General features: G+C 39.8%; 2 protein-coding genes across 5 annotated transcripts in view; one reads left to right on the top strand and one right to left on the bottom strand.

Moving 5' to 3' along the window:
* Positions 1 to 3,103: 3,103 nt before the first annotated feature.
* Positions 3,104 to 48,920, bottom strand: NCKAP1 (NCK associated protein 1). 4 transcript variants are annotated; one of them, XM_081908611.1, is made up of 32 exons: positions 48,757 to 48,920; positions 41,310 to 41,327; positions 39,750 to 39,860; positions 31,381 to 31,473; positions 31,071 to 31,127; positions 30,278 to 30,420; positions 30,092 to 30,182; positions 28,792 to 28,929; positions 27,470 to 27,518; positions 25,228 to 25,384; positions 24,668 to 24,724; positions 23,313 to 23,409; positions 23,075 to 23,181; positions 21,108 to 21,240; positions 19,724 to 19,805; positions 18,994 to 19,052; positions 17,329 to 17,474; positions 16,431 to 16,563; positions 15,704 to 15,823; positions 15,104 to 15,243; positions 14,102 to 14,233; positions 12,317 to 12,535; positions 11,703 to 11,833; positions 11,261 to 11,358; positions 9,723 to 9,816; positions 9,043 to 9,125; positions 8,280 to 8,360; positions 7,452 to 7,545; positions 6,173 to 6,289; positions 4,872 to 4,981; positions 4,334 to 4,423; positions 3,104 to 4,046 (listed from the first exon to the last, which is right to left on the bottom strand). In XM_081908611.1, the coding sequence occupies exons 1-32, from the start codon at positions 48,862 to 48,864 to the stop codon at positions 3,930 to 3,932; spliced, it is 3,405 nt and encodes a 1,134-aa protein (XP_081764737.1). In that variant the 5' UTR covers positions 48,865 to 48,920; the 3' UTR covers positions 3,104 to 3,929. The 4 variants fall into 4 exon arrangements, with proteins under 4 accessions (XP_081764737.1, XP_081764738.1, XP_081764739.1 ...); XM_081908612.1 differs by having other exon boundaries at positions 31,381 to 31,467; XM_081908613.1 differs by lacking the exon at positions 41,310 to 41,327.
* A 9,096-nt stretch (positions 48,921 to 58,016) lies between these two features.
* The window catches only part of DUSP19 (dual specificity phosphatase 19), a 4,745-nt gene continuing 1,813 nt past the window's right edge, over positions 58,017 to 60,948 (top strand). Inside the window, exons 1-3 of the mRNA XM_081899194.1 lie at positions 58,017 to 58,493; positions 58,764 to 58,810; positions 59,804 to 59,956. Of these exons, the coding sequence (XP_081755320.1) occupies positions 58,268 to 58,493; positions 58,764 to 58,810; positions 59,804 to 59,956 (426 nt within the window). The 5' untranslated portion in view covers positions 58,017 to 58,267. The remainder of the gene's footprint in view (positions 58,494 to 58,763; positions 58,811 to 59,803; positions 59,957 to 60,948) is intronic.

The raw sequence follows: 60,948 nt of genomic DNA, 5'->3' as shown, positions 1-60,948 counted from the left end.
GCGTACAGGTAAAACAGGGATTTGTTTGTGCTCTGAAAAAGTCCCTTTATGGTCTCAAACAAAGTGCACGGTGTTGGCACACAAAACTCACTGAAGTATTGTTTTCTCTAGGTTTTAAGCAAGGGAAATCTGATCCATGTGTATTTGTCAAAGAGGAGGGGCAAAAGAAACTGTATTGTTTGTTTTATGTTGATGATCTTTTATTCTTTTGGAAAGATGTCACAATATACAATAACGCCCTAGCTCAACTGAAAGAGCACTTTGACATGAAAGATCTTGGTGAGGTAAACAACTACCTATCTCTGGAAATAGAGAGAGATCAAGATGGTAACATTCTAGTACACCAGTCACGGAAAATTGCTGATGTGTTAAGCAAACTAAACCTGATGGATGCTAACCCTGTAGACACACCGATGACAACAGGTTATCAGGTAGATGACACTGAAGAAGCATTTTCTGACACTACACTGTACAGAAGTGTGCTAGGCAAGCTAAACTTCATTGCCAGATGTTCAAGACCTGACATTGCTGTTAGCTGTAATTTGCTAAGCAGACAAGTCAACAATCCTACTGTTAAGGATTGGAAAGCTCTGAAACGCATAGCGCGGTATTTGAAAGGCACTATGCATTACAGACTGAGATTTAACAATCAGAAGTCTGGTGGTCTTGAGATATTTGCAGATGCAAGTTTTGGAAGTGACACTACAGACAGGAAAAGTACATCTGGAGTTTGCTATAAGTACAATCAGGGCCTATTTGATTGGTCATGCAAGAAGCAAACAACAGTTAGCTTAAGTACTTGTGAAGCTGAACTGAATGCACTGTCTTATTCACTTAAGGATTGTGAATGGTTGTTACAATTGTGCAAAGACATGAAAATTCCTGTCAAATGTCCAATCCAGGTTTACCAGGACAACAAAGCATGTTTGGCTTTGCTGAATTCTGAAGGTTGTAAGCAAAGCACGAAGCACTTGCAATTGAAGTTGCAACATGCTAGGGAACGTATTCAGAAGGGACTCGTAACGGTGTCCTATATGCCAGGTAATGAAATTCCTGCTGATGTATTGTCAAAGATTGTATCAAGGGATCAACACTGTACCTATGTGCAGAAGTTGGGTTTGTACTGATATTGTACGAACACGCTGCCCAGAGATGTTCACAGAAAGGGGGAGGATGTTGGTTTCTGCTTTCTTCTCTGTGCAGCGAAGTGCTTGTCACGAGACAGGTTGTTTACATTCCACAGAGTCTGTACTGTTGGAGGTTTTCCCACGGGAACGGGAGACTGGATATGACGTACACTGGTTTCCTGTTTTTCACTGTTCTTTGCAGTTTCAGTTTGTGATTCTCTCCGTGCTTTAGAGGAGAGATGACGCTTTCTCTGCTCCGGCAGAGGGAAAATGTTTTTCTGTAACTTACCAGCTTTGAACTGTAAATAAAGTAGTATAGAGCATGTTGGCACGTGCTTCTCATCATTCCGCTGTGCACTGGACACTGCTTATCCCCAACAAAACCATCATCAGTGTCATGGTTAGTGTGTGTTAAATTGCAACCCAGAGCAGATTATATCACACTATATAGATTTTAGCTTTTAAATGAGTAGACCTGCAACATTTGTGAATGGATAGGGTTTTTACTTTAAAAAAAAAAATTGCATGATAATTTGTTTTAATTGTTGGAACCTGCCTGGGGACTTGAGGGCGAAGGGCAGGTAATTAATAACAGGCAATACGCCAGGTCAGTGATGGTAAATGTACAATACTTCAGTGATGCTGTGTAAACCACTGAGTCTGTTTGCAGTCCCTCATTTTCAGGAAACCATCTGGAGCACATTTCTGAGGTTTCAGGACAGGCTTTCTCCATAGCCGTTAAGATTTAGAAATTCCTTTTAGAAGGATTCTCCAGGATTTATCAAGAATTGCTTGGGCACTTAAAATTCCTATGTGGAATGACAGTGTCCGTTCTTATTTGGGTCAGTTCTTGTTCAATCTTGCCCTAAATTTGTCCCCTAGAAAAAGAGTCAATGCTGCACTCAAGTTGGTGTTAATGTTTAAAGCACCTCAACAATGGCTGGAATGAAGTGTGTGCGAGGAGAGCATAAATTTTAAGAACCTCGCTACCCTCTGGACCTGAATCTCACATCTTCTGAATAGATAATCCCTACTGAGGGAGAATATCCATTGCATTTTTGAAAGAGAGAAACTCCTTGTCTCTACACCCATGATGATTTACAAAATACATTGAAGCCACCACCGTAATAAAACTGGAATCTTAACAAACATACCACTGATTCAACGACGTTGGCAACATCCATTCTCAATGAAATACAAAACAGCTCATATATTTACTGAATCACCACAAGGAAAAGGCTGAGATGGGCTTCACTTGGGAGCACAATTCTTAATTTATGACCATAATCAGAGCCAGTTCTTCAGCAGCAGTGCCAAATCCCTTTTCATATCCTGCCATTTCACTATTAATGTCAGTTTATAAATTTATCCACTGACACTGCATCTACTGAGTGGGTCATCCTGACCAGGCAATGTTCTAGAAGAACTATAGAGTGAGTTGGATACAGAATATTATTTTTTTTGGAAACAGGATGTTATTTTCTATTGTCTTTGAACTCTTCCCCAGGAAAATCTTAAACTGTTACATCTTTCAATACAAATTCTAGTTTTCACTTCCCATTCCACATGGTCTAACATCTCCAACTGCTTTGATAAAATTTCTGCTTGGGTAAACCATTAGTCTCTCAAATATAATCTAAACCTGAATTTCTATCTACCCGTCAAACTTTTTTCTTTTCTTTTTTGCCCCCACAAGAACTGGGGTGGTGGCCAATTGAAAAAATATGGAAAGACATAGATAACAAGCCAGCAGTGAGATGTTTATAAGCCTACTGATGTTTAGGTCGGTTAGGTGACGGCCATTAAGGTAAAGCAAATTTTAATGTGGTTAGACAGTACTGATGAAGATCCAAAAATGGGTCGAACACGCACATTTAACAATCTGTAAACTAAGTCAACACACGTTGCTTGATGCTTAGAACACTGAATTTTCAACAGTCGACTTAGCAAAAAACCCAAGGAAAGTCACCAGCACGTAATACAGTGTAGTGTTTATTGTATGTAATGGAAGGTACACTTGAATTTCAAAAATTTAAAACATATAAAAAGTGGTTAAAGGGCTAACATTTTATCAACATTTGATAAATGCATTAAGAATGTTTATTATACAGCAGGGTACAATGTAGTGTTAATGCCAACGGGGCACCATGGAAATTAGTCTTTAAAAAATTCCACTATGTAAGCTTTATACAAACAAAACCACTTGCTGCTGTTTAAGATTGTATGGAGGAGACTGCTGTCTAAGCAGTCTTACAACAATTTTTAATATTAGATAGCATCAATCATTAATTTGGGTGAGTGTTTCAAAAAGAAAAAAAAAGTAGAAATGTTGTCATTCACAGAAATGCACATCCAAGTCTTGTTTCTGATAATAACAATAGGTACAGATTGTAACTCTCCCTATATGAAATAATTTACACACAGATGAAAGCTAGGAACACTAAAATAATCACTAAATAGAGTTCTTCCTGGAAATAAACAAGCCATTATGATTCCTGCACGATTGGATATGAAAAAAAAAATAGTTGAAATAGTATTTCTCTTTTTAAACATAATTATGATTATTCTAAAATAAAAAGGAAAACAAATCAGCAAAATGTGCAACCTAAAATCAGCCAAGCTTATATTGTAGTACAACCATATTAAGAAACCACTGGTCAGAAATACAACTGCATTGGGAAAAAGTTTATAATCCACAAAACTCTTTGCCAGGCCATAAAGTAAAACAGCTCCACAGTTTACACAAGTAAAACTGAGGCAACATAGATGCGTGCTTAGGTTGTCTCCAGTTAAAGCAGATATTCAGGCAGATGATGTGACACTTTGTTTGTACACAGCATGGTATGCATTTCGGAGCAAGACATATGGAAAGCAAGACTCCAGAAGATCCATGGTCAGGAATGGAGACTCCTGGACGATCTAAAGTGAGATGAGAGATCACATCAGAAACCTGGTAAGGAGTGGAAATCCCAATGCTGCTAAAATGACGAGCTACCAGCAAGGAGCGGGGGAGGAGAAGGAAATGCAGAGAGGCTCAAAAGAGTAGGGTTCAAAAGCGTTTCATGATTTTTGTTTTTTAAAGTAATTTTTCTGCTATGCTGCCCAACAGTATTTTGACCATTTGTTGAATTCCACACAGAGTGCTTGTCAAAGTCTTTTTTACCTAGGATAAAACTTTTGGAACAATCACTGGAATGAGAGCTTACCATGTCTAGCAGTAGGTAAACAGATTCTCTGTTCCTTGTAGTGGTTTTGTCTGTCTCCTGACCGATTTTCAGTAGACTAGAGGATGCAAGCTAAAAAAATCACAAATAGCAAGTAAGTTTTCTACTCATCTAAAGCCACTTTAAAAATCATTTTAATTTCACGACACATGCAATTTCAGATATAAGATTTAACATGACATGATCTGTAATGTTAGATAATGCAATGGAGTTATGGATGTGGAGCATTCCACAACAGTGAAATGAACAGGACAGACCAATTGTATAGCTCAATTTGTGTACTGGAATCCCTGATCAGACCAGTTATTCTGCAAGACAAAGTTCACACATGCTTGCAATATTGACTCAAATCCTTTACAGTCATTGTTGCAATCACTACCATATAGGAAAAGCCACCATAATGTTGTTGGCTTGAAATCAAAAGTTAAGGTTGTAAATGTTAATCGCAGTACAGCTGAAAGCCTTGGTGGAAATGAATGATTTCTGGAGCAGGTCAGCCCAAAATAAAAACTGTACATACAGCCAAGAATTCTTTGAGACGGTCTTCAATGCTTCCCTTGTGAATGGTAAATAAAGCTGCAGCAATCTGGTTGATTGCTTTGGCCAGGCAATGGATATTGTTGCAGTGACCTAAACAAAAACACATTTGTGATATTACTTTAGCTTCACTCACACTCTGAACATTTTAGCTGAATGGAACGTGTTGTTTGAATAGGAACAGAGTTAAGTTTAGTAAGGGATTAACTTTCAAATATAATATGGATAATCTTCATTTAACAAGGAGGAAGTAAAGATCTTTAAGAACCTTTTGAATAGAGTAAAAGACATTACACACAGGTACTGCTATCTGCACGCTCAATATCCAAAAAATCACTTATCAAAACTTGAAAGAATTATGCCCAAACCTCACAGATTCACTTATTCAAACAGCCAACTTTCTTACTTCCTTTTTGTGTTTTTTTGTTGGTGGCAGCCATCTTTAGGCAAAAACCACGGAAAGATGGAGGGAGTGAGATCAGATGACTCAGAAAGCAGGAAAAATGAAACAAATCAGGGACAGGAGAGATTGGGCAAATCATTCCCCCCCCCCATGCCTCTCTTTTGCTGCTTGGCTATAGCCATTTCAAGAAGAAACCATGGAGAGGGGGAGGAAACAGAGGGGACAAATCTTGTATTAGAAATGTTTCCATAGGAAACAATGGGAATCGTTGAATCATTATACCAACGATTGCATAACAAACAATTTCCAGAGAACTCATAAAGCGGGGCTACATTTATTCCAAAATCTGTTTCAAAGACTGAATTCTGGTTTTCTTAATTTATCAGTTCCAAAGTTCTGTTCTGAAGACCTGAATCCTGCTAGGTGCAAATAGAACGGTGTGTGTATTCGAGTAAAGACGGGGCAACGTGGTAACTAGCACAGGAATATGAGAATTATGAATGCTTCTAATGCAAATATCTAGTATGTAAAACTAGTTTCAATATGACTTCCAAATAGTACTCAGCATTGTTCCTGTGCCCCCAAAAGCCTCCAGTCAAGTTTTAACATTTCCTAATCAATAGGACATTTATGTGCAACGGGTAGAACACATTCTTGGTAAGGATCCCTAGAACCAAAGTATGACTTGAGGTGAGAGATTTTTTATTTCCTCTTTCAAAGCAACCATTGTAAGATATAAAATTGATGTACTATTCAACACCAAAAAGGACCAAACACCAATATTATAAAATGAAAGCAAATAAATATTCCAGATGAACATTTAATATAATTTTCCCCCTCCCCCCAGAACAAATTTTCACACCAGTTTGTCTGAATATTACCTTCAATGGCAGGACTGTATTGAGACATCACATTACTGGCCAAAGTTGGTAAGGAGACAGCCACAAAGACCATCAGAAGGCAGGCAATTTTATATTCTTCCTCTGGACTAATGTTTTCTGAAAATAAATACAAATTTAGGAGATCCATTATAACTGGGTGGGTTCAAAACTCCTAAACTAATACTTCATCCATTCACAGCATTGGTAATGTTTCTGAGCCAAATTCTGTGTTATTTGGTTTGAGCTAACAAAGACCAGTACTTTAGAGTAGCTTGGGAAACCCAGCCTGATGGGCAGGGTAGAAATATATTATTATTATTATTATTATTATTATTATTATTATTATTATTATTAATCCAATTCCACCAAGTGTGGCATAACCAATACTCTTCCGTGACAGCTATCACTTTGTATAAACCAAAAGTATCTTGGTAGCATACCCCAACACATTTTCAGGGAAGGAAAACGTAACTTAAGAAAAATAGGATGCATTTTTTTTAATTCCTAGAAGAAAATTTATCTAACAGCTATTCAAAGATTTTATAGCTCAATCAAAAGTAACCTAATGACAAATTGCAATTGCAAGAGGTTTCTTTCCTCTTAACTCCAGTGGTCAGCAAGGTTATTTCAGGCTTCCTTTTGGAAGATGCTCAGAATATATGCACATAGGAACTAGCTCAGCATGGCCACCAACTGAGAGCTATTCATAAATGAGTGCTACTCCTCTAAAGTAGTTTCTATACCAGTATTTAATAATAATAATAAAAAATTTTATTTCACATTCCTGGGCCCACTTGAATAAAATATTGGGGGGGGGGTTAAGCCCCACCCCACATAACTGATCACATGACATGGCACATGCATACCACTGGTATTTTTGGGGGGGGGCAAAGGGACCTCGGCCCCTAGGAGCCATAAAAAGTCACTCATCAATAACAAAAGCATTTGCAGCCATTTCAATGTAGTATTATCACTATTATATATACTAAGAAAATGTAACTAGAGATCAGAGCTGCAACATTCAGTCAAATACTGAATGTTCAGTCAAATACAAATGTAACTGTCATATATTTAAGCTGACAAACCCTCAGTTTTGGCATCTTGGTTAAATTATGTGAAGTGATCCAAGTGTTCTGCAGAATACATGCATATTTGGTACTCAATGTGCGCAAGTATAGTTTCTTTGACATCCTTCAGGTTTCTCCATTTAAAACGATATCATGGCTTAGCATTACATGCAAACACAGTCAATATCCAAAAACGTTATGCAGCAGCATACCTGATTTTTGGGAAGAAAGTGCTACAACCAGAGCAGGATCTATCTCACAAGGCAGTCCCGCAGCTGATGAGAGCTCATATACATTCATTGCAACCTGAGAGAGAGAAAGGTACTGCAGAGTGAAAAAGGCCAGAATAATTTTGTGGAATTTGTCAGAGCAGACATTGTAAAATCTTTTCAGTGTCTACATTAAGTTACACATGAGAATGGAACCATGGAATAACAGAAGCACCTTTGGTGGCAGGAATACACCTAGCTTATAGTGAAATGCTCCATTAGTGTCACTTCTGCTAGCTGGCTGTCATCTCTCTCACATGCCCCTCTGCCAAAAATTTGTATACTCTCCGAAACCATATTCAACAGCAACCTTTTAAGATTCCAACAAGTTCTCAAACTGGACAAACAGAAAACTTTGTTAAGCCAAAGTATATAATGCATTAAATTAATGCTGCCATACCGTGTCTACTAAGACTAGGTTCTGAGGCCTAAAGTGCAAAAGGGTTTCATAATCCATTAGGAGAATGGATGCTGATCAACCCAAAAACTAAACTGTTAGAAACACTTTTTGAATTACCCCCTCTGAAATGCTGTGTTCTTTTTATTTTATGACTTGCTCCTTTAGTATAAACCAGTGACTCCCAGCAAAAGAGAAATACTGGAATCATAACTAACCACAGAAGTATGAAGCTGTATTAATTTCATTTTAATGAGGTTTACAGAAATATATACAAGTGCTACATCTGTCTATACATTCCTGCTTTTGGCATAATATACAATTTTAGAAAGAACTAAAAACAAACAAACCCCATTATTCTCACAAGCAATTACCTTCATATCTGTCTCTCTTGGAATGTGATCCTTAAAGTCTTCAATTGAACTTACAAGGAAAGGAATGTGATATGATAAGACCTAAGACAAAGAGGCATGCAACAAAATTGTTACTTTTGGCTACTGTATCTCCTAAGACAGCATGTTATGACTTTGTTGCATTTATTCTACCCTCTCCCCTCAGTTTATGCATTAAGAAGCCTGGAAGCATCATGCCAGAATCTTGCAGCAGGAGTGGAAAAACACCGGCTAACAAGAGTTTTGAATACTGTATTGCTTTGGGTCTAAAACAGCTGTACGTCAATTTCCTTTAAAATCCAATAAAACCTAATTAAGAAAGATCCAGAAGTAAGCAACTATTTATAATAAATTAAATTAATGAATCCCCTGCACAATCTACAGCGTTGTCTTTTATGTGGCTAGCATGAATACTTTTAGCGGCTTTTGCAAATCAAGCTGTTTTATATGGGACAAGTGGGTTGCAGTCAGGTAACAGCCAACGTATTTTCACTTTGGGGTTCTGTATCTGTAGCGGTGCCAACATCTGTTCCAAAAATTCTGGGGTCTTGATAGATCTGAGAATGGAGTATGTAATGGGGAAGAGCTTCTACTTCACCTACCCCACAGATACAGAATCTTAAATGCCTTGGAATGTGCTAGTATTTAGCGATTTAATCAGTTTTTACTTTTACTTATCTATTCTTAGGCTTACATGTGCTTAAATGTGTAACACAAAAGTTATAATGCCAAATGCAGTACTTACATCTCTAAGAGCTTCTTGTGCCAATGACCGGAAAGATAAGATAACACCGATAATGGTCATCCTCTTCAAAACACTATCAACAGCTGGGGGGGGGGAGGAGAAAATGTCAGGAACAAGAATGCTTTCTCCCTGCCCCTCCCTGTTTGATGTCTGTGGGAGATTGAGGCCATGCATAGTTGCCTCTCCACCAGCTTGTCTGTGTGTGTGTGTGTGTCTCTGCGTGAGTCAAGGCATCACCCAGTCATGGCATCTGCCACAGACAGACGAACATTAACAGCAAATTAAAGTGACCACTGACCACTGCTGATGAAGCAACTTTTTTGGCACATTACTCATCATAAGGGGGGGGGGGGAGAGCATCGTTAAGTACCAAAGGCACACCAGACTCACAATAATGTTTCTCATATGGCACCATATATGTATGTATGTATGTATGTATGCATACACAAGTGGGGATGTATATGTATGTGGGTAGCTTTATATATATGCATCTTTATATATATGCATCTGTAGGTTTGTGTCATGTATGTACGTTACAGCCTTAAAATGGAGACATTTATACAAAAGACAGCATGCACTTTTGGGGGCTGTAGCAGATGCTCCCCCACCAATTCCAGTGCTTCAAGCAGATTCCCAGTTAGGAGCATAAACTAAAACAGCACTACTTGCAAGTTACTTACACGACAATCTTTTGAAGAGTGCTGCCATCTGATCTGGTTTATCAAAACTGGTCCTCATTTGCGTTAGCACTTCAACGTTCTCTACCACAAGTTTCTAAGACGAAGCAAGATCTCAGGTCAGGCATAGATCTGAGTATAGTAACAAGCGGGTGCTTTAGGACATTTCAGCGTGGCAAGCAGGAAGCAGAGCTCATGAAATCCAGATGTTCCCATTATCTGACTAGTTATACTAAGTAAGGCCCAGCTATGCACCAAACAAAAAGCATACAGTGTGATAATAAAGGCTCTCTTCTGTTCCACAAAGCACTTATAGCTCCAGTCAACTCATTAAACTTGAGCAGGGCTGCTGTAGAATAATGGAATTATTACAGTTTGAATGTCTTTTGCACAATGTGCAATGAAAACAACATGGAGGTGAGACACAATTTGAATACGATTTGCCATTCTTAGTTCCTCTTTAGGATTTCACTTCCATGTTTTCATGTGGATAATTATCTCTCACAAGGTAAAGAAGGGGCACAGACTTTCTGCGACTGGTCTAGACCAATCTCCTAATCATTGTCTCAACTCTATGATTAAAACCTTCTCTCCCTCCATCCCGAGCGAGTTTACATTTATTCACTGTAAACTAAGGGCAGACAACTGAAAGCCCCTGAGTTCAATGCAGCACTTAGGGGGTTTTCAATCTGGCCCATCCCAAAGGGATTTCTCTTCCCTTTCAAGAGCTGCAAGCTGGTGATAGGTGGGTCACCCCTTCTTTCTCCCCCCCATTCTACTACCCTCTTCTCTGTATCTCTCCCTCCTTGTCCAACAGGCCCGTGGAGGAAGGACAGCTTGCTCTGGCTGAACACCTGAATTAATCACTTGCCAAGTGCATTCCTCTCCCTACTCACTCCATTTGTTTTGGCTTCTTCCCCTATCCTTCCCCCAACTCCCTATCCTTTTCGCTGGACTCCCCTAACCACATAAAATTAGGCCAGGGAGCACATGTTTATTATCCCTGCTGACCAAAGCTAGAGACACTTCCCCATTTCCTGATGCTTTCTGTTAGTAGAAGCTAAACTATAAGCTAATTCAGAGACCCCCAAACCAAGGTCATCTCTTCTGGAGAAGCAGCATACAGGAACACAAGTAATGACTGAAGTTTTGCACCAGGACAGCAAGGAACAAACTATGTGCTGCTATGAGGCTCATGCACATTTAAAAAAAGTCAAAGAAATAGAATGCATATGAGCAGATCGAAAGATCTTCCCCAGTATTTCTGTGCAGTGTTTAGACATATATATTGTTTAAAAAGTCACTCCAACCAATGGCACATCATAACAAAAGACTTTTTTGTGTGAGGAGAATTGAAACGCCTGTTTGCAGTATGTCGTGAGTGTTCCTCATTCAAAGGGAAAGGGTCAAAACTCTGATGAGCAAGTATGCTTGGACTAGTCTAAAGTAGTTCTTTGGATTCAGGCCATGTATTCTTGCTATAAAGCGACTTCTGCTTTTAATTATAAAAGCAATGACCAAAGAGAAGCAATGGAAGTTACCTTGAGTTCAGCAACCTGTGAGGAAATGTGCCACATAAGACTTTCACTTAAGAACTTCATGCCATATGGACCAAGGAGTTCTGACAGGGCTCTCATTTCTGAGGAAGAAAAAGCATTTATTCTGCTGCAAACCAATTATATTGTCTTAATTTAATGAACACATTATATTTTATTAATTCATTCTATAAGGGCTATAGCATTTCACACATTTAAAATTTCCAGCATCCTATTTCAAATGCTCAGGATGCAAACCCTCCATCTTAACTAGCTTAGCCTGTACTACCAGAGGTCAAGAGGCCTGATAAGAGCCTTAGTTCTCCCTAGATATTAGTGAGGGTCAGAAGCAGCAAGGGGGACTTGTAGTGCTGCTTACTGTCTCCAAAGTTTGGTATAAAAATGAGACTTGGCTTTTCCACCCACCCTGAGCCTTGAGAAAACTCACCTGATATGTCTGAATATTCCTCTGCATTAAATGTCAGTTCGTTTTCAGTAGGCAAGTTCACAAATGCTTTCATCGCTGGGAAATAGGCTATATGGCCATTACTGACTTGCCTCAGCAAGGTTTCCAGATACCTTCACGAAAGAAACAATTATCTATTTTCACATTCCTTACTGTTAATTTCATTTACCACCTTAACTTTGATGAAATCTGCATTGACACGGAATTTGACACTGAGAGTTGATCTTGAAAGTCCACGTAAAGCCACATCAACACACATGTATTAAGAATTTCATAGTCCTCAATGATGTTTCCCTTGAATAGTCAGCGACTTCATTTTACATAAAAGTGTAGTTTGCTTTTAGTATGCAATAGAAAGCTAAACGCTGTTACTTATTGGCATCCATTGTTCAAGTGGCATGCGATTCAGGTTTTTTTTTTTTACATTATCTCAATTTCAAGTTGCATGGGGAAGCGGGGCACAGCTCAGATTAAAAGCTGCAATTTGCCTCACTTTCACCTTGGCACTCTTCTCCTCCCAGATTTTTTTCTTTTCTGCATGAAAACTTTTATCTCACAAAGCAAAAGGGGTACAGGATGAAATCTCAGATTCTTACCAATTTGTGTACAGACTGGTAATGGTTGGCTCCCCATGACTATCTAAGTGCTGGGTTTGTTGAAGGAGGACGTTATTAAACACTCTTGTGATGTCAATCTGTACATAATTTTCTATTGATTGGAGTACTGTCATGTAGGCTCTTACACTTGTTAACAACTCAGAAGGTTTTGCGATCTCTTGTGTTGCTTGATTATACATAGTCATGCCAACAATTGACCTTCGAAAAGAAAGGAAGTTATTAGCAGGCTACTGAAGTGAACCATGAGCGCTATGTCCTGCCTAATATCAAGGTGAGCCATCACTCCACTGGCATGTACTGTTAACTGACCATTTGGGATAAATTTGGGATAAATTTGCACCAAGAGGCACCTGTACTTTTCTGACATTATCTGTTGTCTACTCTGACTTTGCTGAATATTGCCAACATAGAGTGAAAGCACACTGTAGCTGGGTGTTAGAAAGCTGCAAACTGGAGCTGAAGAAAGCTACTCCCCACAGCCATAGTACAGAAAGATGTATGGAGGGAAATTCAGAAACCTTATATAGAACTACAGTATTGCTATCTATTTGACCCCTGTACAAAAGTCAGATTTGCTGTTTGAAATTTGTACCAATTTAGTCCTAACAGTTACAGCTGTGAGAAATTTTAAAATTCTTATTTCCTATCTGTTCCTCTTCTTGAGATGCAAGTCTACTATTTGCTTACTAAATCAGATAATGGCAAGGGCAATATATGAAAAGCTCCCACATACTAGCAGGATATGAATCTTTCATTTTCCATCTCCCACTCACCAACTTTGCATGTACATAATTTGAATTCTGCATGCACAATTTTTCTTTTTGTAAAATAGGATTGATTTCTTCAATTTTGGGGATTTTGAAACTAGCAGGTTGAAACTGTTATGTATGGGCAACCACTAGGCTGGATGGAAGTTGGAGCAAAAGAAAAAGAAGGGCAATGTCAGCTCAAGATTAATTATTTGGTTATGTTGGACGAGAATAATTTTTTTTAAATGAATGCTTTTATTAAGTTCTGGCAAATAAGTCTCAATGCTGAAAGAACATTGCTAGTTATTTTTACAAGCTTGCCCCTGACACAAGCATGCTTTCAGAGATTTCTATCAGAAACTGTCACATAACAAAAATAAAAATGGCACAGCAGCAACCAACCCACCCACACTGAGAAATAGTCACGATATAAATAGCAAAGACATGTTTATATGGGCTACTAAACTAACCATATTTTTAATGGCAGAATGGTCTGTTTTTTGGAAATCCAGCACTGCTGACTCTATAGTGCACAATTGCTTTTTAAATACTTGAATCGCACAGAGCTCCCTTTGCAGTGTGGCATCTGCTCCCACACCATTTGAGCAACATCACAAGCACTAGGCCATAACATGGTAGTCCCTCATATGATCTTGAGACTGTGGAAGGAGGAACACTAAAAAAGCATCTGCCATGGTACAAAGGAAGTGCCAGAATAAACCTTTTGTTGTGTGGTTGATAACTATCAGACGACACACAGAGACTGTGGAGTTTGATATTAGTACAATATATAACTTTGCTCAGACCAGACATTCATTTTAAGTTTGCAGCTGCAATGAGGAGCTCTGGGTGACTTCATGAAGTTTTTAACTGATTTTAGGGCTACATTGTTCCACCTCCTCTATCACTGGGGAAATTTTGTGTTAATAGGATTATATGATGAAAAGCAGGTTAAAGTATTCTTAAAAGTACTCAAGACAACTAAGTATCAAATGTGCAAGTTGGTGCCACTTACTTGGTAAAACGGATTTCCAGGTGTGATGTTAAGTATTCCCTTGGGGTAAAGGTGTGTTCCCACACAATCATGTTTGGAACGTAATTGATTGAGAAGCAGAGCTCAGAAAGTGCCGTGTGCAGTTTGTCTAGACTGCAAAAGACAAAACAAAAAAATATGCACACATGTAAGCCACATAAGCAAAGGCAGAACTATTACAGCCCCCTTCCACCTTAACCCAAAAAAAATTAAAGATCGGTAAGGATATATAAGCTATTTTAAAGCACAGCCATATAGTACCCTTGCCTGTATTAAAAACAATGGCATAGGTCATATACGTACAGTGGTACCTCAGGTTACATATGCTTCAGGTTACATACACTTCAGGTTACACACTCCGCTAACCCAGAAATAGTGCTTCAGGTTAAGAACTTTGCTTCAGGATAAGAACAGAAATCGGGCTCTGGCAGCGCAGCAGCAGCAGGAGGCCCCATTAGCTAAAGTGCCGCTTCAGGTTAAGAACAGTTTCAGGTTAAGAACCGACCTCTGGAACAAATTAAGTACTTAACCTGAGGTACCACTGTACATGACAGGATTATTATACCTCACCCCCTTCCTTTTTTTTTTAGCATGCTGAATGGGAATGCAGAAAAAGATTACTGTTCATAAAGGTAAGTTTGTTTTGCAGGATAGGAATGCATGACATATTTTTATATAAACACATAGGATGGCATCCATTGGTGTTTCTCTACTGATAGAAGGTACCAGTCAGTGAAATTGGGAGGGATATATTTTCTAGGAATTCCCAGTCTGCAGCAGATTCGGAGGAAGCCATTGATGGAAACCTCCTCTCTTATTGTTCCACTGCCTGATGCCTTCTTGTCAGCAGATGACATCAACTGGATACGACCCACAAGAGCATTTTTTAAAATACATCTACAAAATACCAGTGAATTGGTTCAAGAAGTTAGACTGCCTGTTAAGCAACATTTAAAAGAGAAGATAAGGATGAAAAAGACTCACTTGGTCACCACCAGCCTGTTTTTTCTCATGCTTTCTACTCCTGGTTTTTCTCTTTCTGGTTCTCCTTTCTTACCCGTCTGTTTTTTTGACTTTTTATTCACTGCTTGACTGATGGTTTTGGCACAATGCTTTGGCAGCAACTTAAAAAAAAAATGCAGTTAGTTTCAAAATAGAGCTGCAGTTCACAAAAACCAATCACCATTAAATAGATCAAACTTCACATTTCGATTTTAAACTGTTCATTTTGTTTCCAATATACCAAATACTTGCAAACTACTCGATACCAACTCAAGTGATTTCAATGTAGTTACTATTCCTTCTAGTTAAGAACAAGAGAAGAACAGCCTTCTATTACAAATATTATAAGCAAAACTTTATTAGAACCTTATGGAAAACTTTATCATATTTTAAGAACAAAGGAGATGGCACATTTATGTGATGACTCTACACCAAGGGGCTTGCAAACTAAAAATAAACTCAAGGAAAATAAAAAAGGGAGGGAAATGGAAGCAGGGACTAAACAAAGAATGTGCATTATTTCAATAACTCATACAGAAGCTTTGCCACAGCAGGGTAATGGGACTAAAATTAAATTCTCACCTGGTCACTTAGAGTACATTGCTCAGTGCAAATATCTGTGATAAGGTTCCGAGCCTGCTTAGCCATTTCATCCAGGAACATGTTACAAAGGGAAAGACTACGGTCCCCAATGTGATGTCTCTATCAAGATAAAAACAGAAACCTTGTTTTTCCAAATTGTTGCCATAGTGCTTAAAAACATTTTTAAAAAATCATTATCAGTGAAACATGCTTGCACTAAGTTCATTTAAACAATGAACCATGGAACAGCAATAAATCAAGCCTCACAACGAGAAGTTATCTAAATCTATTTGCTGAAGATCCAAAAAGCTTGCTTAAAAAAAAATGTATCCAAAGCTGCTTTAGCAGAGCTTTGATGGCACCACAGGACTTCAGTTTCTTCTTCTCCCCCTGTGCCCCTTTTTCTGGAAGGTCCTTCCGGAGCTGATTTTGAAGGTGCACAGGGGGCTGCAGGGGAAAGGGAAACTTTCACTTCTGTATCTGCACATCCCTTGCACTAGCAGAACAGGAGCACTGGATACTGTTCATTGTGTATACAACTTAAAATGTCCACTTAATCAAATGTGGCTCCCTAAAAAACCAGAGTTAAGAAACAAGTTTTTGTAGGTGTAAATTTCAACTTACTTGCCACACTTCTCTATCCCATGTTCCCAATTTACTTATGTTTCTCTACCTTACTCTCTTCTTGTGAAAACCAATATCAAAGAGAAGATTATGGGTTCTTTACCTCTTCTGGGCACAGCTCGTGGGTGCAGCTCATAAAGTGAGTGCAAAGCAGTGGGAATGCAATGGAGTATCTGGACTGAGAGGGTAGTTCCAAACACTGCTGAAACATCTTCTCAAAAGCACGGCTATAGAAACTGTTCAGAAACACAGGTTAAATTTTCATTCCACTGGGAGAAAGTAATTACAAAAAAAAAAGACCATTTAACAGATGCAACTAAGTATATGAAAAATTTCAAATGCCAGCCATTTTATCCCATGTCCACACAATCACTGAACTTGAGCAATTACATGCACTTGTACCAGATCCTAATAATAAAAGAGTTGCACTCATGGTACTTTACATTACCAAGGGAACCGAAAGCAGGGGGGAAAGAATGTATTATTTAAACCTCCCACTACGTGTACTGTAGCACAGCAAAATCAATGACTTGATGGGGGGCGGTGAAATTAATGGGGGGTGCAAAGTGTTGGATTATGCTACCCCCAAGTTACCCTTAGAGGTAGTATAAGCTGCTTCTAAAATTTCCAAAAGGACTAGTAAGACCCAGCATAGGTTAGGATTACTCACTTCCACCCTCTACAGCATGTAGAACTTACTAACCAGGCAATCCTAAACACATCTACTCAGAAGTCCCAACTGAGTTCCATTAAGCTTACTCCCACTGCATTTTAAACATTCACAGCACTTCATAATTTGCACCTTCCCTTCACAGAAATCCTAGAGACAGGTATTTGTAATTTTCTTTTGTACAGAATATGTTATCTTGCTGCTGCTGTAGAAGGAGACCCGAGAAAGCAAGACAGTCTCCAGCTGACTGCACATTGGCTCTTCCCCAAGAGCAAAACAAAACAAAAATCACAACCACGAGAAAGCTTTATAATGAAATTAAACAACATACCAAAATATAGAAAGATCAGATGTTTCCACCAACATCTCCACCAAGGAATCTACCATTTTTGTGTGGAAAATGATTGTGTTCATCATCTTTCCAAGTTCTCTGTGGTCTGCGAGGCCAAGTGAAGCTTTAGATACACTAGTATAGGCCTGTTGGCACATAAAAAAGTAACAATTCACATTATCCAGGTTCTAATTCTCATCTAAAAATCTGCCTTCATTTGAATGCAAGCATTAGTTTTTTAAAAAATGAGCAAAATCTACACACACACACACACACACACACACACACGGTAGCACTGTAGCTTGCTCTAATTTGCTTGGGGCAAGTCAAGTTTATAATACAACCCATTCTAAGCTGCCTTACTCCTCCATATCTACTTTTGGAACATGCTGAGGGTTTGCTCGTTCTTGAAACTGGGACTTTAAAAAATCCACAAAAGAGGTTATTTGAGGATTCACTAAGCAAGCCTTATTTTTCAGTTGCTTTACTTATACTTAAGAGTCAAATTCATATTTATAGACAAAACCTGCGTATAATATTTGTTGAAGAAAAGGTAAATATTTTCATAGTGGCACCCTACTAGGATCAAAACAATATCAGGGCATAGTAATGCCATACTATTTTGCTACTGCTGCAGATGTTACTTGAAAAGGGCTGGTTGTTCAAAAATTCCTCTTAGTTTGTAGCCAAAGATTTACTGGGCTCAATTTCAAAAAAACAGAGCTTGAAGCATATACCATATTGTCTTATTTTTGGAAGGTGGTTTTTTTTTGTTTTTTGTTTTAAAAACAAACCTAAATCCAGCATTGCATAAAAAGGAATGTATGTTCTTCCAACTCTTGTTTGCCTTTACAACTTCTTTGAACAACTGAGGAAAACCAGGCCTTTTACATTATCTCCTAACCAACTTCTAAGAAAAATGACTGGCTTAGTGTCTGGCAATGTGACCTTTCTACAAAGGTTCTCTTTGAGTATGTGTAATAAAGTGTTGAAGAACAGGACATAACCTTCTCAACTCTGATTTGGCCGTACAGCTTTGTTATTACAGACTTCTCTTCTATCCTTATCACTCTATTTCACGCTTCCTGAAACTGTTTGATGTAATTCTGTGCTCCTGCTTTGAACAATGGGTGTGTGTGTGAAAACGTCTGCTGAAGTTTATCCTATGAAAAAGTTTTTAATTCAGATTAAATTTGTACATTGATATATGCTACTTCAGGTATTTCATGTGCCATTCTACATTAAAAAGTAAATGCAGCACAGCTTTTTTTTTGAATATTTCATCTCCTTTTCACAATGCCTACCTCTTCTGAACAACACATATGAATTAATTAATCTATCTTTCTTTACAATTTTGCATCATTCATATTATGGGCAGCAGCAAAAGCAGTGGTAGTCTACTACTGAATTGACTCAAAACTAGTCAGCCTACATATTTTTCTCCACCACAATCTTGGCTTTATCCTCCTTTTAGCTGTTTTGCTTGTTTGTGAAAAACACCCTGGTCATACTGTGAACCATTCCCTTCCTGAATGCCTGTTTGGGAAATACATGAACTCAAATATTTAAATCAATTATTTTAAATCACTTTGATTTAAAACTGATCTACTCTTTAACACAGGGAAAGCAATATTGCTTTGAAGAGTGCACAAAAGTAATTCTTACCTGTAATCTAAACCAATCGAGCCTCATTCCTCTGAAGTCAAATACCTCCCCATCTTCAACTGCATCATGTGGAAAAATAAAATATGAAAAAACCATTTGGACAAATGTTTCACCCAATTAATACACATATTTAAAGTCAACAAAAAATGGAGGGGTGGGGAGAGCTGGCATGTGTATCTTATTTACAGAGCAGTCTTATGTGTATTTACTCAGAAGAAATATCCACGCTTTTTAGTATAATTTATTCCCAAGGTAAGCATGTGTAGGATTACGGTCACAAAAGTATGCACGCCTTACAGTCTAGTCCATTCTGAACTTAATGGGATTAACTCCCATGCAAGTATATATAGGATTGCAACCTTAGTTTTTCACAAGCCAATGGATAGCAAATGTAGGGTTTCCAAAGGTCATCAGAAGAAGGCAGCAATTCACAAGGCTTGTATGCTCCTCTCATGAACATGGCAGTGTCCTCTATATGCAGAAATGCACAGAGGATCTGAATGTTACATATCTATCCACAATATGTACAGGAATTAGTACTCTATAAGGCAGCAGATTGTCTTGGACTGTAAGTTTCACCTTCCCTGCTATTGCCCAAGCTGTAGGGAGGTGCTGAGAGTCGACCCAACAAAATCTGCAGGACCTCATGTTACCCACTTAAGACACACTATTTCCACTTTTGCTATGGCAGACATAGTTTAAGTTCATGGCTTACATATGCATAACTTACCTTGCTTCACACTTAAGGAGGTCATGGTGTTTACAAAAGAGGACATAATGATGGACTCATCTTCAGGGCATACCGAAAGATTCTAAAAATCAGAAACCAGGACACTACTGTGTTATAGCAGTTATTTTTCCAGCTACACAATTATCACTGCATCACGATAAAGCGGAGAACACATCAACGGATATGTGGCTGGCAGGAAACTCCTGTGCAGCTCCATCTGGACCTCAGCCTGGTGCTTGTCTTTGTATGAGATCACAGGTTATGGTATGAAGGCATGTGAGGCCACCACTTAAGTAGGTCCGGGCCTTATCGCTGCCTGAATAGCACACAGGCTCCACAATGAAAGAAATGTGGGATATAAATATAAGAACATAAATTTTAAAAGTAGCGGGATAGTGAGTGGTGCCAGTGGAGCACATGTAGGACTAAGGTGCACATAGTTTGTGTATGAGAGAGGACTGTGTGTGAAGGACTGTGTGTGAAGTATATGAGAAGGGCAGCTGTATACAGAGAGCCTGCTTCTTCTCCCTGCACCACCTCAAAATCACCCCACAAACTTTCAGATTTCCACTTGGGCAATTAAAGTATGGAAACTGTTTTTCTGACATAGGGTTGCGAAGTGGGGTTAGTATTATTTCACGGGTGCCAATGTCACTTAATCCACCTAATGTCACTTAATCCACCAAGTCTATGATGCTTGTAATTTGTTTCTCAATATAGGGAATCAAGAATTTGGCACATTTTTAGCAGTAGTCCAAAATAATGGAAGTTATGAGCGCTATATAATAGGATCCTGAATATTTATTTGTGAAAGCAAGACCATTTTAAAGAGCTCCCCTGCCCATTCAGATGTAATAAACAAATGCTATAATGTACACAATTAAAGGGGCTGAGAACTACAGAGAAGAGACACTGGTTGCTGATTGACTCCATTTTGTTTTCAAACAGCCTTCCCTCATTACAATGTCATCTTAACTACATGCTATTGAAAATTAACAAAAAGATTATTTCCTCCCCAATACAAGCAGCTTTATCCCTACAGGATGACTACTAGTTTAAATGTTGAACATCTACGCGGATGTGTTGTGTAGTATAAAATCTGAGCTCCATCTAGTGGGCAATGAAAAAGTAAAACAGTCATTTTTCAGTGATTGATAGTAACTATGTATCTGTGATTGACTGGTGTCTGTACAAAATATGTAGTTTCTATGGAACCTGTATATCCTGTTTTAGTCTTTGGGTTGCCTAATAGAAGTTCACACCTTACAGGATACTTTAAATGGTATTTTAACTTCTTAGCATTTCTTCACTCAGGATGAAAATCAACAAGTCAGTACTTAATTCACTACTGTAACCTTTTAATAGCAATATCCTCACCACTTACCTGCACAAGTTCATTTAAGACAACTGCATCAAAGCCCGATAGGTACTGCACATAGTATCTTTGCATAACTGGGCCATATTTTCGAACATGTGCCCTGAGCTCTTCCATGTAGAAAATCAGCTCTGCTATGTGCCTTAGGAACGAAAGAGAAACAAAGAATATTGACTAATGTAAGCATGTGTGAAAAATGTCAAGTGGTGTGAAATTCTCATTTTCATGCTATTTATTGGTCCTTAAATCATGGTTATTTGCTACTTAAGTATATCCAAGTTTTCAGTGAGATAGAGAGAACGCTAGCAGGGAAACTACATGTGGAAAGCCATAATTAAGTAAATAAACACATTCGCTTTATTACTGAAAAAGCTCTCTAGCTTTGCCCCAGTGAGCCCACATAATTAAAGAAAACAGCTATTAAAAGATATATTTGGAAGAGGGGGGGCGAAGCGGTGGAATTAAGAAAACAAAGAGGGATGGTTTTGCTGACATCACCACTCGTTTTCAAGCCCAGTGGGAAGCTACTTGCAGAAAATGTTAAGGGCTGGGTCACAACATGCTTTGAAGTTCAAAAGAAACACTTTTGAAAACAACCTATGGGACAAATGTTCCCGTTGATCCTCTAGAACTGACAATCAATAAAAGTGCATGGCACACATCCGCTTACATTGCTCTGATTAGAAAAGTATGTGTTGTTTTGGGGAGCAGATTGCTGGGTGCTGAACAGCCACAAGAGAAGACAACATTCCTCCAGGATCCTGGACTACTATCGCCAAACTGATCCTGAAGGTATTATCTTAGCAGACCAAGCTTGGACAACTATTAAAGGCCTGCCACTACTCGTTTATTTTGTTGTGATATCAGGATTTTCTACATTTTGTAAACATAAATCAGTTATGGAACTTTATGTATGTGAAGAACCATATGCCGATTGGGAAAAAAGACATTCAACTATTTGTTTATACATAAAAGTGAAGTTTCAATACAGACACAATTTGCAAAGACAGAAAAATTGAATCTAGATTCAGGTAAGTATCTGAAGAAGTGTGCATGCATACGAAAGCTTACACCCAGAACAAACTTAGTTGGTCTCTAATGTGCTACTGGACAATTCTTTAATTTATTTAGAAAAAGTGACTGTACAACTTGCTATATAGGGCTTCATAGTTACACCAGGAAACTATCCCCCAATTAATGGATGTACTTTGGGGAGTCACAAGACTCTGCTACTTTTGCTGAAACAGACTAAGAGTTATCCCTTTGGAAATGGTTACAATCTAGACTAGAGAGTTATGCAACTAACTGTTGCAAGCTCAGCGCAACTTTTGTTTGTGATCTGCAAACACAAACACACAGGAATGATAAGCTGCTTTTAAGACTTAGCCGGCACTCCTATACACACATTTCTGAGAGTAAATACCACTGAATTAAATGGTGCTTACATTTAAGTAGACATGTATAGGATTGCACTTTTAATGTCATTTCAAGGCAGGACTACAGTGTAGCAGCAGGTGTGTGAAGAATCAAAGAAAATATTTGAAATCTTTTTAGGGAAGCTTCTACATAAACTCTCTGGATTAAGGCCAATGTGGCATTTTTCACCACTACCCTGCCCAATACATGCTGACTATTTAAAGGAGCTGGGTTTGGGGACATGGCTAGATAAACACGAGACCTTTGCTATATGAATTCCAGCACATTATTCTGAACTGAATGGCTTTGCATTTATTACACTCACAAATGTATCTTAATGAAATTTTGGTTTCACATTATTTTAACATATCTAGAAATAACGGTGATCAACCAAGTCAAGGGAAAAACCTCCATATATCAATGCAATCAAGACCACAATATGCCTGAAGAATAAGAAGAAAAACAAGTAGTAGTACACTATACCAAAGTGCTTTGGCAACAGTGGGTTCCATATCATGCAAGAAATCTTAATTTTAAAATATACCAGATATGAAACGTACTTATCTATGAAATCATCTGCACTCTTCTTTGGCATGTTATCTGCATGTCGTAGAAGCCAAATAATTTCATCACGAGCAAACGATAATGCCATAAAGACGAAAAGTGCCTGGGAAAAATCAAACACACATTAAAATGTTTCCCTTTGCAGATATTATAAGTGAATGTACAGCAAATGGAAATGAACTCTGTGGATTGTGCCCGTAAATAATTTCCCCCCTATTTACTAAGCTTACTTACCTTGGGACCCAACAGTCCTGGCTGATCTGACAGGACAGTAGCTAGTTCTTTCAGTGCAGACCGTAAAAATTTGCGTCTTTCTCTGTGCATTGAACCACTGTTTTCAGAATACAAATACACTAATTAATCACCAATATACTGTACTTGAAAAATCATTTCAAGTTGTGCTTTGAGTCCATGGCAGTGCATTCTCAATTAAAAATGGTTTTTAAAAACCACCTCTCATATTGCTCCTTAAGATCAAGTTTTAATACACTTGTGAGGCCATTACATTTTCATGTTACAAGTGGAAATAAGATTTAAAGAAAACAGTTATGTAAAATCTGTTTTTGACAGTTTTTTTATATTGGCTGGAACATTGCCTCTGACTTTTATGTAATGTATGCAGCAAACTCGTCTGAGAAAAGAGGTGGAAAGTATGTGGCTCTCCAGATTTTTTTTTGGACTCCAGCTCTTAGCAGTCCCAGACAGCATGACCCACAGTCATGGATAATCGGAGTTGTAGTCCAGTAGTACCTGGATGGTCACATATTTGCCACCCCTGTACTAAATAATAATATCCAAGATCAGACCAGCCATGCCTGGAGAGCTCAGTTGGTTAGAAGGTGGTGCTAATAACACCAAGGTTGCAGGTTCGATCCCTGTATGGGACAACTGAATATTCCTGCATTGCAGTGGGTTTGACGTGATGATCCTTAGGGTCCCTTCCAGCTCTACAACTCTATGTAAGGCAAAGGTAGGAAATGATTTTCATCCCAGGGTTGAATTCTTTTCTGGGCAATCTTCCATGAGCCACATGCCCATAGTGGATGGGGCCAGAGGTCAAAGCGGGAAGAGTTCTCAATATGAATTTTACCATTGTACAGTAGGCTACACAGAGCAACCATTCTGCCCTCCATCCAAGCAGCATTACCAGAGTTCAAGGACACATTCCAGAACTGCAAGGGATGTGGCCTGTGGGGGGGGGGGTGACCTGGAGAGAGTCCAAAGGGCCAGATAGGGGTCTGGAGAGACACATTTGGCCCCTGGCCCTGAAGTTCTCCATTCCCAATGTAAGGGAACACAGAGTGAAATTCATTGTATAAAATATAGGCTTGGATTGAAAGATCCAGCTGGTGAACAGGAAGCAAAACCAGCTACGAAGAGATGGAGCTTCCAAGTATGTAGGAGCAGCAGATGAGGAAAGAGAAACTGGCAACTCTCTACCCAAAACAAGCAAGAGATTCTTCTGTGTGCCATGAGGTGCTTTTAAGCAACTATCTTTCAGCATTGCTGATACAGTTGTATAGTTTGGCTAAATACTGAAAAATGTAATTAGTAGTATTTTATAAAAACATATTTTACAGTACACTTACGCATGTGATACAGCCGCTTCCTTGCACTCTCTTATGTCGTTAATACGTTTGTTATAGCTGCAAGTGTAAACAAAATGTATAAACATATTGGTGATAAAGACTTCCCATCTCTCTACAATTGCATCAGAAAGAGCAACTTTCCTTTAGCTAACCAGTTCCTGGAAAAAGGCTTCTCAATGGGTCAGTTAAGGTCCTGTATTTAGATCAAATGCCACTCAGACTTAGGAATAAGTGAACGTGGAGCTAGGCTTCAATTTCTGAACAAAGTTAAAAGGCATGCAACCAAAAGCAAAGTTTAAATTTAAAGCAACTCCAAGAATTAGGTGTAAAAACCCCCAATTCAAGCACAATGAAGAACCTGGGTAAAGGAAAGTGGGGTATTTTATGTGGAGGAAAGTAAAAGGAGGGAGAGCATATGCAAGATGCTGCTGCTTTCTCAATCTCAACCCTAGATATCACTGAATTCCACAAGACCTCTTGTTCATCTATCTCTCATTTGCCACTATATGCATATATATAGCGAATGCAATAAAATCTAATCTATATTTCAAAAACCGTACCCTCTTATGTTTACAAACAAGTCTTCTGCAGCTTTGTGAATATGGAAAACTTCATCCCGAAACAAAGCCAAGCAAGAACTGCTTTGAAGAGCAAGCTTCCAAAGGGTCAAAGCAGTTGCATCACTGTTCAGGACTCCATGGCACAAAATAAACCCAACTTTGAAAAGAGAAAGAAAAATCAGCATTATGTAAAAGTCATGGTGACAAATTCAAACTGTTGTCTGTACCACCAGTGGTCCACAAGCTTCATTAAGTGGTCTGCAGCATTCAGTGGATTTGTAGTTGAAGATAGGAGATGACACATCCATTGTATTAAATATTCATATTGATTTTTAATGGTATTTTAATTCTTTGTCCTATTTATTATATTGCATTTAACTGTATAGGTGTCTTCCCACTTGAATGCAATCAGCATGTGTGTTCCAGCTGACACACACGAAAAAAGGTTCAAAAAGGGGGTGGAAGAGGGCCAGAAGTGAAACGGGGCAATCCCGGTGATGCGCATGGCTGGCCCAAAATGGAACCCCCATGTAAGTGGGGATTCCCCTGTACTACAATTCCATGGAATGCAATAAAATCTAATGTAAGAAGAAATAAGCAGCACTAAAAACACAATTAAAAATCATACAGCATCTAGCACAGTGCATTACAATTGCTATAACAAGCTGAAAAATCATTAAGCGCTCCACTAAGATCCTCAGCAATTTTCATGGGGTCCATGGGAGGGGGGGTAGGTTTGGGAACCACCGTTTTATAGGAACATGGGAAGCTTATAATGAGCTAAACCATTGGTCCATCTAGCCCAACAAGGTGACTGGCAGGAGACAGAAAGGAGCCTCTGCATGCAGGTGAGATTGCTCTGTCACATGTGTGGTCTTCCCCATAGATTTATTTTACTGCAACTAACAGGTAAATCCTCAACCTACATGTCATTCAACAGTCAATGGACTGTAGTCAGCTAAACAGTTCCATTAAGGCAAAAGCTTTTGGCTGTGCAGCGGAATTTCCCTGCCCTCTCCTTTCCCCACTATCTGAATCTGCTCCAGAGGGTGGGGGTGAGGGAACCCAGAACATATTAGGAAGGGGACACATGAGGGATCTATGAGTAAAGGAAACTCCATTGTGTGGCCAAAAGTGCTTGTGCCAGTGGAAATGTTTGGATGCTGCCCAAGTATCCTAACGCAAGTCCACAGCTCACGATAATCAATCTAGGAATAAAGGCTTAAAATAGAAAATGCACAGTAGAAAGAAATGCTGATAAATCTGATTATAAATTTGCAACATCAACATCAACATGGGAAGCAATTTTTGAAAGAGAGGCTCAGGTCCTGCCCTACTGGATATGATAGCAAAACATTTTACCCATAAATGTACATTTTACCCATAAATAGTATATCTTTTTTCTAGCACATCATCTGCATTTAGTCATGCTGCAAAATGAAATTCTACAGCATGTATAAGTACTCTTGAACTGCCCAAATACAGTTAACAAAACTGCCAACGGTGTCAACTTGCACAAAGAACTTTATAACATGCAAAGGAGTCTTTCTCTCCTCCACCTTGCAGCTCCCGCTCCCACCCTTCGATAACTCCTCTGGAGATTTAGGAGAACCTGTCAGAACATATTTGATGGGTGGGAAAAGAGAAGGGGCAAGTCCAATTGAATTTGCTGATGTGATGTTTGATCTCACCCATAGGACAAAATCCAGCCAAAGTTAAGTAGTTAAAAGTTCTATTACTTCCCCGTAGATACCAATGGAATTAGAAGTGCTTAGCTCTGGAATATGCTTACAAAATTCCAATACCTCAGAACTTAGAGCTTACACAATTGTAACATTGCCTGTTATTAATGGGATAATGAGATCAGAATAGCCTCAGCCTAGCTCCCGTATACGAGCTCCCTGCACACTCCCACCCAGTGTCTTCACTAAGCTAATAGCTAAGTCAATACCAATGCTAGCCATGGTTATTGCTAAGCGCAGTTTGTTTTAAAACCGGGTTTGAAAGTTGTTAAAGAATCCTGATAAAGACCAAACCTTGGTTACAATTATGTTTGTTAGCAATGGTTTAAGCATTTTGCACATATGAAGACTGGGCCTTGGGAGACAGAATGAGTGCTCCTGCTCCCTTAACCATGGCTAAGAGGTGGGCACTGTTACATCTGAACTGACCTCGTGGCTCCATTATACATGAAAACAGCTGTAAAGAAACAGGAAGCACTTCAGTAGAACATCAAACTTACATATAATCCACTTCTCCATTGTATCCAGAGACAGGTATTCGCATGGCATCTGTTTGTAAAAACAAGCTGTCATCAGAAAATGACACATTGCAATCTAGTTAATACATGAGCTCTGGGTACAATACTTTAAACAAGGCTGATGAAATAATAACAGATCTCTAAGTGAAATCATTTATTAGGGAAGGGCTGCTTCAGGGGTACAAAAGGGTTTAAAGTACACTTTCAGGGCTTCTCCACGTTTGCTCTAAACCAATTCCTCCTGGTCCTTTGTGTGGGCACACCCTGGAAGGGCACGGCCCATATGCTGGGCCCAGTTCTAACTCTAGGAGCTTATGGTACATCTTTTTGGTTCCAGGAACAAATGGACAATCTATGCTATGACCTAGTAGCCTGATGAGGCACACAGATCAAAATGATCTTAAATGATCTGAGATCCACTTGTTACTCACTCTGGCTTTGAGGCAGTGGGAAGACAGCTGGAGGACAGGTAGAGTAAAATTCATGGGAAGGTTATTCAAACACTAGCAAGAGACTATTATTGGGCCTACTCTGTGGTGAAGCAACTATTCTTCTGCATCTTCTCAGTGTCATTCAGCAGAGCTTTGGAAATCTGGCCCAGGGGCAGATGCAACAGAACCTTTGGTATAATGCTGCAACACATTTGCAAGACACTTTGAGGACATATCCCATATTGATCATGACTCCACTTCTTGTCCACACATCCCTCAGAGAAGGCACATGGAGAAGGGTCTCTGACGGTGAATGAAGCTCAGGTATTTGGGTCCTGAGCTGCATAAAGTTTTATATATTAAAAACATAACTCTGAATTGAGTTTGGAAAATAATTGGTAACTGGCACAGTTGTAACAGAATTAGTGCTAGACACTCAGATCAGAGTCAGAAATCTGGCTGCCAAATTCCGTGCTAGCTGCAGTTTCTAAACCATCTTCATCAGCTGCCCCACATATAACACACATGGCAGTAATTAATCTAAAGGTTACTAGAGTGCAAACAGCAAAAGTTAGGGTCATATCTGGCCCACCAGCTGATGCTGATGGAAGGCACTGTGTGCCATTGAGTCCACTTGTGCCTTGAGTAACAGTAGATCCAGAAGTACCCCCAAAGTGCACACTTGTTCCTTTGGGGGGAGTCTAGCCTCATATCACTCTCTCTCTCTCTCTCTCTCACACACACACACACACACACACAGAGAGAGAGAGGGGGGGGGGAGGGAGAGAATGAATAACCTCAGCTGGGAATTTTCAAAAGCAAACCTCACAAACTTTAAGTTCCATAGAATTGAATCAAAGTAAAGTATCGTACTGTGTCTGACTGTGCAGGATTAAGCATTGTGCTGGGAGCGCTGATGAGGCTCAAGAGTTGTGCGTTTCTCCATTGGTCAGCTGAGAGGTTTCGTCGAGGATAGACCATCTGGAGTGAGATTAGGGCATCTGAAAGAGCCTAGAAAACAGTAAATACAAACATATTGTTTTGAACGATTAGCAGTTAAGTACAATAAATACAATTTAACGTTTTCCTAATCTATTCCATTATTACAGTACTCTCAAGCATCTAATGGTCATGTATTTCATGTCTCTCCAACGCTGTATGAGACAAATGCCGGGACTTGATATATTTTTTCCTTGTCTCACAAACCTGCAACCTTTGCCAAAGGATTTTAAAATTTAAAATATTATTTTAAAGTGCAAATTGTAAGTTCTTAAATAACTAGGTTGATATTAGAGAATTTGGATACAGTATAAGCATGTTATCCCTACAGTCAATTTCTAAACTGAACCAATGTATCTACCAGACAGAAAAGCCTCCTTTAGCTAAATATATGTAAATGAAGAACCAATTTGATCATTTCTCAAAGACTCGAAGCTTGCTTCAAACTGTCATGGGCAAGGAATATTAATTTCCTACTCTGCTTTTTTTGCAAGGATGGGGATAGTCATGGCAGAGTAGGACAGAAAGGAGCAACACTGGCAAGAAGTGAAAATAACAGACCTCAGGATTTTGTGGAGAATGTATATGGGCTAAAAGTGGGAAGTTTATATGCATGGTCCCCTTTTCAGGTGTTCTAATTTTGAGAGGGTTTGAAGGGGAATTCTAAGTGCATTCACCTGAATGTGCTTAGAATCTCCCTTCAGACCTTCTCTCTAAATATGGGAAGGTTTGAAGTAGTATCGGTGTGCAGGGAAACACTGCAGCAGGGATTGTGCATGCACATCCCCAACTTGACCTTTTCAGGCCCACACTTGTGCCTGAAGAGGTGGTTCGGTGTGCTGGTACCTTAGTCCCACACTTAAACCTGCAATCCTACGCTCACTTTCCTGGGAATAAGCCCCAATGGATTCAATGGAACTTTCCTCTTCTAAGTAGACATCATCAGAATTGCCATTAACCTCACAAACTATCATGGGTTTGGGTTGTCTAAATGAACTATTTAATTCTTTTAAATGCACACAGAAAGGGGAAAGCTTGTCAATTTTATTAAAAACTGCTTATCCTCAATTTTCTGTTTTTTTAAAAAAAACTTATAAAAAATATTTTCAGGAAAAAAGGGGGGAGAGACAGTCAGACAAATGGTCAGAAAGAGGAGAAAAAGGCTTATACATACTTTACTATGTGGTACAAATTCCTCCATCATCTTCTTCAAAGGGTTTTCATAATCCACAATCATCTGGCCAAGACGTGGGTATTCCCTATCACTAAAAAAAGCAACAAAGGAGATTAAGGAAAATGCATTGTATAACATGCTCCCAATCTTTACAAAAAAGACATTCAGTGTGCTATGCATTTTTACCTTGCTCCATGTGTCATCTCATGAGCATAGTTGTACAACCCTATGATGGCCTTCCGCTCTTCAATCCGAGACAGCAATATCATTAGTGTTGTGTAGGTTATGATTAAATCTAGGTAGTTCTTTGTTAAATCAAAATTTACAGTCTAGAAATGAAATACAGAAAAAGGTTTTGTATTGTAACAGATTACTCATATCATCTTCAAGTTCTAATCCTTCATACATTTCATATGCATTTGAAATGTCTCACACAACTTAAAATTAGCACCTATTAGCACCTATTAAACATAGAGAAGCACCTTAAATATATTATCTTTATTTACTGTAGCACATACTAAACACTAAAATGTGTAATAGGTTAGCACAACTCAATGGACTCACTCTTAGAGGACTCCAGGCTGAATGGTCTTTTCAGATATTTCCAAGAATTATGTTAGAAAGCAGTGCATACATAAAGGACCAAAACTCCCAGACAAAACTAATACATTGGAAGTGAGCTAAAGCATCATTTGACCATTTTCCACCTTTACTGCAATTAGAGGAATAGGTCAAGACCAATGTTTGAACAGCCACTTCAACTCCCAGTCCATTTCCAGGCACAATTTCATAGTATTTGTATTGATTTAAAGGCCTAAACTATTTAGGACTCAGGTCATTTTTATCTCAGCTGCGCAGTGTAATCCTATGCATGTTTACTTGGAAGTAATTTCCCAATGTGTTCACTTGTGCTCGCTCCCTAGTAAATGTATTAAGAATTGCAGTTCAATTGAATTTTTAAAAACTTTCGTGGACTTACAATATCAAAGAAGACTTGGCAAACATCAATAGTGTTCAGCAATTCACAGACATGGTCCTTGAAAACAAAAAGAGAAAGGAAAAATCTGAAATTATTACTGGACATTTTTTCCTGAATTTGGAAAAAAAAATCAAAAACACACCCTCAGCCAATAACAGCAATACGTTTTTTTAAAAAACAATTTTTAAAATATCCATTACTTTAACATAGAAAGCACTTTTAAAAAGCAAATTATTTAATCTGCAGTCAATGGTTGTGAAATTCTATCAAGGCCTGCAAGAGCAGCTGAACTGTACTTCAGGTGCCTTACCTTAAATTCCATAACATCAACAAATGTGAAGTAATATAAAGCCAGATTCTTCAGAATCTCTGATTTCTCTTTCTGCAGCTGAGCAAGCTGTTGCTACAAATCAAACACACACACACATATAAACTAAACAGTTCTTGGAAACAAATGCATAATTTTAAGAAAGCCAAGGAATCATACTTGCAAGAAGCAGGTGCACAATTTTTTACAGGGATCAAATGTTTAGTGTATTTCTCCAATAGCAAGGTCTTCATGGTTGTGATTTTAATATATGAACAAACTAAAGGGCACAATTCCTCCTGCCTTAAGCTCAATAGGTCACTCTCCCTCCCATTGATGTAAGCATCTACCATTCTGCTGGCAATTGTCAAGAAAACAGGAAGCCAGTGACTGCTTCCCCTTCCTGACCTCTGTCCAAGCCAGACTCTGACCTGGAGAGGGAGGGCTAGATGGGCAAGTAGCAAACAAGCTAGCTTCCCATTCCAGGAACTGGCAGCACACTGCTGCACATGCAAACCTCCCTATCCACATGGGCCAAGGGGCAGAATGTAGAAGCAAGGATACACCTTTGGGCTATATGCAATCCTTCCAAGCATGTTAAGAAAGTGATGGTGCCCACATTCTGCAACTAAATGCTTCTTCTAATAAGCGCCAACTACCAGCTAATTAGTACACATTAGTACCAAAATTATTAACTATAACTACTAGAGATTAGAGAGTGTTAAAAAGGAATTGGTTATACGAGTAATTAGCCAAAGCAAAACCATTAATGAGCACAAATCAGCATGAAAGAAAATAAGGACAGATTTCTTGAGGTGGGAAAAGAGGTGACAGCAGAGTTTACAGATTTTACTACGGAGAAAACAATACGCTTTAAATTCAGAACTTACCAAAAAGAATATCCAGGCAAAGCCACGTTAAGCATGCAAAATAAAATGTAGATACAAACATAAAATACAGTCACGGTTCTTTAAGCAGTCCCATATAACACAATATACATTAAAACACAAGCAACAAAAGAAACAAAGATGAAAAAGAAGCAAGAGGATAGCGTGTTAGACACTGGTGAGGAAATGGAAGAGAGACTATGAATACAAGGATATTCAGTAGTTGTAAAAGTAGATTTTCACACAGTATTTTTCAGCAGTGATCAAATGTGTTATTCCTGCAGGATACAAACTAATCAGTAGACAGGGAAAGAATAAAGTTACACAAAAGACCAGCGAAGAATTAGAACATCTTCTTTCAACTTCCTATATTAATTTTTTTAAAAATAATTTCATGCCCTTCAAATGTATAGAGAGCATTTAAAAACACACACCTATGCCACACAGTTGTAAGCATAAACTAGATAGACAATGTCTTCCACAAAGTTGCACAGGGATTTTCACCTATTTTCATTGATAAATAACACACTTTAAAATTACATTCTTCCATTTGACATTAATAGAGGGGGAGAAACTTTTACCCAAATTCAATTTTCATTATACACATATGGATCACAAAAATGGAAAGCATTCCCTGTTTCATAAAAAAGCTGGTTCTCACAGTCAACAGAACTATGAAATTGAAGGTTGGCATCTCATGACTCCTGGCCACTGCAATATTGAAAATCCTGCCCACTCTAGTTTTTTGTGTATCTAGGTCAGTGTGGCCATCCATTTCTACTTTGTCTTTACATAGACATCATATATCAAAGTCAAAAAGCAATAAGAACATTTCCAGTACAAAATAGACTGAAGTCTAATGGAGCCTGCAGGCAGCATATTTATGTAAAATAAAATTTACATATTTTGCATGTAAAAGTACATTCAGCATAATCTATGTTTAAATAGTATGTAGAGTCAATTAGACTTGTGTATTTTGTACAGGAAATGCTGTCATTGCTCGTATCTGGGTCTATGTAAGGAAGAAATGAATGACCAGTTCAACTACTTTGATACCATAGAATAATCAAAATATTAAAAGAGGGTGGCATCAGCAACAGAATCTTGATAAAAGTTTACCTTTTGAGAAAAATGAAAGGTAAATATTGCAGGCCCAAATTCAGGAGGGTCTGTATGATTCTCCAATTCATGAACACATAAAAAGTCTAATATGATTAAGGGCCTTTCCATAGTCACCTTCTTTCATATGCATCTAGCTAAATAACTCTCCCTTCACATATATATATTACTTATATCTCAATCATACACACACATTCTGCAATTGGATAACATCATACGACATCGTACTGGCTAGACATAAATAAGAACGGGGGAGTGGGGGTGGATCAAGGAAAAGAAACTGAAAGACCACACTGAGAATTATACAGCATAAGACAGTAGCCTAACCACATTAAAATGTACACACCTTTAGACTGGTAATGAAACAAAGAGCAGTTAAGTGTATCAATGTACATTATTCAATCTTATGGCAATATACTTATATATTATAGTAGAATATTTATACAGAAAAGTATCAAAACTTAAGGTTGTTTTCTGAAAATATTTATCACTTAGTGAAGAAATATTTATTTCACCAAAGCTATCAAACCACTTAGCCTTTTACCAGTTTTAAATGTTTTATGCTTTTTATGTTTTCTGTAGTCAAAAAGCAAGACTGGTAATTAATTCAACTTTAAACAGTATTTACTTATACCTTTCCCGAATTAATGTTACTGATGCTAGTCATTACATGCCTTAAGATAGGGGGCTGATGAAAATATTAGACCCCATCTCAGACTACTTGTAATGATTTTTTCCAGGAAATTTTATCCAATTAGATCTATAAACTACGCCAGCCCACCTGAAACATATGCCAAGATTCAAAGAACCACAAAACCAGTCCTGTGATCCCAAGAGAGCTTTAGACTCACACACACCCCTTTTCTTTTTAACCTCTCTGGCCTCCCAAACACTGCATGACACACTGCTTTTGAAAGGGAGGAGGACTTCAATAGTAGTTTGTAGGGGGGGAGGGGGGAATTAGCTGGGAATTCCAGTGCAACAGGAATTTCACTTACCACAACATGTGTGATGACAGGTATGAGTCACCCCACCAATGTTAGAGCTGCAGAGGTGTGTGATCACTTGGGAGTTGAATGATGACCACCTTTTCCCCAACATTAGGAGAAAAACTTGCAACTGGTTGGCTGCTGAACTGCTACGGAGCCTGGAGCACGCCACCAGCATCTCCCCTCCCACTTTTCCAGCTGCAAGTTTAAAGCAGGGCTGGGATCTGTCCCTGGCCTTATATATCAGATAGCATACCAGAAGTGAGTGAGCGTGTGAACGTTATATGTACAGTGGACTCGGCCTACTGTACATATAACCTATAACCTAGGACTGTATGTGAACAGCACAAGTCCTCAAGAACAAAGGTTAATACAAATTATTGTAATTAGTATAATTAACCCTGTTCTTTTTTTACAGTTCTAATAGAATCAGATATCTGACTACTATTCTGTTACCATTGCTGAGAACCAGCTGCTTTTGGTCCACTGTCACCTGGTGGTAGCCATTCTCTCAGGCTACCTGAACTATTTCCATTTTAGCTGGTTCTACAATACAGCTGACTATAACTTTAAAAACTGTTGCCCGAGTTTGTTTTTTTCCTCCTCCTTCCCATCCCTTTTTCACTGAGTGTTATATCTTTCATATTGTAAGCCTAAGCGCAGGGATTCTCTTACTACTAATCTTTGTAAGCCCCTCAGAGAGCTTTTCCAGTTAAAGAACAGGGCAAAATTGCTTTAAAGAAGCAAGCCAAGTCAAAAAGTGGACAATATTCAATGGGTTGTTTGGTTATTTTCTAAACCTATCTAAAATTCTACTGGGCCTTGTGATTCAACACATCTTTTTGGTCTCAGCACGGAGATTGGGGGGGGGGTTGAGGGTCAAGGCGGATTAGTTATTCTACATGTGGGTTTTCAGATAGATTTCTACAAATTGCCTAAGTAGGCTAGTTGTCCAATATTCCATCAAATAATATCAGTATTGTTCTGCAAGTTACACTGCCAGAAAAAATGCTAATGTTTTAAATTATTCATTCAAGATCTTGTCTACAGGATTTCAACCTAATATTAAAATAAAGCTTGGATCTTTAGTGTTACAGCAAGTATTCCAGAATGGCTCATTTGCATGCTTAGCCTGAGGGCTTCTCTTTAAATACAGATATAAACCCTATTAAAGTACCATCTCAGCTTGCTCCTAGTTAAAAAGCAACTGATTGTTTAAACTTATTTAACACAATCCTTCAAGAGAGAGTTCAAAAAGGGGAAGATTTCAGCGGTTTTGCTTTTAAGAGAGCTGGAGTACAGAAAGTATTAGGAACCCAAAACAGCTCAATAAAAAAAACTGAGAAAATCAGAACAGGGGGAAGTGTACCTCAACTCTTTACAGCACCACAGGTTTTAGCCTTTCAATTGTCTTCTTATAGATAAGACAGATGGCATACCAGAAATATGCATACCACCCAATGTAAATATTACAATGGCACACTTACTACAGTTTGATTCCAGGATATCCTAGAGCAGAGCTTTCTAACCCCTTTGAGTCCATGGCTCCGTTGATCACCTACATTCTTTCTGCAGCATCCCTGTGGGGCTCTGGAGCCCAGTTATGTCACCCCTTGCCTGCAGAGCTGGCAGCCCCTCACTCCTTTTCAAACACCCTTCCTTGTGGAGTGTTCCCTCAGCCTCCTCTCCTATCCCCACTCCTTGGGAGTGCTTCAAGCAGCTGTCGCCACTGCCCCCAGTCTCTGAAACACCTGCCCCAGAGAGAGCTGTCTCCCCAGGGGCCTGGGAAGAGGATGCCTTGGTGGCCCGACAGAGACTGGCCAAAGGTGAACATGAGGCCAGAACTATACCTTGGGAGGCAGCAGTGACAGCAGCGGGTGCTGCCAGGCCTGCATGGTGGAAAAGCTCCCCTTCAGCACTGGGCACTTAGCTTCCAGGCAGGCCTTGCACAGAGTAAGCACAAAAAAGGCCAGCACAACACCTGCCTGCCAAGCCTCCCACTTGTCTATTCATTCTCAACAGCAAGGTCTGGTGGACTGGCTGGCTGGGCTCCCTCGTCTACTTGCTTACTTACTTACTCTGAGGCTGCCTGAGCTCATGGTAACCAATATCCCCTGGCCAACCCCAGAGACACCATTTGCCTGGGGAGCTTGTAGCCAGGGCTGCTGCAACAAACAGTTGTGCAAGCCTTTGGGAGGCAGAGACATGAGAGGGCATCAGAGGGAGGGAGGGAAGGAAGGAGACCAGTGTTGCCTGCCGCACTCCTTACCATCATTCAGGGCACCCCAGGGTGCCATAGCACACTGGTTGAAAACCAGTCCTAGAGCATAAGAACTCTGGATGAACTGCTTATTCCCATACTACTAAGAGTCCTTAGATACCTGTCCTTTTACATTTCATCCCTTTACCCCACTCTCCAAATTATTCTTATCTCATTAGGCAATGTTCTAATTGCTGTAATCCACCCTGGGAACTTGGGGTGAAGTGTGGGTAATAAATAATAACAATAACTACTGCAAATTCCTTTCTGCAGTTTGTACCATAACTCAAAAAACAGTTTCACAGTCCAAAACCTATTTCTCATTTTCCTTTAGAAAGTTGCAACTTTCTATTATTTCTATCCAAAGAAAAAACTTTAATTCACCTACAATCAAGCTACATTAAGGTGCGCATTAGATTTGATGGCACATTTACATTTGCCAGCAAATACTTTTTTTGGTTTTAATAGTACTCTAGATCCTGATATTCAACTATGGGAGTTCTATACCTCATGGGAGAAAGTCAGTATTTTAAGAACTACAGGAAGATCCTGACACACACAAAAGGGGAACTGACAGCATCTACCAGCACGTTTCCCCACAAGTTTCCAAAGGAAAAGACACTTTCACTCAATTTCTCACACTTCAAAACAAAGTTTTGAATACTTAGGTGTTAACTCAGGCATCCCCAACCTTCAGCCCTCCAGATGTTTTGGATTACAATTCCCATCATTCCTAACCACTGGTCCTGTTAGCTAGGGATCATGAGAGTTGTAGGCCAAAACATCTGGAGGGCCACAGGTTGGGGATGCCTGCGCTAACTCAAGCTCTTCCACCTTTGAAAATGATGCTTTTCTTGTTAATTCTTGTTAATTTCATAGCATTCGTGTCTGATACACAATATTAAACAGGTACAACTTGTCTAACATAGTCCTAAAATAAGCGTTATTAGCTCTGTTCTAAAGGATACAGCCACTTTCTTTAAATTTACCCTGGTTGAATACTTTCTTTAGATATCCATTTTTCATGTTTTTGTTACAAGTAAATATTTTTTATGCAAACTGGAAACGTAAGTTAATAATGCCCATTGCTAAAAAAAACAACAACTAAAGATCCATGTGTGGAACAGAAAATTGCTACACAAATCAGTAGAACTTCAACTGTCAAATATATATTTATACTAAGAGTTATCCAACAAAGTAGTTCTGTTAGCGGAGGGATTTCTGTTTGTGCAACAGCATTTTCCCTCCCTCTCCTCTTTCTGCAATACCTCCCACACCTGCTCAAGTCTGCTCTGGAGGGTTGAGGTAAATCCCAGAAAGACTGGGCAGGGGCAGAAGAGGATAGGGAGGGAGGGGGAATTATGTTGTGCAGACAGAAGTCCTTGTGCCAACAGACTTCATTGGATACCACCCACTGCATCCTTCTGATCCAAAGAACTCCGAGCAAAAAGAGGAAATGTATTATTGCTATTCTGTGACCTCTTGTGCAAGACTTCTCATAGAACAGTATCACAGTTGCATTGCATTACTGTATGAGAAACAAGGTGAATGAGGAAGATACAGGCTCCAGTGGGTTATAAAAAAGTATTGAAAGTGCTTGTGTAAAGTCTTACATAAGAACTTACACAAAAAGGAAGGACTTCTCTGGATTGGAGCTCACTTTTCTCACATTATTCTTCCACTAAATCAGAAACAACCCTTCCATGAGCACATAATACTCTCTGCTAGCAGAACACTTTTGGATCTAAGCCATTATGTTTAAATATATGATGTTACATATGAAATTGTGGGTTGGCAAAATATCTCTGCTTAGTAACTGGCACTGTTTGACATTTGGCAATCAGTATCACTCAAATAAAAAGTACTACATGTATTTTAACATTACCTAATAAATGACCATAAGAGAGGGAAGAACACTTAAAATTACCAGTGCTTAGTAACTGTATTGGAAACTTGAATTCTCAAGCACTCATGCAAACTATTGCATGCAGAGAACATGCAAACCCATTACTTGCCTCCCCTTTCCACCTCTGAGAAGAAAACAAACATGTAAAAATATCTTCCTCTCAATTCTCATTATAAAGAAATCACAATTAGTTTATGAAGAGTTTACTGCATTACAACCAGAATTCAATTAATGTTGTAAACAGTCTTAAATTGCTTTGATCCCATTTTAATTCAAGACATGAAAGTCAATATAAAAGGAACAACACGGCAACAGCAAAACCAAATTATCTGGGGACAAGCAAGGAAACTGAACAAGGCAGGGATGAGAAACCTGTAGACCTCCAAAAAGTTGTTGGATTCCAACTCCTATCAGCCCCAACCAGCATGGCCAGTAGTAAAGAATGATGCAAGCTGGAGTACAGCAACTTATGGAAGGCCACAGGTTATGGATTGCTTTAAGTCAAGTAATGCCCTTCTTCCAACTTTCCTGAGACATGCAGAGTCATCTAGTTCTAAGACTGACTCCACAAGAACTGGAACTATTTCAGTTTGGAGGATTACCTAAACTGGAAGCCTCCTGGTCAACTGTTTTCCAGTAGTAAGCCATTTCCATCTTCTGTGAAGATACTCAGCACTTTACATTCTTAAGAAAAACCTCAGAGCTTTATTCCACGATGTGTTTGTTAATATACTGAGCTGTATACACGTAGACTTTCAATGCACTGTCCGTAGAATAAACTGACAGCACTCACTCCAAGGAATGTAGCATGCAACTGAAAGCCTTATATGAATTTCTGCCATCAATTCATCATCTTACAAATACTCATACTGCAATTCTGATTACAGAAAAACTGCCCTGCACTGTCTAGGATTAGTATATTCCAAATTTCACAAGGCTTCTGTCCCTTTATAAGAACTGTAAATCTTCAAACTCAATCCAGGACTCTTTCCCCATAATTCAGTCAACAGAAAAAGCTGGAGCTGTGGAACATCTGCCTTTTGTACAGTACTGGTTCTTTTGGCATATTATCAACACCACTGCGATTTAACCAGTGTCAATATCATTTGGTGCTTCCCTCATCCCACCCAATGGGCAATGCCATTAGAACAACTGCCAGGTAATAATTATCAAGCTAATCCAAATATTTACAATGTTGTATCATTACTTACATTGTTGTTGCGTGTTTCGACAGCTGGAAATTTTCTGACAATGAATTTGACAGCCGATTCAAGATTTTTGTCAATAAGATATGATGGTTTTGCTTTTGGGTCTCCACATGCCTATGGAAGAAAATGAGAAGAAAAAGAAACTAAACATATATTCTTTTCACTAAATACTATATACTTTTAGCTGATCTTCAATTAGAAACTAGATAGACTTCTTTAGCTTTTTAGTGAGCAGGTGAAAAAAATGAGTGGGGATTCTCACAGCTGGACTATGTAATGTGACACAGTACAGAGATGCTCTTCTACTGGAAAAAATGCATGGAAATTCAAAGCAGTTAGTGCAGAACAGTAGTGAAGGGGAAGTTCAGTCTTAAAAGAAGAAATGGAAACTTTGGCTAGAAGTAAAGCATGAGGTAGGTTCACCATGTATTTAGTGATGCTAATCAACTGGTAGAAAACTCTAGCTGTCACCACCTATACAGGGCAGTGCTGCGCTTATTGCATTATTAGTATAATTTATCTGAAATAAAGAACCAAGCAATATGTAGTTAACAGTAGTTCACCTGCGATTTCTCTCTAATACGCTAAACAAATTGGAGTAGTTCAAATGGAGTAGAACTATTTAAATTACATTTTAACAAGCTTATCATTAGGCACAGCTTCTGAACCTAGAGCCAGATTCATTATATTTAGGCCTACAAACATGCCACAGCCCCACAAAGAGTTACTTCCATCACAAAAAGCAAGTATTTATGTGGATTTGGTGTTGTCATTCCCCACTTAAGTCTACTGTTAGTGAGGTGTGTGGCAAGAAAAAAGTTGACTATTAATGGCACAAACAGCAGGCAAGTTCCATTGCCACATGCTATTTTCTTAGAGCTTGCTTCCTAGGGCATGAATTTAATTTGTATAGAGCGGCTGCATACATTTGCTGAAGGACTGTAATTGGACTGCTGGTAGACTGTAACTAATGTGCATGTATCAAACAGATTGCACCCCAGACTGAATGGTGACTCCATCTGTACATTAATTTGGACATTTTAAATTTTATCTACTCTTTCATTGATCTCAAAAAAGACATTACTCTCTAAATCACCTGTCACACAATTCTGTTCCTACACAGCTGGCTAGCTGTTTACATAATAAATTTATGATCCCTTGTAACAGTAGAACTCTTTTTTAAAAAGTGCTACATACTAAAGTAGAACTCTTTTTTAAAAAGTGCTACATTCTAACATATAGTTAAGACAAGCTGGGACATAAAATGGTGTACAGTTGAACTGTGTAATTAACACACCACTGTTACATACTCAGAAGAACGCTGTGCAGCAATCCCGTTTCTGTTCCAAAATCCCTTCCTAGATACAAAATTCTAATTTTATAGAGAATTTGTGGCTCATGCAAATTATAACATGCTATGCATTTTTACACAACATAGTGAAATGCCAAGATGGCCACTTATTAACTTTTCTACAGTTGTGTTGTGAATTATTGAGACAGAAGTCATGAAGTATGAGACTGATCTGAAAGCGGGCAGAGGGAAGGTGAAAAAGCTTTGCAAACCTTCCATACTTGTCCTTGCTGGGGAAGCATTGCAATGAAAAGAGAGAAGATTACACATAAACAAAAAAATTATTGGATTCCCACAAGCATCATGTCCAGAAAAGCAAACTACCGTATTTACTCAAATCAAATGCTCACCTTTTTTGGCCAAATTATGTTGCAGAAATTAAGATGTGCATTAGATTCAATGGCACATTTACATTCACCAGAAAATACTTTTTTTGGTTTCAAGGTTCTGAAAATTGAGGTGTGCATTAGATTCAATGCCGTATTAGACTCGAGTAAATACGGTACTTCTATTCAACAAAGTTAAAGTCAAGTGCTGGCATAATTAAATATTTCTACTTACAGGCAGCATTCTAAAAGGCACTATTTCTATTACATATTTGATGCTCAAAATGTGTGTACAACAATTTCCAGTGCACAAAATGTTGTATCACATCAGCTTCCAATATATTTGTTCTGAGCAAGAGGGATAGGTTGGAAAGAAACAAAGTTTAGAGCAAACAGCACATGCAATTTTTAGGAGAGCAACTATCAGTGAAATATTACATACCTGAAATAGAAACGGTAGCCAAGAATGAAAAAACAAACAGTCATTATAGTGGAATCCTAATCCTAGCTTTATACGAAATACTGTACAGCTATGATCTTCAAAAATATGTCTGACATTTACATAGGATGGTTTTCAAATGAGTTAGTTAACATGCCTGTTTCCTATACAGTACAGAAAAAACACACTGGCTACCATTCTTAAACCAACCAAGTAATATATTTACATATTTTTTAAAAAACCTGAAATTACAACAATGTCATGTGCACTGGTATGCCATACAGAGAACCATAAAATAAAATCTAAAACTATGATTTTATATGTAGTTTAATATTTCAGTTTGGCTAATGTTTAGTCTATAGCAGGCATAGGCAAACTCAGCCCTCCAGATGTTTTTGAGACTACAATTCCCATCGTCCCTGACCACTGGTCCTGTTAGCTAGGGAAGATGGGAGTTGTAGTCCTAAAACATCTGGAGGGCCTGGTTTGCCTATGCCTGGTCTACAGTGTCCCTCAAAAGTGAGATGGAGCACCATTTGCTTGGCTTCTCTAATTTCTAATATTGGTCAAGCTGGCTAAGACAGATGGGAGTTCAAATCCAACAACATGTAGAGGGCCACTCCTGAACTAATTGCTTCAGTTGTCAGATATTCAAGTAGCTGCCTGTGATGAATTAGAATTGCAGCCAAGTAGGAGGTAGATCGAAGTGTTTGGGTACAACAGCAGCAAGGTCATATTATAGCACACACTAGTTTTGTTGTAAATGCAGAAGAATTCTTTAGTCAGCAACTTCCCAATACCAACAATTCCAACTGTCATAAAAAGAGAGTCGACAGATCTCAACAGTAACCAGAGAAGCTTTTGTAACTAAGAACAGAGTTGGGCCCTTATCTACAATACATTCAGGCACACTGGTAAAAAAAAAAAGTGTATGAGGGGGCTAGTAATTGCAGGGGGAGGCTGCAGCATGAAAACTTTGAAAGAGGAGTATACTAGGGTTACCAGATTTTTTTTTCCAATGAATCCGGGGACACTTTTCAACTTCAGTTGAATTCAGTGGATTTGTCAAGGGACTGATTTGTAAATCCAGGGACTGTCCCCGGGAAATAGGGACGTCTGGTAACCTTAGAGTATACAATGATTCATTACAATCCTTAGTTTATATAAAATAGCAACATTTGCTCTTAAACTAGTTGCCTTTGAACTATGTCCACAATCCAGATAAGCAAACACCTGACTTTACATCTCCATTGATATTTTCAACTTGCTACAAAGCCCACACATCATGTAGCCAACAACTAATTAAATTCAGGTGAATTTCAAAATAAATTTGAGGTTAGTAACATGGATACTGCAGCTGTTTTCTTAAAAATCAAAAACCAGAAGACGTAACACATTCATTCCTCTAGCTACACCTAAAGCAGATCCTGGTAGGCTGAGGTTGATGACAAAGGCTACATTTTTTTTTTAAGGCCCAAGTTTGAGAAGATGATTACAACTGCCACAGTATATCCAATGAAGAACAACAAGAGCTGTGCCTTAGAAACAATTTATTCCCATGAGAAAATAGGCATGGAGAAAGACTTCATCTGGAAAATCAGAATATTACTTAGAAAAATAATTTGTGCATTGTGCTATGAAGAAAAAATGCATTCACTAGTAAACTATGAATGTCTTGGTATTTCCAAGTAAATATATTTCCTTCTTCTATACTAACAATTAGCTGTTCCATTAGCCAGCGATGTGGATTTTCCTGAAAAGTTTCTTATACAAATAAGCGTAATCTGCACTGCAAAAATTTTCAGTTTGCATCAGAAAACTTTCTAACTCCCTAATTTAACATTCATTCTACTTGTCTTTTTTAGAACTGCCATGCTTGTTTAATATTTGCAATTGGTACCTATTCTTTGCTACTAATGAAATTATGAAATGGAAAATTCTCCAAAGGGGAAAAAAGTGTTGAGGAAAAAATCACCCCAAATCACTGCTTAGAGCAGTGGTGAAGAACCCTTTTCAGCAGGCTGAAAAAAGCCAGTTTCTCATTTTGTCTGAGCCAGATGCAAACCTAACACCTTGATATGACTGGGGAAGTTAGAATACTGCATATTTCCCCATGCCCTGGTTGAGCTAGCTTTAAAACACCAAAATAACTCAGCTGGGTGTATCCGAGGCAAAGCTCTGTTGGCATAAGTTGTGCCAGTGTGGCGAGGGGGGAAAGACATTGTCAAGAGTGGGAATGTTCGTAGCAGAGGGAGGGAGAAATATAAAACAAAGTCATACTGCATGCTATTAACTCCCTTCATTCACTGGTCCTGCTCGCAAAGCTTGGTTAAACTTACACCTGCATTTTTGGTGGTGCAACTGAATTTACCCAATGGACAGGAAGAAAATGAGGGTTTACACAGAGGTAGGCAAACTAAGGCCTGGGGGCTGGATCCAGCCCAATCGCCTTCTCAATCTGGCCCACGGACGTTCCGGGAATCAGCCTGTTTTTACATGAGTAAAATATGTCCTTTTGTGTAAAATGCATCTCTGGGTTATTTGTGGGGCATAGGAATTCATTCATTTTCCCCCTAAAATATAGTCTGCCCCCCCCCCAAGGTCTGAGGGACAGTGGACCGGCCCCCCTGCTGGAAAAGTTTGCTGACCTCTGGTTTACACTGCTCTTCCCCAAAAAAGAATTCCTGCCATTCTGGTAAAAAACAGTTAGAATGCAGTTTAACTATGCTATCTTATCTGTTCTATGACATAGCTGCCTGTTAGGATTGCTCTGTTCATATCTGTTAATAAACCAGTATGTGACCCTGTTTCATTCACCTAGCTTGTTAACTGACATTAGCCAAGAGTTCTGTTTCAGAAGAAATAATGAACTTGGCTGGTTTTTTGTTTTGACTATGGCAGACCAACACGGCTACCTATCTGTAACTTGGTTTATAAAGCCCTGGATGATAATCCAGAGACAGCCATAGCATCTCCCTCTTTTCAAAAAGGTTGATTTACAAGCTATCACAAGTCAGTGAACTAGAGGGTTTTCATGAGTATTCTTGCTGCTGCTGTTTTTTAAGTGAACAGTGTTAACATAAAATAGATGGTTTTATTTCATCAACACTGTACTTTATATTACCCTGAAAATACAGATAATTTAACTCTTCTTGGCTAAAGAGATTACATTAAACAAAAAGACTGTGAGCCTGAGCTATTGCAGCTAGCACATTCCCAAACCCTACGGCTCTAGTTAGAATAAAATTAACAACTTGAGGCAGGAATTGAACGGGCTGGGTGGGGAACAGTTTCATTTTAAGTCAGGAGAGGTAATAATATACACATATAAATTAGGTGTGAATTAAAAAACAACAATCCAGTCAGTTTTTTAAATTATACAATAGGGAGCAGAAAAACTGAAAATCAATGGGGTTTCAAAACTTAACTTTGGCCAGAACAGGCCAACTCTCAGTAGCAATTACTTCCTCTTTTCTAAATGAAGAAAAAATCTTAACCAATTTATCTAACCGCAATACCACATATTGCGTAGTAAACCTTTCTTGTTTAAAAAAAAAACCCTACAAAACAAAAATACTCAGTGGTAGTGGAGATACGTCCTTCCCTCCTGCAGTAAACTAGCTGTGTGGCAAGCAGAAAGGATACTTAGTAAAGTTCTCTCCTTGTTTTTAGAGGGCTTTTGCAAGGTAGTGGAAGACTCTAGTGCAAGCTTGTTTGAGATCTGGATCTCACTACTCCAGAATGTAATATTAATGGACAAACTGAGTGACAACCCATGCCCAAGAGAGTTGAACAGACAAGAAAATCACTATGCAACATGGTTATAGGCTCCAAGAACACATGGAGATTTATGGGATGACACCTTTGCTTAAAATCTGAAATGACTTTTAAGCTAAATATAATTAAATAGACATTCAGTGCTTCGGGGGGGGGGGGTTTGTAAACAAAACAATCAGCTGTGTAAGCATCACTGTATATCTATATCTATATAGCAAATAAAGAAAAACTAAAAAGGGGCTTTGGAACAGCATGAGAAATAACAAGACTGCACTATTAAGAATCCCATGAATGCCATTCTTTTTACTCAATCTACTACTAGACCACATTAGCAAGACACCTGAAAAGTCACTGCTTTAAACACTGACCCTTCATTACCACAGCAATTTCATAAAAATTCAGATACAAAAATGCAATCCGCATTAAGTACAAAATGAATTTCTGATCTGCTATAAAAATAACTGTTTCAAGCCCAGCTGTTTATAAGTGTCTCTACTCAACACTTTGTGACAGTGGGGTGAGATGAGGGACCTGTAATTCTAGTGAATGTTATAATTAAGTTATTAACTAACTATAGCTGGAAGTTGAAAAGGAGAGACATTCAAAGTCATGCTATGCTACCAGGGTTGACACCTTTAAGTCATGTATCCTTTTTCATTTTTCAAAAAAAGAAAATATTCAGGCTTTGAGTCTACACTACAGGAAGAAAGATAAGATAGTACAAAATTTCAACAACACACACACATGATTTAGAACAAAAACATATGAGCTTTGAGTACATACTATACAAGCTGCTTTGATATTAGGCTTTTTTTATAAAAAAAAAAGTTCACTCCCTCTGATGCTCCCTTACAAATAAGCTTACAAGAGTTACTAAATCCCATCCAATAAATCTCTACTCAGAAGTAAGCACCACTGTGCTTAATGGGACTTTGATATGGAGTATGTTGAAGGCAAAAAGTGAGAGAATATTTTGCAGTGTTTACATGCTTAGTCTCCTGCATTCTCACTTGCCAGATGACCTGTCATGTTGCTATTATTTACAAGCCTACAGAGCAACATTTCCATGCTAACCAAGTACCATTAGCAGAAACGTTTTCATTAAGGCACCTTTAACTTTGTTAAAAGCAAACAAAACACCATATAACTTTTTAAAAATCCGGAATGCACTGACTTCAGTCTTGTACATCCTGTCTTCTTTTTAAAAACTAGAGTCCTTCTGATCAATTAATCCAATAGCCATTACAATAGTCATCTTCAAATATCTAAAGGCTGTCACTTTGAAGATGGAGCAAGTTTTTTTCCTCCTGCTCCAGAGGGTAGGACCAAAACCAAAAGCTTCAAATTACAAGAAAGTACATTCTGACTAAACATCAAGAACTTTCTGTTGGTAAGAGCTGTTTGCTGATTGGAATGGACTCTTTCGGAAGGTGGTGGAGTCCCCTTCCTTGAAGGTTTTTAAGCAGAGTTGGATGACCATCTGTCATGGATGCTTTAGCTGAAATTTCTGAATTGCAGGGGGTTGGACTAGATGGCCCTCAGGGATGCCTTCCAACTTTGCAAATATATGTTTCTAGGATTCTATAACCTGTGTTAAGTAATCCTATGTACTTCAGAATATATGTAACTTGCAGAATATGAAGTTCACCAATCCCAACTGCTTGCAACAATTCCAGCAGTCCACAGGCAGTATGCAATACGCAAAAAGTTTTTTGCTGCCCATGAAAAAAGAACACCATCTCTGTCTACCCCTTTCTGTAGAGTTAAAGTCTTTAAATCAATCAGATTTATGCAGCTTGAAAATTTAAAGACCCTGGCAATACATAATATATAAAAATAACACTATGCAGTGTCAAGAAAATTGACAGTGAATTCTCTCTTTTTTAAAATCAAACCTTGTAGTGACCCTAGGAACATTCATATTAAACTCAATAGGGCTTAATTTTCAATAATCTGCCTAACTTTGACCTGCTTAATATATCAGGGGTGGAATTTTTAACCTCACTTAAGAAAAATGAGTATTTTAGAAATATTTTATAATTTTCATTGTACTTGTACAGTTGCAGATGAAATCATGACCAGAAAAACAACCAATTGTTATTTTTGAGCATTCTGTCTTAATATTTTGCAACTGACAACTCTCACAACACTGCACGATTGTTAAAGCACTCTGTGAGGGGCAGGGGGGAGACCAGTGCATTGATTTTGTGCAGGACATCAATACTGTGGGTTGCTTACAGAGTGTGCTAAAACTACCAGAAGCATAGCCTGTCAGCAATATCTTAACTTTCCAAAATGTACCTTTTCTTTTTGGCTAATCCAACCAACCAAAGCAAGCACCTGCTATTTAAACCTTCCGCACTAAGGTTCACTGGAACCACCTGAATGTTCCAAATCCAGTTTAGCTGCCAATGAGAAAGGGTCCAAATCGTATTTCCCCCACCCTACCCGCTTTGTCATTATTTGGACCGCCAGTATAAGAAGAGGTTAATCCTGCCCCCCCCCCCGTTGCATGACTCACACACACAGTGCAGGCTCCATCTACTACCTTCCCTCGATTTGTGCGCCCAAGTCATTTTAAATCACATACAGTACTCGACAGGGAATTGTGGCGGCGACCCTCCTCTGAACCCATTTTCTGAAAAGGCGCGGGGGGGGGGGGGGGAGAGAGGTTGGTACTGAAAAAAATTGACCTGGCCGAGATTTTTTTTGGGGGGGAGGGCAGAGGAGGAGGTCCTCCCCCCCCAAAAAAACACCTCCCCCTTCCCGATACATCCTCCTTTTCCATGGGGTATGTGGGGAAGGGAGAGAGGAAGACCAGATGGATCAAACCAGATGGTGCATCCGGCGGCCCGATCCCACATTTTCCACCCCTCCTTCCTCCCCACAGGGCCTTGGCGCAAAGGAAAGCGCCTCCGCCCCGGAGCCGAACAAGTCCCCACACCCAGAAGGCCTCGCTGACTAAGATGCCACTACTACGACGGCGGCGACGGCGGCCTCCTTTTTTCCTTTCCCTCGCTCTCGGGGAAAGGCGCGAGAGAGGCAGTTTAGGCCTCCCCTCAGCCGCCCCGCACCCCCGGCCCTTTCCTCCCCAGCCCCGCAGCCGGGCCCGCGCACCTTCTTGATGTTGTAGAGGCGGGTGAGCATGCCGACGCCGCGGTCGTTGAGGATGGTCAGCTTCTCGGCCAGCTTCTGCTGGCTGGGCTGCAGCACCGAGCGCGACATCCTGACGCGAGGGCGGTTAGGCTCTTTTTTGCGCGCGCGGCTACGGCGGCAGCCAAGGAAGAGCGAGCGGACGCTGGGCCGCGGCGGCGGCGGCGGCTGAGGGGAAGACGGCTGCTCCTCGCTTGCGCGCTCGCCTCCGCCAAGCCGACGCGCCTCCCCCGCCCGGCCCCCTCAGCCGCGCTCACAGCGCCGCCGCAGCAGCCGCGGCCCGGCTTGGCCAGCCGTCGCCGCCGCCACCTTCGTCGTCGCCCTCCTCTCAGCCACCGCCAATCTCGGGCTTCGCTAGGCGTGGCGGCGGAGGCAGCAGCGGAGGCGCGCGCTCTCTCTCTCTCTCTCTCGCCCCCTCCCTCTCCTCCTCCACCCGGCCGCTGCCCACAGAGAGGCTGGGCTCCGGCGCCCCACGTGACCGGGCGCCTCTCTGCTGCCCCTCCAAGGTGAGGCGCTCTCGCTGTCACGTGGGAAACTAGGAAGTGGCGGGGGGCTGTGGAATGCTGCCGGGGCAGGTTCAGAGGGACACCCGGTCTGCCGGCCAGCGCGTAGCAGGGGAAGATCTCTCTCTCTCTCTCTCTCTCTCTCTCTCTCTCTCTCTCTCTCTCTCTCTCTCTCTCTCTCTCTCTCTCCACTCTGGGCAACTTCTGGCATATATATATATACAGTATATTTGATTTAATGATTTAAAAACCCAATACAACAAAATTAAATCAAATATACTGTATAGAAACAGTTGTAAAAAATGGTTAAAATTATATATATATATATATATATGTGTGTGTGTGTGTATATATATATATATATATGCAGGTTTTGGTGTCCTCGGGTGTCTTCCCGTGTAAAAGTTGGGGTGTCTAGGCGACGTTTCGACGAGGTCTCACTCGTCGAAACGTCGCCTAGACACCCCAACTTTTACACGGGAAGACACCCGAGGACACCAAAACCTGCATTCCTGTACCCGTGAAAATCTACGAAAGCATATATATATATATATACACACACATTATGTGTGTGTGTGTGTGTGTGTGTATGAACACACACACTAGTACAAACCCAATGCAGTGTCACTAAATCATGAATGTTTTAATGTGTTTTTCTGTATGTTAAATGCTGCCCAGAGTGGCTGATATATAAAACAAATATATAAAAACCAAAAAAAAGTGAAAACAAAAAATAGTAAAAAATAAATAAATGGTAAAAACAAAAAAGGGTATGCACACAAACAGTAAAAACCCTATACAACATCATTGAATCATGAATGTTTAATGCTTTATTATGTTTTTATATATGTCAGAAGCCGCCCAGAGTGGCTGGTATAAACAGTAAAAAAAAAATATTTAAAAACTTCCCTATAAAGGGCTGCCTTCCGATGGCTATGGGGTCCTATAGTAACTCCCTACCCTCCAACATTTCTCCGATGAAAATAGGGATGTCCTAAGGAAACAGGGGGCATTCTGGGATCAAATCAGAAACTGGAACAGCTTCTGTAAATCTGGGACTGTGCCTGGAAAATAGGGATGCTGTAGAGTTGGATCCAACTCCCTGAGGATCCAACCCCCTGTAATGCAGGAATATACAGCTACATGGTTTGAACCTGCAACCTTAGCATTATCAGCACCACACTCTAACCAACTGAACTATGATAGGCCATTCAGTAAATTACTTTGGTTATAGAAATATCCATCATCCTGCCTAGCTTGGGAATCTGAAGCACCTACGTTTTCAAGTCAGATCACTTTGGAGATTCTTTAATATGGTTGGTATCTGGACTGGTCGTTCTGCTTCTGCAGTTGCTTGAAGACTTGTAATAAATTGGCAAAAGTTGTAGGATGATGGAGATTCTGTAGCTGTAAGTTTGGTTGCATTCCTAGTTACACTTGGAATGCCACAGAGAAAGAAAACAGAACCAGCATTATAAAAAGGTCAAGGTAAAGGACCCCTGGATGGTTAAGTCCGGTCAAAGGCGACTATGGAGTTGTGGCACTCATCTCGCTTTCATGTCAAGGGAGCCGGTGTTTGTCCACAGACAGCTTTCTGGGTCATGTGGCCAGCATGACTAAACTGCTTCTGGTGCAACGGGACACGGTGACGAAAGCCAGAGCGTACGGAAACACAGTTTACTTTCCCGCCACAGCAGTACCTATTTATCTACTTTCACTGGTCTGCTTTCGAACTGCTAAGTTGGCAGGAGCTGGGACAGCGCAATGGGAGCTCTTCTGTCTCAGGGATTCAAACCGCCAACCTTCCGATCGGCAAGCCCAAGGGGCTCAGTGGTTTAGACCACAGTGCCACCGGCATCCCTACCTGCATTATAAGAAAATTTGGAACTGGATAAAAGTTTAAAAGTGGAATAAAGCGGTAGTGAGAAGATCCACACTTCCAGTAATCCCTGGGTGTGTGTTTTTAATACCTGTGTACGTGCTCAAAATGGGGGGGGGGGATAGCGGAGAGTACGGGTGGAGTAATCTAAGATTGCATGAAAGGCTACTGGAAGAGCAAATAAAAATAATTAAAATTTATGAATGCCCTTTCTGAAAAAGCAAATGCTATCTGTTTAAGTACCACCTTTTGCTTGGGGGGATATGGCTGAGGATCAGGAAATTGACTTAAGAAAAATCTGAGAAGGTGCCAGGAATGTTGCTCCTCCTTGCTTCTGTTCTTCTTCTCCTCTGGGTGTAGCTGGGCAATGGAACTGTGTTAGAGGAGTCTAGCAATTTACATAGAAAGAGTGGAAATACAAGACCAGGCAGTATCAAAATAACTTCCATAGGAGTGGTGAAATCAAAACACAAAAGGCAGAACAAAATTCAAACCAGTGTCACTGAGGAAGCAAGTAGTATTTAAAATCTTACATGGGCTACACCATCCCAGCATCAAAGCCGTTTGCAAGAAACCCTTCATTTAAAGAACAAAAAAATTGATGCCGCGGCAAGGAAAAGCAGTCTGTGATCATGATAAAATCAAACAATAACAAAAACAGCTGCCATAGATCATCTATGAAAAACCTTGGAGAACTAAAAAGTCTTAATTTGCCATTTAAATGATAAAAGAGTTGGCACTTTCTGAACCTGCCTGGGGAGGGTACTCCATAACTGGGTCCACCACTGAAAAGGCTCTCATCCCAGTCATTACCCATCTCGCTTTCGTAAGCCGGAGCAGCCAGAGGAGGACTTCCACATGAGATCTTAGGTTTGGGACAGGTTGTGTATCTTTGAGAAGTTGTTGCATACTTTTTCATTTGCACATAATCTGGCTGTGTCGTAAATTTAAGCCAGTAAAAGATAGCATTCCAGTCATATAACATTAACTGGTCTGGGTTTGGAAGTTTTAAAGTGTCCTTATTATTTGCCCTGTTTTCATGCGATAGAACTTGCAGATTGCATTCTACTCCCAGAGACCCTCTTCCTAACACTTTGAAGTTGTGATCCTGTGCATGCATATTTCTTGAGAGTAAATCCCATTAAAGTCAGAGGGCCTCACTTGTGTACGTTATGGTCTTCAAACTTCTGAGCAGGGATGAGTGAATCTGTCAAATTCAATTTCTCTCAGTTATTTCGTTTCCTAAAACAACCATTTTAAGTTTCATAATAGCCACCCTAACTTTTTTTAAAGCTACTTCAGTATCTCCCTCAACTCATTTCCCCCTCAATCTTTCTGCTGGTCGCAGCCATGCTCTCCACTCTCAATTGTCATGCCTCAACAGACACTCTTGACATTCGTTTCCACCCCCTTACTGTCAATCATAACCCACACACCTGCTTTCAAACAACTGTCTGAATTTCATGGCCGTGCCCATGATAGCAGGGGGTGATTTTACTGCAAACCTGAACATTGCAGTTATGACCTCCATAAACACACTAGCAGGGTTTAATATATGAACGCCCAATTTACCAGTCATGGGGATGGGCAGAACAGGAGAGCAGATCTTAAGATATGGGTAGGAAAGTATGCGTGCAGATGGTTAGATAAAGAGTTTGGGTCCACACACTGCTCAGGTCTCCTGTATGGAGCTGGGGCCTGCCCAGCAGCTCATGGAGGACTGGCCTTTGTCCTCCTCCTCTCCAGCACACCTTTCTTATTCTTATAACAGTATTAGTTACAGATAGGTAGCCGTGTTGGTCTGCCATAGTCAAAACAAAAAAAAATCCTTCCAGTAGCACCTTAAAGACCAACTAAGTTAGTTCTTGGTATGAGCTTTCGTGTGCATGCACACTTCTTCAGATACCATCTGAAGTATCTGAAGAAGTGTGCATGCACACGAAAGCTCATACGAAGAACTAACTTAGTTGGTCTTTAAGGTGCTACTGAAAGGAATTTTGTTTTGTTTTGATTATAACAGTATTGTTTAGGGTGGGGGTGGGGGCTGGCTTGGATGATGCTCATGGATCTAACCAAACATGTAATTTAGTATCTGCAAGATTGGAGTTTGTAATAGAAGGAACCTGTTGAACTGGTTGAGTCAGTTTCTTTGTTAGGCAAATTTATCAAATTTTCAGATGACACCAAACTAGGAGGGGTAGCCTATGCCGCAGAAGACAGAATTGGGATTCAATGTGCCCTTAACGGATTGGAGAGCAGGGCCTAAACCAGGCGGGCCCAAACGTTTTTCAAAGAGGGCCAGATTTCATGAAAGGAACATGCGTGAGGGCCAACCAAAGTTGTTGAGCTTTTTTGAGGATTGAAGTTGTTGAACTTTTGGGGGGGGATTTTATCGCAGGAATTAAACTGCCACAGGGGCTGGATTGAACCAGCCGGATTAGACTCACGAAACGGACTTTGGACATGCCTGGCCTAAACGAACAAAATGAATTTAAATAGGGGCAAATATCAGGTTCTACACTGATGCAGGAATAACTAGCTGCACCAGTATAAGATGGGGCACACCTGCTCTTTAGGGTAGGATTCGAGGCAGTGGCTCCAAGTTACAAGAAAGGAGATTCCAGCTAAACATTCAGAAAAAAAAACTTTCTGACAGTAAGAGCTGTTCAGCAGTGGAACAGACTCCCACGAGAGATGGTGGACTCTCCTTCCTTGGAGGAGGTTGTATGATCATCTGTCATGGATGCTTTAGCTGAGATTCCTGCATTGCAGGGAGTTAGACTAGATGACCCCTGGGGTCTCCTCCAACTCTAAAATTCAATGATGCTAGTCCATGTTAAGTTGCACCACTGACAGGAGCAACTCAGATTGTGGCCCAAATATGGAATATGGCATGTGTCCCCCTGTGCTGTCCCTATCCCACTCAGGAAACTATCCGATTTTAGCCATTTGGGCATATTTTCACTGGCACGAGCATTGTGCCCATGGAGGAGTCCATTGGCATACCCCAGGAATTTTGCAACATATCAGGTGTTGCAGCAGCATAGGGGGCGCTTTTGCTGCATCAGCTGTTGCATAGCTCCCTAGCTTTGGAATGTGTCGCCTACAAGTGCTTCTAATACAGAAAATAAGGCAGTTTTGGTATTGAAAGGCAGGAAATGCACAAAAGCAATCTGTGCATAAGCTTTGTTGGAAAGGTGACTGAGAAATGGATAAACAAATAAAACACATGTCCCTAGTTAAATAAGCTTGAGTGTCTTGGGGGATAATGAAAGCCAGCCCCTGCAGTGCTGTTGTATAATACAGCTTAGAATTTTAATTGTTTTGTAAGTTATCTCCTCTTGTCCCCTACAGTAAGATAATAAGAACACATACGTTGCATGCTAACTAGATTTGAAAACCTAAATCTAAAGCCAAAGTCATAAATATAAATGAAGGCTAGAACTGTATGCATCTTGACGGCTGGTTTTTAATAAATTATTGCAGTCAGCTACCAGTCACATGCAAAATCTGGAACACACTTTTATAATAACCCTCCTAAAGTCAGAAGAGAAGGTCCTCATAATCATAGGATTTCATTCCAACATTTCTTTAATTTTTTTCTGGTCTTAAATCTTCTGATTTATGCAATGGTTTTCTGGTTTCCATAACTCTATATCATGTCACAGAAAACCCCTATCATTATATTATAATGTTGTATTCACATATAAATGTATGCAAATATAGAACAGTATTTTCTTTGATGTTGCCAGGTATGTGTTAGGGTTGTTATAATTCTGGTTACGTTGTGGTTATTATTATTATTACAGAGGAAATAGCACTTATGTCAAGATTTAGCACTTTGAGGAAAATCTACACCTGTGAGCTTTTTATTTATTTATTTTTCATTTGCTTTTCACATAAAATTAAAAATGAATAAACGTTTGTTGGTTAATGAAAAATGGCTGCAGGTGATAACAGCAGATGGTATTTATAATAATTTGTTTTTTAATTAAGCAAATATAGGATCCTGGAAAATACCACGGGGAGGGGAATCTAACACAGGACAGATTTCTTCTCTTACATACATAGATAGTTCTCACATAGGACTTGATATACTCCCACCAAGGCATCATTGCTAAAGCTTGATGTAATAAAGCACCAAAAATTAATAATGTGAGTAGTCTCTTATGCTATAGTCAAAGCAAACTACTAATGTGTTTGAAGTCAAGTATATGCTTAAGGGCTTTTCCAAATCAGTTTGCATTATGCTTCACAGGAGAAACATTTGCCCTGATTTTTCATTTTTCAGTTATGCTTTAATTCTTTAGTAATGGATCTCTGAGTAGTATGCTCAAATAGCATGCAAAGGTTTCTGTTTTTTTAAGGAATAAAACTTACTCAGGGCCAAACAAAAGTTACATGAGAGATTCATAACAGAGACTGCAATGTTATGCACCACTTACTTTGGAGTAAGCCCACTGAGGTCAATGGAAATTACTTTCAAATAAAAATGTAAACAATCTGACTGCAGATCTCCTAAAAGCAACCATGGAGGGACATAGTTTGGATTGGGGCCCCTCACAGGGATTCCCCAAAGGAAATTTCCTCAACCCTCCGGAGCTCCTATTAGCAATGGAGGAGAAAACATAGAGGCACTGGTCTCCTTGTTTGGGTGATCCCATCCCCTTGCTCCTTCAATTTGCACTTGTTTTAATTTTGTTTTTTTTGTAACCCACCCTAAGACCATTGGGTGAAAGATGGGCTGTAAGTGCAAGGAAAGATCAGCCGATAAATAAGAATTTAGTTCACTTAAGCGGCAAAATATCATTCGATCAGAAGCCGATTAAGCGGCAAAATATCATTCAATTTTTTTTTTTTAAAAAAATTATTTTATTTTATTTATCTCAGAGCACACTTCGGGAAATAGGGGGAAGATTACAACGATATAAAAATATTTTTTGTCACGAATTAAGGTTGTCTCAAATTAAAGTTGTCACAAATTAAAGCGACTGGTGTTCAATAACTCATAAGCACTTCCCAAGGGCATCAATCACTGGAATCCACTGGTAGAACTATAAATACAAATAAATGGAGGCTGGTCCATTAGGATGAATGGGACATTGGCCCACCAACATCATCCTGCCCTCCATCAGCCATTTGCCTACCTTCCTGCTTGCAACCAGTTCATCTGTCACTGCCTGCCAGCTTTCTCCTCCTTAGTCTCAATGTTGCCCTTGTAGAACTCAGCAGGGAGGAGGATGGGGACAAAACTAGTATCAGTTTTCTCTGGCTCCACCTACTGTTCAGCTCCCCGCCTTCTGCTCTATCAGTCCCAATGGGCACCAGCCACCACTGCACACACTTTTCCTCTGGGCTCAAGATGGTCCTCTTCTTCTTCTCTTCAGCGCTGCTGCACTGCTACGCTACAACCCAACTCTTATTCCCCAGTAGCATCAGGGTCCTCAGAGTAGCCACGACCACCACATAACCTTTCTAAACATTCAGTAAACATTTTGTTCCGTGGGAATTCCATCCACAATGCTGCCCTCCCCTTTCTCTTTCCCTTATGTCTCAGGGCTGCAATACCTCAAGGACTGCTTCTTCCCATATAAACCGTCCCAGACTCTGTGTTCTGAGGCCCTTCTTTGTGTGCCTCCTCTGCGTGAGATCAAAAGGGTGACAACACAAGAACGGGGTATTTTCTGTAGTGGCTCCCAGATTGAGGAATGCTCTGCCCAGGGAGGATTGCCTGGTGCCTTCATTATATACTTTTAGGCGCCAGGCAAAAGCGTTCCTCTTCAACCAGGCCTTTGACTGATTATTATCCTGTTGTTGTTTAGTCGTCTCCAACTCTTCATGACCCCATGGACCAGAGCATGCCAGGCCCTCCTGTCTTCCACTGCCTCCTGCAGTTTGGTCAAACTCATCTTGGTAGCTTTGAGAACACTGTCCAACCATCTCGTCCTCTGCTTCCCCTTCTCCTTGTGCCCTCCATCTTTCCCAACATCAGGGTCTTTTCCAGGGAGTCTTCTCTTCTCATGAGGTGACAAAAGTATTGGAGCCTCAGCTTCAGGATCTGTCCTTCCAGTGAGCACTCAGGGCTGATTTCCTTCAGAATGGAGAGATTTGATCTTCTTGCAGTCCATGGGACTCTCAAGAGTCTCCTCCAGCACCATAATTCAAAAGCATCAATTCTTTGGCGATCAGCCTTCTTTATGGTCCAGCTCTCACTTCCATACATCACTACTGGGAAAACCATAGCTTTCACTATATGGACCTTTGTTGGCAAGGTGATGTCTCTGCTTTTTAAGATGCTGTCTAGGTTTGTCATTGCTTTTTTGCCAAGAAGCAGGCGTCTTTTAATTTCATGACTGCTGTCATCATCTGCAGTGATCATGGAGCCCAAGAAAATAAAATCTCTCACTGCCTCCATTTCTTGTTTATTATCCTACAGCCTTTTAAATGTGTCTGGGAAAGGGAGGTATTGTTTTGCTGTTTTGTTTTACTTATTGACTTGTTTTTATTTTGTTTTATATTATGTGAACCACCCTGAGATCTTGCGATGAAGGGCCGTATGTAAATCCAGTAAACAGATAAAAAAGAGGAACATGCCCTCTCTCCAATATTTCAGCGCACGTTTCAACTTTGCATTTTGAAAGGTGTCTGTACACTGTGGTTTGCCAGCCACAAAGGGATATGGAAAACGAGAAGAAGTGTGAGCAGATCTCAGTGTGTGTGGCTGGCTGTGTGTTATTTCATCCGGCAGCTGGGAGAGATTTCTCTCTGCTTGGCACAAAAGGGCTCTGAACCAATCCAGAAGCACTTCCCTGTGGCCAATCGGAAACCGCCTTACACAAAGGTCTTAGAAAAAGGAAGCTGAATAGAGTACACAAGCTTTCTTTCTCTTTGCTTGCCAGCCTGCCTCTAGCAGACTGACTCTCCTAGGCAGGGTGCCACTGCGTTCAGGGCACGCACTGTGTGAAAGGCTGGAAAAGATCTACGCACCACCACGGAAAGAAAGAGCCATAGGCAAAGAGGCTTTCTTTCCCCACACACACCCTGTTTTCTCCTCCTTTGCTATTACTAGCTTGAAGGCTTCTTTGCCCATGTAATGCACTCGCTCACCCAGGAAATCAAATCTTTCTCCAGGACTAATCTGAAGAAACAATGCACCAGAGTGACTACTCTAAGTGGGAAGAGAATCATAGAGACCTGGAAGGATGCTCGGATGCACGTGGTGGAAGTAGCGGATGGTAACGATGGGGGTGGCTGTGGTTACGTGCAAGACCTGAGTCTGGATCTTCAAGTTGGTGTGGTGAAGCCCTGGCTGTTGCTTGGTACGTAGGTGGAGCCAAGAAACGGATGCATATGGGTATTATTAGGAAGCTTGTATTTATATATTGATCTGCCTGATTTAATAGACTTGCAGGACATTTAAGAGTTTCATCTTTCCTAGCTCTTGTAAAATGTTATGGTCTCTGTCACTCACCTTTTAGTGTTATTTGAAACAAGCCCGTGGCTTCATCCGAAATAGGCTGGGTGGTCTTGCACTCTGTATCTTACTCCTTGCCCATGTTACCAAATAAAATGTTGTTCTCTCCTCACAGGGTCACAAGATGCTGCCCATGACCTGGAGACAATGCAAAAATACAGGGTAATGTAGCTATGTGGGTTTTAAAAACGTAATCACCATTATTAAAAAGCTGTCTCGTGTTAAAGAGATCTAACTTTTCAAAGGGGCATCGCCAGCTAAGTCATACTCGGAGTAGAGCCCTTGGAATAAATGGACTGAAGTGACTTACACCCATTGATTTCAGTGGCCTTGTGGGGGGTGAATGTTGGATATCTGGCAGTAGGGTTGTTTGTTTTTAGTTTCTTTGAAACTTATGTTGCTCAGCATTTGAAGGAATTGCAAAATGTAAGACTATATGGCTCCTTATACAAGACAGAAGATAACTGAAATGGATCCTACGCACACTTAGATGGCAGTAAGTTCTACTTAAATGTTAAACTGCAATCCTATGCATAGTTACACTCGAAAGTAGGCAGTACAGTGGTACCTCGGGTTAAATACGCTTCAGGTTACAGACTCCGCTAACCCAGAAATAGTGCTTCAGGTTAAGAACTTTGCTTCAGGATGAGAACATAAATCGTGCTCCGGCGGCATGGAGGCAGCAGGAGGCCCCATAGGCTAAAGTGGTGCTTCAGGTTAAGAACAGTTTCAGGTTAAGTATGGACCTCCGGAACGAATTAAGTACTTAACCCGAGGTACCACTGTACTGAACTCCCTGGGATTTAGTTCTGATGCTTTAATTGCCCCTAAAGTCTTCAACTAATATGTTTAGGATTGAGATGACTGTGTCTGCATTGGATTAAGTGTGGGTTAAAGTGGGCTGCTCTTAGTCTTACATTATTCTTGAGCCCCATTAGGTCACATTCATTAAGCTTTGTAGGGCCTGGTTTAGTATTTGTGTATAGCAAAATATTTAATTTCATTGCAGTTTTGAACTTGGGTTCAAGAAATAAAATGGAAGCATGTTAGCCTTTGTGAAAGATTGCTCAGCTGTTGTTGACTGAGGTCCTTAGCCATGCCAGAATGTAGAGGTTGCAAAGCTGCCTCTGTCTTGATTTCTCTTTTGTATTTTAGGTTACCCACGTTCTCAACGTAGCCTATGGAGTTGCAAATGCCTTCCCCAATGACTACATATATAAGACCATTCCTATTCTTGACCTGCCAGAGACTGACATTGCCTCCTATTTCCCTGAATGTTTTGAATTCATTGAGCAAGTCAAATTAAAGGTAAATTGTTTCTGTGTGTCATTAATGAGTGACTGGAGGCAGGGTGTGTGAGAGCAAATGTACATATTTTACACTGCACGTATTCTTAAGATAAATTAAAATTCTTTGAGCTTCCACTCTTAAATACTGTTATAGAAACATCAAATTGTACTTCACACAGGCTTGCTCTGGATCCCTTTAAGGACTTGTTAATTACTAAATGAATACTGTGATTAACAAAACAGGGTATTTTAAATTTATGTTGCAAAATGTTTTGGATTCTCCAAATGGAACTGGCTGGATGGAACTAGCTGGATGGAACTCCAAATGGAACTAGATGGAACTAGCTGATCCATCAAAATGAAATGATGCCGTTACAGAACTTTGAGGATGGAAGGCTTAGAAAGCCTTCAGTTGCTGAAGCTAAGTGATACTCTCCTCCAAATTGAAATCCAGCATGTAAATCCAGAAGTTTCCCCTTTTTGCTGATGTTGTTGGATCTGCTGACATCTCCATGGCATTTATTGATAAATCTGACCACACTGTATTGGACATAACAATCATTACTAGAGATGCCAACACCTGTGAGGTAGTTTCGTTAGCACAAAGACTTCTGGCCACGCAGCAGAAATGCCCTTCTTTCTCATCTCCCTGTCCACCACCACAACTCCCCATAATCTGTCTTAAGTTTTCTGCAACCCTTTGGAGCAGATTTGGAGAGGGCAGGTGGAGAGAGGAGAAAGAGAGGAAGTTTTGGTGTGCAAACAGAAATATAATTTCCCCCACATACGTTTTGATAAGGAAAGGTAGAATTCTATACAGTGGTACCTCAGATTACAGACGCTTCAGGTTACAGACGCTTCAGGTTACAGAATCCGCTAACCCAGAAATAGTACCTTGGCTTGGGATAAGAACTTTGCTTCAAGATGAGAACAGAAATCGCATGGCAGTGGCGCAGCGGCAGTGAGAAGGCTCCATTAGCTAAAGTGGTACCTCAAGTTAAGAACAGTTTG

The sequence above is a fragment of the Podarcis melisellensis genome (genome assembly GCF_964234715.1).
Source record: "Podarcis melisellensis genome assembly, chromosome: 1".
Taxonomy (NCBI): domain Eukaryota; kingdom Metazoa; phylum Chordata; class Lepidosauria; order Squamata; family Lacertidae; genus Podarcis; species Podarcis melisellensis.
This window is presented reverse-complemented; position numbering and strand designations above follow the sequence as displayed.

What these genes read in the sequence shown, in the direction of transcription:
- NCKAP1 (XM_081908611.1), bottom strand. Translation starts at nt 48,864, where the DNA reads ATGTCGCGCTCGGTGCTGCAGCCCAGCCAGCAGAAGCTGGCCGAGAAG. An exon ending in TCTGATCTTTCTATATTTTG is followed by an intron (nt 16,564 to 17,328) that starts GTATGTTGTTTA and finishes GTTTCTGAACAG; the next exon opens with TTTCTATAGCCGTGCTTTTG. An exon ending in AACAGGCTGGTGGTGACCAA is followed by an intron (nt 14,234 to 15,103) that starts GTGAGTCTTTTT and finishes TGTCTTTTGCAG; the next exon opens with TCTAGACAAACTGCACACGG.